Source organism: Somniosus microcephalus, chromosome 28 (assembly GCF_052327205.1).
Source record: "Somniosus microcephalus isolate GS21.2 chromosome 28, FLI_Smic_1.0, whole genome shotgun sequence".
NCBI classification, from domain to species: Eukaryota; Metazoa; Chordata; class Chondrichthyes; order Squaliformes; family Somniosidae; genus Somniosus; species Somniosus microcephalus.
The window spans coordinates 649,796-721,884 of record NC_141014.1 but is presented as its reverse complement, the minus strand read 5'-3'; the positions used below and the strand labels follow the sequence as shown (position 1 = coordinate 721,884).

Genomic DNA, 72,089 nt, shown 5'->3' with positions numbered 1-72,089 from the left:
ATTGTCCACCTTATGCTGTAGTGGAATTTCATCGTCGCACATGGCCTTTATCGCCTTTTTAAAGGTTTGTACGAACCTCTCAGCCAATCCATTTGTGGCTGGATGATACGGGGCAGATGTGTAATGCCTTACCCCAATCCTTCTCATAAATTTTCGAAACTCTTCGGACACAAACTGTGGTCCATTATCAGAGCAAATCTGCTCTGGCAAACCGTTCCTGGCAAATATGGTCCGTAGGACTGCAATCGTTTTCTCTGTAGTGGTTGAGGACATTTTTATCACCTCAGGCCATATCGAGTGAGCATCCACTGCTATTAAGAACATTGAGTCCATGAATGGACCAGCAAAATCAATATGCACCCGTTGCCATAGAGAGGAGGGCCACTCCCATGGGTGTAGAGGGGCATGTGGTGGTGCATTTTGGACCTTCTGGCATCCTGAGCAGCTCTTGGTTAGGTCCTCGATTTGTTGATCGATCCCCGGCCACCACACAAAAGCCCTTGCAAGGCTTTTCATTTTCACCCCTCCCAGATGACCTTCATGAAGCTCATTTAGCACTCTCTCCATTAACTTGGGTGGAATCACCACTCGGGATCCACACATCACTGTCCCCTGACAACTGTTCTCTTCTGGATGAGAATGCTGGCAACAGTGAGTCGCCGTGTGTTGGCCATCCCCTCACCGTCAAATCATATACCCGAGACAGTGTCGGATCATTGCGGGTCTCCTTCTCTATATCCGCGTTCGTTACTGGCAATCGTTCAATTATTGATGAATAAAATATCTCGATAGGGTCCACTGCTGGTGCTTCCTCCACAGTAGGCAATGGCAGGCATGATAGCCCATCAGCATTTCCATGCTGCTTCGTGCCTTTATATTCTATTTCATATTGATTCGCCCCTAGAAACATGGACCATCTTTGTAACCGTTGTGCAGTCATCACTGGAACACCCTTCTTAGGATTAAAGATGGAGACAAGTGGTTGGTGGTAAGTCAGCAAGGTGAACTTCTGCCCATGCAGATAGTGGTTGAATTTTTTTACTCCCCATACTAGGCTGAGGGCCTCCCTGTCAATCTGGGCGTAGTTGCGCTCGGCTGAGGTTAGCGACCGAGACGCAAAGGCTACTGGCCTCTCCAACCCGTCTGGGAATCTGTGCGACAGCACCGCTCCAATATCATAGGGTGATGCATCACATGCCAAACGAATTGGTAGTGCTGGGTTGAAATGGGCCAACACCTCTTTTGATGTGATCAATTCTTTACACTTCTGGAAAGCTTGTCTATGTTCGTCATTCCACTTCCATGGTACCCCTGTTTGCAGTAGGGTGTTCAGTGACTGTAATACCGTGGACAAATTTGGTAAGAACTTATGGTAGTAGTTTACCAGCCCGAGGAACGACCTCAGTTGTGACACATTTTCCGGTGCTGGAGCCTTGACTACTGCCTCAATCTTTTCAGGGGGACTTATGTAACCCCTCTTCATCGATGACATGGGCACAATACGAGATCTGCTTCTGGAAAAACTCGCACTTGTGGCGATTAGCTTGTAGCCCATATTCCTTTAATCTGGTGAGCACCTTTTCCAAGTTGGCGAGGTGATCACTCATTTTCACCCGTGACCAGGATGTCGTCCAAATAACACTGGGTCCCTGGAATCCCTTGCAGGACTTGATCCATCGGCCTTTGCCAAATAGCCGGAGCTGATGCTACCCCGAACACCAGCTGGTTGTATTGATAGAGACTTTTATGAGTGTTGATCGTGAGGTATTGTTTCGAGGCTTCGTCTACCTCCATTTGCAAGTACGCCTGGGCTAGATCAATTTTGGTGACGCGTTTACCTCCAGATAGCGAGGCGAAAATATCGTCAATTCATGGAAGCGGATATTGTACCGTGTGAAGGACTGGGTTCACTGTCACCTTAAAATCCCCACAGATGCGGACCTTCTTTGGTTCCCCAGGCGTATTACTCAACGACCTCTTCATTACAGGAATGATGGGTGTAGCCCACTCGCTCCAGTCTACTTTGGACAGTGCTCCTGAATGTTCCAACCCTTCCAGCTCTGCTTCGACGGCTGGTCTGATCGCATAAGGCACTGGTCTGGCCTTAAGAAACTTTGGGCTTGCATTTTCCTCTATTTTAATCGTTGCTGTTATGCCTTTTAGTGTTCCGAGTTCCTCCTGGAACACTTCTTTTGCATCAGTTAGCATTTTTGACAGTTGTCCAGGTGTGACATCGTCATCCTTTTTGGCCTCAACCTTCAGTGCCTGTATGGAATGCCAATCTAATTGTATCTTCCGGATCCATTCACGTCCTAGCTGCGGTGGTCCTCCATCTGGCAATACATATAAGTCCATTTTAGGTATTTCCTGGCCTTTGTATATCACTTTCACCCATATTTTTCCTTTGGGTTAGACTTTTTGCCCCGTGTACGTCTTCAAGACAATCTATGTAGCTTTCAAGGGTATATGTGAAAATATCCACTTGTAGTCCCTTTGGTTTATGACTGTTAGGGCTGATCCTGTGTCCAATTCCATTTTCACTTGGACTCCGTCTATCTTGAGTGTAACCCAGATAGTCTGGTGATCCTCCATTTTGGTTACCTTATGTAGTTTCAGACAACCCAGCTCCTTGCTTCCGGAGTCTGTGTCACTTTTCTGTTAGTCTGAACTACTGTCCATCACCTTGTGTACCTTTTTGTACTTCTCCTGTGGAGATTTCTTGTTGTTGGTATTCTTCCCAGACCTGTAGACTCTTGCTATGTGTCCTGCTTTTCCACACTGTCTGCACACTTGGTCCTTGAACCAACAATCCTTCTGGTCGTGTGTAGTTCTGCCGCAGCGATAACACTTCCCTGTTCCATAAGACATTTCATTGGTGCCATATTCTTGCAGCCTCCGTTGTATCTCTGCAGCGCCCCTTGCGGCTGCTTCGTGTGATACTGCCATACTGAAAGCCTTGTCCAGCATAAGATCCTTTTCTGATAGAAGCCGTTTCTGGGTTCCTTCACTTTGAAGCCCACACACAAACTTGTCCCTTAACGTATCTGCCATTCCCACTCCAAACTGGCAGTATTTCGATAGCTTGGGGAGTGTGTGTACATTAAATAGAACTGGATAGCGGGGAGTGTGGGTACATTAAATGGAACTGGAGATCGGGGAGAGTGTGTACATTAAATAGAACTGGAGATCGGGGAGTGTGTGTACATTAAATAGAACTGGAGATCGGGGAGTGTGTGTACATTAAATAGAACTGGCGATCGGGGAGTGTGTATACCTTAAATAGAACTGGAGATCGGGGATTGTGTGTACATTAAATAGAACTGAAGATCGGTGTGTGTGTGTACATTAAATAGAACTGGATATCGGGGAGTGTGCACATTAAATAGAACTGGAGATCAGGGAGTGTGTGTACATTTAATAGAACTGGATATCGGGGAGTGTGTGTACATTAAAAACAACTGGAGATCGGGGAGTGTGTGTACATTAAATAGAACTGGAGATCGGGGAGTGTGTGTATATTAAACAGAACTGGAGATCGGGGAGTGTGCACATTAAATAGAACTGGAGACCAGGGAGTGTGTGTACATTAAATAGAACTGGAGATCGGGGAGTTTTTGTACATTTAACAGAACTGGAGATCGGGGAGTGTGTGTTCATTAAATAGAACTGGAGATTGGGGATTGTGTGTACATTAAATAGAATTGGAGATCACAGAGTGTGTGTACATTAAATAGAACTAGAGATGAGGGAGTGTGTGTACGTTAAATAGAACTGGAGATCGGGGAGTGTGTGTACATTAAATAGAACTGGAGATCGGGGAGTGTGTGTACATTAAATAGAACTGGAGATCGGGGAGTGTGTGTACATTTAATAGAACTGGAGATCGGGGAGTGTGTGTACATTAAATAGAAATGGAGATCGAGGAGTGTGTGTACATTAAATAGAACTGGAGATCGGGGAGTGTGTGTACATTAAAGAGAACTGGAGATCGGGGAGTGTGGGTACATTAAATAGAACTGGAGTTCGGGGAGTGTGTGTACATTAAATAAAACTGGAGATCGGGGCGTGTGTGTACATTAAATAGAACTGGAGATCGGGGAGTGTGTACATTAAATAGAACTGGAGATCGGGGAATGTGTGTACATTAAATAGAACTGGAGATCGGGGTGTGTGTGTACATTAAATACAACTGGAGATCGGGGAGTGTGTACATGAAATAGAACTGGAGATCGGGGAGTGTGTGTACATTGGATCTGGAGATCGGGGAGTGGGTGTAGATGAAATAGAAATGGAGATCAGGGGAGTGTGGGTGCGTTAAATTGAACTGGAGATCAGGGGGTGTGTGTACATTAAAGAGAACTGGAGATCTGGGGAGTGTCGCTACATTAAGTAGAAGTGGAGATCAGGGGAGTGTGTGTACATTAAATAGAATTGGTGATCGGGGAGTGTGTACATTAAATAGAACTGGAGATCGGGGAGTGTGTACATTAATTAGAACTGGAGATTGGGGAGTGTGTACATTAAATAGAACTGGAGATCAGGGAGTGTGTACATTAAATAGAACTGGAGATCAGGGATGTGGATATATTAAATAGAACTGGAGATCGGGGAGTGTGTGTACATTAAATAGAACTGGAGATCGGGGTGTTTGTACATTAAATAGAACTGGAGATCGGGGAGTGTGTGTACATTAAATAGAACTGGAGATCGGGGAGTGTGTGTACATTAAATAGAACTGGAGATCGGGGAGTGTGTGTACATTAAATAGAACTGGAGATCGGGTAGTGTGTGTACATTAAATAGAACTGGAGATCTGGGAGAGTGTGTACATTAACTAGAACTGGAGATTGGGGTGTGTGTACATTAAATAGAACTGGAGATCAGGGTGTGTGTGTACATTAAATAGAACTGGAGATCGGGGAGTGTGTGTACATTAAATAGAACAGGAGATCGGGGAGTGTGTGTACATTAACTAGAACTGGAGATCGGGTAGTGTGGGTACATTAAAAAGAACTGGAGATCGCAGAGTGTGTGTACATTAAATAGAACTGGAGATCGGGGTGTTTGTACATTAAATAGAACTGGAGATCGGGGAGTGTGTGTACATTAAATAGAACTGGAGATCGGGGAGTGTGTGTACATTAAATTGAACTGGAGATCGGGTAGTGTGTGTACATTAAATAGAACTGGAGATCTGGGAGAGTGTGTACATTAAATAGAACTGGAGATTGGGGTGTGTGTACATTAAATAGAACTGGAGATCAGGGTGTGTGTGTACATTAAATAGAACTGGAGATCGGGGAGTGTGTGTACATTAAATAGAACAGGAGATCGGGGAGTGTGTGTACATTAACTAGAACTGGAGATCGCAGAGTGTGTGTACATTAAATAGAACTGGAGATCGGGGAGTTTGTGTACATTAAATAGAACTGGAGATCTTGGAGTGTGTGTACATTAAATAGAACTGGGGATCGGCGTGTGTGTGTACATTAAATAAAACTGGAGATCGGGGAGTGTGTGTACATTAAATACAACTGGAGATTGGGGAGTGTGTACATTAAATAGAACTGGAGATCGGGGAGTGTGTGTACATTGGATCTGGACATCGGGGTGTGTGTTTACATTAAATAGAACTGGAGATCGGGGAGTGTGTGTACATTAAATAGAACTGGAGATCGGGGAGTGTGTGTACATTTAATAGAACTGGAGTTCGGGGAGTGTGTGTACATCAAATAGAAGTGGAGATTGGGGAGTGTGTGTACATTAAATAGAACTGGAGATCGGGGAGTGTGTGTGCTTTAAGTCGAACTGGAGATCGGGGCGTGTGTGTACATTAAATTGAACTGGAGATCGGGGAATGTGTGTACATTAAATAGAACTGGAGATCGGGGAGTGTGGGCACATTAAATAGAACTGGAGTTTGGGGAGTGTGTCTACATTAATTAAAACTGGGGATCGGGGCGTGTGTGTACATGAAATAGAACTGGAGATCGGGGAGTGTGTACATTAAATAGAACTGGAGATCAGGGAGTGTGTGTACATTAAATAGAACTGGAGATCGGGGTGTGTGTGTTCATGAAATAGAACTGGAGATCGGGGAGTGTGTACATTAAATAGAACTGGAGATCGGGGAGTGTGTGTACATTGGATCTGGAGATCGGGGAGTGTGTGTACATTAAATAGAAGTGGAGATCAGGGGAGTGTGGGTGCGTTAAATAGAACTGGAGATCAGGGGGTGTGTGTACATTAAATAGAACTGGAGATCAGGGGAGTGTGGCTACATTAAATAGAAGTGGAGATCAGGGGAGTGTGTGTACATTAAATAGAATTGGTGATCGGGGAGTGTGTACATTAAATAGAACTGGAGATCGGGGAGTGTGTACATTAATTAGAACTGGAGATCAGGGAGAGTGTGTACATTAAATAGAACTGGAGATCAGGGAGTGTGTGTACATTTAATAGAACTGGATATCGGGGAGTGTGTGTACATTAAAAACAACTGGAGATCGGGAAGTGTGTGTACATTAAATAGAACTGGAGATCGGGGAGTGTGTGTCCATTAAACAGAACTGGAGATCGGGGAGTGTGTACATTAAATAGAACTGGAGATCAGGGAGTGTGTGTACATTAAATAGAACTGGAGATCGGGGAGTTTGTGTACATTAAATAGAACTGGAGATCGGGGTGTGTGTGTACATTAAATAGAACTGGAAATCGGGGAGTGTGTGTACATTAAATAGAACTGGAGATCGGGGAGTGTGTGTACATTTAATAGAACTGGAGATCGGGGAGTGTGTGTACATCAAATAGAAGTGGAGATCGGGGAGTGTGTGTTCATTAAATAGATCTGGAGATCGGGGAGTGTGTGTACTTTAAGTAGAACTGGAGATCGGGGCGTGTGTGTACATTAAATAGAACTGGAGATCGGGGAATGTGTGTACATTAAATAGAACTGCAGATCGGGGAGTGTGGGTACATTAAATAGAACTGGAGATCGGGGAGTGTGTGTACATTAAATAGAACAGGAGATCGGGGAGTGTGTACATTAAATAGAACTGGAAATCGGGTAGTGTTTGTACATTAAAAAGAACTGGAGATCGCAGAGTGTGTGTACATTAAATAGAACTGGAGATCGGGGAGTTTGTGTACATTAAATAGAACTGGAGATCTTGGAGTGTGTGTACATTAAATAGAACTGGAGATCGGCGTGTGTGTGTACATTAAATAAAACTGGAGATCGGGGAGTGTGTGTACATTAAATAGAACTGGAGATCGGGGTGTGTGTACATTAAATAGAACTGGAGATCGGGGAGTGTGTGTACATTAAATAGAACTGGAGATCGGGGAGTGTGTGTACATTAAATAGAACTGGAGATCGGGTAGTGAGTGTACATTAACTAGAACTGGAGATCGGGTAGTGTGGGTACATTAAAAAGAACTGGAGATCGCAGAGTGTGTGTACATTAAATAGAACTGGAGATCGGGGAGCTTGTGTACATTAAATAGAACTGGAGATCTTGGAGTGTGTCTACATTAAATAGAACTGGAGATCGGGGTGTGTGTGTACATTAAATACAACTGGAGATTGGGGAGTGTGTACATTAAATAGAACTGGAGATCGGGGAGTGTGTGTACATTGGATCTGGACATCGGGGTGTGTGTTTACATTAAATAGAACTGGAGATCGGGGAGTGTGTGTACATTAAATAGAACTGGAGATCGGGGAGTGTGTGTACATTTAATAGAACTGGAGATCGGGGAGTGTGTGTACATCAAATAGAAGTGGAGATCGGGGAGTGTGTGTTCATTAAATAGAACTGGAGATCGGAGATTGTGTGTACATTAAATAGAACTGGAGATCGGGGAGTGTGTGTACTTTAAGTAGAACTGGAGATCGGGGTGTGTGTGTACATTATATAGAACTGGAGATCGGGGAATGTGTGTACATTAAATAGATCTGGAGATCGGGGAGTGTGGGCACATTAAATAGAACTGGAGTTCGGGGAGTGTGTGTACATTAAATAGAACTGGAGATCGGGGAGTGTGTACATTAAATAGAACTGGAGATCGGGGAGTGTGTACATTAAATAGAACTGGAGATCGGGGAGTGTGTGTACATTGGATCTGGAGATCGGGGAGTGTGTGTACATTAAATAGAAGTGGAGATCAGGGGAGTGTGGGTGCGTTAAATAGAATGGAGATCAGGGGGTGTGTGTACATTAAATAGAACTGCAGATCAGAGGAGTGTGGCTACATTAAATAGAAGTGGAGATCAGGGGAGTGTGTGTACATTAAATAGAATTGGTGATCGGGGAGTGTGTACATTAAATAGAACTGGAGATCGGGGAGTGTGTACATTAATTAGAACTGGAGATTGGGGAGTGTGTACATTAAATAGAACTGGAGATCAGGGAGTGTGTACATTAAATAGAACTGGAGATCAGGGATGTGGATATATGAAGTAGAACTGGAGATCGGGGAGAGTGTGTACATTAAATAGAACAGGAGATCGCGGAGTGTGTGTACATTAAATAGTACTGGAGATCGGGGTGTGTGTACATTAAATAGAACTGGAGATCGGGGAGTGTGTGTACATTAAATAGAACTGGAGATCGGGTAGTGTGTGTACATTAAATAGAACTGGAGATCGGGGAGAGTGTGTACATTAAATAGAACTGGAGATTGGGGTGTGTGTACATTAAATAGAACTGGAGATCAGGGTGTGTGTGTACATTTAATAGAACTGGAGATCGGGGAGTGTGTGTACATTAAATATAACTGGAGATCGGGGAGTGTGTGTTCATTAAATAGAACTGGAGATCGGGGAGTGTGGGTACATTAAATAGAACTGGAGATCGGTGTGTGTGTGTACGTTAAATAGAACTGGAGATCGGGGAGTGTGTGTACATTAAATAGGCCTGGAGATCGGGGAGTGTGTGTACATTAAATAGAACTGGAGATCGCGGAGTGTGTGTACATTAAATGGAACTGGAGATCGGGGAGTGTGTGTACATTAAATCGGCCTGGAGATCGGGGAGTGTGTGTACATTAAATAGGACTGGAGTTCGGGGAGTGTGTGTACATTAAATAGAACTGGAGATAGAGGTGTGTGTACATTAAATAGAACTGGAGATCGGGGAGTGTGGGTACATTAAATAGAACTGGAGATCGGGGGGTGTGTGTCAATTAAATAGAACTGGAGATCGCGGAGTGTGTGTACATTAAATAGAACTGGAGATAGGGGTGTGTGTGTACATTAAATAGAACTGGATATCGGGGAGTGTGTGTATATTAAATAGAACTGGAGATCGGGGAGTATGTGTACATTAAATAGAACTGGAGATCGGGGAGTGTGTGTACATTAAATAGAATTGGAGATCGGGGAGTGTGTGTACATTAAATAGAACTGGAGATCGGGGAGTGTGTGTACATTAAATAGAACTGGAGATCGGGGAGTGTGTGTACATTAAAAAGAACTGGAGATCGGGGAGTGTGAGTACATTAAATAGAACTGGAGATCGGTGTGTGTGTGTACGTTAAATAGAACTCAAGATCGGGGAGTGTGTGTACATTAAATAGAACTGCAGATCGGGGAGTGTGTGTACATTAATTAGAACTGGAGATCGCGGAGTGTGTGTACATTAAATAGAACTGGAGATCGGGGAGTGTGTGTACATCAAATAGGCCTCGAAATCGGGGAGTGTGTGTACATTAAATAGGACTGGAGTTCGGGGTGTGTGTGTACATTAAATAGAACTGGAGATCGGGGAGTGTGTGTACATTAAATAGAACAGGAGATCGGGGAGTGTGTGTACATTAAATAGAACTGGAGATCGGGGAGTGTGTGTACATTAAATAGAACTGGAGATCGCAGAGTGTGGGTACATTAAATAGAACTGGAGATCGGGGAGTGTGTGTACATTACATAGAACTGGAGATCGGGGAGTGTGTGTACGTTTAATAGAACTGGAGATCGGGGAGTGTGTGTACATTAAATAGGCCTGGAGATTGGGGAGTGTGTGTACATTAAATAGGACTGGAGTTCGGGGAGTGTGTGTACATTAAATAGAACTGGAGATAGGGGTGTGTGTGTGCATTAAATAGAACTGGAGATCGGGGAGTGTGGGTACATTAAATAGAACTGGAGATCGGGGAGTGTGTGTCAATTAAATAGAACTGGAGATCGCGGAGTGTGTGTACATTAAATAGAACTGGAGATAGGGGTGTGTGTGTACATTAAATAGAACTGGATATCGGGGAGTGTGTGTACATTAAATAGAACTGGAGATCTGGGAGTGTGTGTACATTAAATAGAACTGGAGATCGGGGGGTGTGTGTACATTAAATAGAACTGGAGATCGGGGAGAGTGTGTATATTAAATAGAACTGGAGATCGGGGAGTGTGTGTATATTAAATAGAATTGGAGATCGGGGAGTGTGTGTACATTAAATAGAACTGGAGATCGTGGAGTGTGTGTACATTAAATAGAACTGGAGATCGGGGAGAGTGTGTACATTAAATAGAACTGAAGATCGGGGAGTGTGTGTACATTAAATAGAACTGCAGATCGGGGTGTGTGTGTACATTAAATAGAACTGGTGATCAGGGAGTGTGTGTACATTAAATAGAACTGGAGATCGGGGAGTGTGTGTACATTATATCAACTGGAGATCGGGGCGTGTGGGTACATGAAATAGAACTGGAAATTGGGGAGTGTGTGTACATTAAATAGAACTGGAGATCGGCGAGAGTGTGCACATTAAATAGAACTGCAGATCGGGGAGTGCGTGTACATTATATCAACTGGAGATCGGGGCGTGTGGGTACATGAAATAGAACTGGAGATCGGGGAGTGTGTGTACATTAAATAGGACTGGAGATCGGCGAGAGTGTGCACATTAAATAGAACTGCAGATCGGGGAGTGTGTGTACATTAAATAGAACTGGAGATCGGGGAGTGTGTGTACATTAAATAGAACTGGAGATCGGGGAGTGCGTGCACATTAAATCAACTGGAGATCGGGGCGTGTGGGTACATGAAATTGAACTGGAGATCGGGGAGTGTGTGTAAATTAAATAGAACTGGAGATCAAGGAGTGTGTGTACATTAAATAGAACTGGAGATCGGGGAGTGTGTGTTCATTAAGTGGAACTGGAGATCGGGGAGTGTGTGTACATTAAATAGAACTGGAGATCGGGGAGTGTGTGTACATTAAGTAGAACTGGAGATCGGGGAGTGTGTGTACATTAAATAGAACTGGAGATCGGGGAGTGTGTGTGTTAGATCTGTGATTCTGAGAGTATGATGTTTTTCAATAACCACACGGATGCTGCAACTTACCAATCAACAGGTATTTACTGGAGTAGGGTAGTCTCAAGACTGGGGGTACAGAGGCATGCTCAAGGCTTATAAAATAGGTGTGGTCACTGCCGGTACTACAGTATACAGGAGCTGTAAAAGTAGTTCTCTCTTAAAGTTACATACACTACAATTCCTCCCCTTTTAGATTAGCAGTACCCATAACATTCAAATAACAATTAACACTTTAACATGTACATTAAACAACAATAGTCCATTTATAGATTCAGTCTTTGGGGCGGCTTCCTGATCCTTTTGGGATAGCGCCTTTCCTGAGTGTCTTGCTCTTGGTGCGGAGGCGATTCTGGCCCCCTGTCGTCGGTTGGTTCATCAGCTTCCGCTGCTGCTGTTTCTGGGGTAGATCCTACCGGTATGTCGGGTTCATCACCAGGTACGTATGGGCGAGACATGGGGTTGACTCGTTCCTGTGACTCTAGGATCTGGTCATCATGGCGTCTCACAATGTTCTCCCCAACATCCACTGTGTACATTAGTGGCCCCTACCATGTGCATATTGTTCCTGGTTGCCATTTCTCTGTTCGGTCGTCGCGGCCCAAGACTGGTTGCCCTACATTGAAGCTCCTTGTCCGCTTCTCATTGATGTGCTGGAATTGCTTATTCTCAACATCTCTTCGTACATTTGGTCTGAGCAAATCCATACGAGATCTCAACCTTCGGTTAAAGAACATCATGGCCGGGGTCTGGTTGGTGACTGCATGTGTCGCATTTCTGTAGGCTAATAGGAAATTGTCCACCTTATGCTGTAGTGGAATTTCATCGTCGCACATAGCCTTTATCGCCTTTTTAAAGGTTTGTACGAACCTCTCAGCCAATCCATTTGTGGCTGGATGATATGGGGCAGATGTGTAATGCCTTACCCCCATTCTTCTCATAAATTTTCGAAACTCTTCGGACACAAACTGTGGTCCATTATCAGAGCAAATCTGCTCTGGCAAACCGTTCCTGGCAAATATGGTCCGTAGGACTGCAATCGTTTTCTCTGTAGTGGTTGAGGACATTTTTATCACCTCAGGCCATATCGAGTGAGCATCCACTGCTATTAAGAACATTGAGTCCATGAATGGACCAGCAAAATCAATATGCACCCATTGCCATGGAGATGAGGGCCACTCCCATGGGTGTAGAGGGGCATGTGGTGGTGCATTTTGGACCTTCTGGCATCCTGAGCAGCTCTTGGTTAGGTCCTCGATTTGTTGATCGATCCCCGGCCACCACACATAAGCCCTAGCAAGGCTTTTCATTTTCACCCCTCCCAGATGACCTTCATGAAGCTCATTTAGCACTCTCTCCATTAACTTGGGTGGAATCACCACTCGGGATCCACACATCACTGTCCCCTGGCATACTGACAACTGTTCTCTTCTGGATGAGAATGCTGGCAACAGTGAGTCGCCATGTGTTGGCCATCCCCTCACCGTCAAATCATATACCCGAGACAGTGTCGGATCATTGCGGGTCTCCTTCTCTATATCCGCGTTCGTTACTGGCAATCGTTCAATTATTGATGAATAAAATATCTCGATAGGGTCCACTGCTGGTGCTTCCTCCACAGTAGGCAATGGCAGGCATGATAGCCCATCAGCATTTCCATGCTGCTTCGTGCCTTTATATTCTATTTCATATTGATTCGCCCCTAGAAACATGGACCATCTTTGTAACCGTTGTGCAGTCATCACTGGAACACCCTTCTTAGGATTAAAGATGGAGACAAGTGGTTGGTGGTAAGTCAGCAAGGTGAACTTCTGCCCATGCAGATAGTGGTTGAATTTTTTTACTCCCCATACTAGGCTGAGGGCCTCCCTGTCAATCTGGGCGTAGTTGCGCTCGGCTGAGGTTAGTGACCGAGAAGCAAAGGCAACTGGCCTCTCCAACCCGTCTGGGAATCTGTGCGACAGCACCGCTCCAATATCATAGGGTGATGCATCACATGCCAAACGAATTGGTAGTGCTGGGTTGAAATGGGCCAACACCTCTTTTGATGTGATCAATTCTTTACACTTCTGGAAAGCTCGTCTATGTTCGTCATTCCACTTCCATGGTACCCCTGTTTGCAGTAGGGTGTTCAGTGACTGTAATACCGTGGACAAATTTGGTAAGAACTTATGGTAGTAGTTTACCAGCCCGAGGAACGACCTCAGTTGTGACACATTTTCCGGTGCTGGAGCCTTGACTACTGCCTCAATCTTTTCAGGGGGCTTATGTAACCCAGGAGGGATGATATATTAGCGGGTTCCTCTAATGAGGCCATATGGGTAGAACTTAAAAACAAAAAGGGGGCAAGCACTTTGCTGGGAGTGTACTATAGGCCCCCAAACAGTCAGGGGGAGATAGAGGAACAGATATGTAGGCAAATCTCAGAAAAGTGCGAAAATAATAGTGGGGGATTTCAACTTCCCCAATATAAATTGGGATAGTCAGAGTGTGAAAGGCTTAGAGGGTGCAGAATTCTTAAAGTGCACCCAGGAGAGCTTTTTGAGCCAACATGTAGAAAGTCCTACAAGAGAGGGGGCGGTACTGGACCTAATTCTGGGGAATGTAGCCGGGCAAGTGGTGGAAGTGTCAGTAGGAGAGCATTTTGGCGACAGTGACCACAATTCGGTGAGATTTAAGGTGGTCATGGAAAAAGACAAAGACGGCCCGGAAATAAGGGTTCTAAATTGGGGGAAGGCCGATTTTAATATGATAAGGCAGGATCTTGCCAAATTGGACTGGGAGCGGCTACTTCTAGGAAAATCTGCATCAAAACAGTGGGAGACTTTCAGAAGGGAAATAGAGAGAGTACAACGCCAACATGTTCCTGTAAAGGTCAAGGGTGGGACCAACAAGCAAAGGGAACCTTGGATGACAAGGGATATACAAAAATGCATTAGAAATAAAAGGGGGGCTTTTGGCAGTTACAAAAGACTAAAGACGGAAGAAGCCCTAGAGGAGTATAAAAAATGCAGGGGCATACTTAAAAAAGAAATTAGGAGGGCGAGGAGGGGCCATGAAATAACACTGGCGAGCAAAATAAAGGAAAATCCTAAGATGTTTTATAAGTATATTAAGGGCAAGAGGATAACCAGGGAAAGGGTAGGGCCCATTAGGGACCAAAGTGGCAATCTGTGTGTAGAGCCAGATGATGTAGGCGGGGTTTTAAATGAATTTTTTGCATCTGTGTTCACTATGGAGAAAGACGATGCAGACATAGAAATCGGGCAAGGGGGCTGTGACATACTTGAACATATTAGCATCGAGAGGGAGGAGGTGCTAGCGGTTTTAGCAGGCCAAAAAGTGGATAAATCCCCAGGCCCGGACGAGATGTATCCCAGGCTGCTGTGAGAGGCAAAGGAGGAGATTGCAGGGGCCCTGACACAAATTTTCAGAACCTCTCTGGCCACAGGGGATGTACCAGAGGACTGGAGAACAGCTAACGTAGTACCATTATTCAAGAAGGGTAGCAGGGATAAACCAGGGAATTACAGGCCAGTGAGCCTAACATCTGTGGTAGGGAAATTATTGGAAAAAATTCTGAGGGACAAAATTAGTCTCCACTTGGAGAGGCAAGGATTAATCGGGGATAGTCAGCATGGCTTTGTCAAGGGTAAATCATGTCTGACAAATCTGATTGAATTTTTCGAGGGGGTGACTAGGGGGGTGGATGAGGGAAATGCTGTGGATGTGGTTTACATGGACTTCAGTAAAGCTTTTGACAAAGTCCCGCATAGGAGACTGGTCAAGAAGGTAAGAGCCCATGGGATCCAGGGTGCCTTGGCGCGTTGGATCCTAAACTGGCTGAGTGGCAGGAGGCAGAGGGTGATGGTCGAAGGTTGCTTTTGTGACTGGAAGCCTGTGTCCAGTGGGATACCTCAGGGATCGGTGCTGGGTCCCTTGTTGTTTGTGATCTACATAAATGATTTGGATGAGAATGTAAAAGGTATGATCAGTAAGTTCGCAGATGACACGAAAATTGGTGGGGTGGTAAATTGTGAGGAGGAAAGCCTCAGGCTACAGGACGATATAAACGGGTTGGTCAGATGGGCGGAAAAGTGGCAAATGGAATTTAACCCTGAAAAGTGCGAGGTGATGCATTTTGGACGGACAAATAAGGCAAGGGGATACACAATGAGTGGTAGGACCCTAGGAAGTACAGAGGGTCAGAGGGACCTTGGTGTACATGTACATAGATCCCTGAAGGCAGCGGAACAGGTAGATAAGGTGGTTAAAAAGGCATATGGGATACTTGCCTTCATTAGCTGAGGCATAGAATATAAGAGCAGGGAGGTTATGATGGAGCTGTACAAAACGCTGGTGAGGCCACAGCTGGAGTACTGTGTGCAGTTCTGGTCGCCTCACTATAGGAAGGATGTGATTGCTTTGGAGAGGGTGCAGAGAAGATTCACCAGGATGTTACCTGGGATGGAGCGCCTCAGCTATGAAGAGAGGCTGGACAGGCTGGGGTTGTTTTCCTTGGAGCAAAGAAGGCTGAGGGGGGACCTGATTGAGGTGTACAAAATGATGAGGGGCATAGATAGGGTAGATAAAGAGGAATTTTTCCCCTTAGTAGGGGGGTCAATAACAAGGGGGCATAGATTCAGGGTAAGGGGCAGGAGATTTAGTGGGGATTTGAGGAGGAACTTTTTCACCCAGAGGGTGGTTGGAATGTGGAACGCAATGCCTGAAAGGGTGGTAGAGGCAGGAACCCTCACAACATTCAAGAAGCATTTGGATGAGCACTTGAAATGCCATTGCATACAAGGCTATGGACCAAATGCTGGAAAATGGGATTAGACTGGACAGGGATGGATGGGCGGCGCAGACACGATGGGCCGAAGGGCCTCTTTCTGTGCTGTAAAACTCTATGGCCTAGAAATTGGGTTTTGGCGCAGCCAGGGCTTTAGCGCCGGAAGTTAGTGCCGGCGCTAAGTCCCCCTGCGCGCGCCAAAAATTCAGTAGCGCCGCGCCCAAACGGCTGCCGGCGCTACTGGAGGGTTTCAGCGCCTCCCAATGGGCGCTACCTGCCCCATTGCGGCGCTGTTCCGGCGCTGCGGCGCCCGATGCGGTGCGGCAGGCTGGGGAAGTGCAGGCCTCCTCCTTCCGTTAAGGAGGAGCTGCCTGCACCCGACCGCTGGCCGTTGACGGCTGAATAAAAATGAGCCCGGCACCTCGGAGAAGTGCCGGGCTCGCGGCCCACATGCATCTGTGCCGCGGGGGGGTCTTGGAGGAGTCCGGGGAGGGAGGTGCGGGCAGGCGACCGCCGGGGAAGCGGCCGGCCGCCGCGCGACCGCAATGCGCCGGCGCTAACTTCAGCAAGGCACCTTTTACAGAACGTTGCTTGCGGCTGCCACGGGCGAGGCGGCCGCAACTCAATTTTGGAGTTCGGGCGGGTTACCACGGCAACCGGGACGCTGCGCACACCGATGACGTCATCGGTGCCGGCGCAGCGCTACCGGTGCAACGCCGCTTTAGGGCCCCACTCAATTTTTCAAATGGCCATAACTCTGGCGCTAGTCCCTCTAGCGCCTCAAAAGCGGCGCTAAGGCTAGTGAATTTCTAGGCCACAGACTCTATGACTATGACTCTTCATTGATGACATGGGCACAATACGAGATCTGCTTCTGGAAAAACTCGCACTTGTGGCGATTAGCTTGTAGCCCATATTCCTTTAATCTGGTGAGCACCTTCTCCAAGTTGGCGAGGTGATCATTCATTTTCACCCGTGACCAGGATGTCGTCCAAATAACACTGGGTCCCTGGAATCCCTTGCAGGACTTGATCCATCGGCCTTTGCCAAATAGCCGGAGCTGATGCTACCCCGAACACCAGCCGGTTGTATTGATAGAGACTTTTATGAGTGTTGATCGTGAGGTATTGTTTCGAGGCTTCGTCTACCTCCATTTGCAAGTACGCCTGGGCTAGATCAATTTTGGTGACGCGTTTACCTCCAGATAGCGAGGCGAAAATATCGTCAATTCATGGAAGCGGATATTGTACCGTGTGAAGGACTGGGTTCACTGTCACCTTAAAATCCCCACAGATGCGGACCTTCTTTGGTTCCCCAGGCGTATTACTCAACGACCTCTTCATTACAGGAATGATGGGTGTAGCCCACTCGCTCCAGTCTACTTTGGACAGTGCTCCTGAATGTTCCAACCCTTCCAGCTCTGCTTCGACGGCTGGTCTGATCGCATAAGGCACTGGTCTGGCCTTAAGAAACTTTGGGCTTGCATTTTCCTCTATTTTAATCATTGCTGTTATGCCTTTTAGTGTTCCGAGTTCCTCCTGGAACACTTCTTTTGCATCAGTTAGCATTTTTGACAGTTGTCCAGGTGTGACATCGTCATCCTTTTTGGCCTCAACCTTCAGTGCCTGTATGGAATGCCAATCTAATTGTATCTTCCGGATCCATTCACGTCCTAGCTGCGGTGGTCCTCCATCTGGCAATACATATAAGTCCATTTTAGGTATTTCCTGGCCTTTGTATATCACTTTCACCCTTATTTTTCCTTTGGGTTAGACTTTTTGCCCCGTGTACGTCTTCAAGACAATCTATGTTGCTTTCAAGGGTATATGTGAAAATATCCACTTGTAGTCCCTTTGGTTTATGACTGTTAGGGCTGATCCTGTGTCCAATTCCATTTTCACTTGGACTCCGTCTATCTTGAGTGTAACCCAGATAGTCTGGTGATCCTCCATTTTGGTTACCTTATGTAGTTTCAGACAACCCAGCTCCTTGCTTCCGGAGTCTGTGTCACTTTTCTGTTAGTCTGAACTACTGTCCATCACCTTGTGTACCTTTTTGTACTTCTCCTGTGGAGATTTCTTGCTGTTGGTATTCTTCCCAGACCTGTAGACTCTTGCTATGTGTCCTGCTTTTCCACACTGTCTGCACACTTGGTCCTTGAACCAACAATCCTTCTGGTCGTGTGTAGTTCTGCCGCAGCGATAACACTTCCCTGTTCCATAGGACATTTCATTGGTGCCATATTTTTGCGGCCTCCGTTGTATCTCTGCAGCGCCCCTTGCAGCTGCTTTGTGTGATACTGCCATACAGAAAGCCTTGTCCAGCGTAAGATCCTTTTCTGATAGAAGCCGCTTCTGGGTTCCTTCACTTTGAAGCCCACACACAAACTTGTCCCTTAACGTATCTGCCATTCCCACTCCAAACTGGCAGTATTTTGATAGCTTGGGGAGTGTGTGTACATTAAATAGAACTGGAGATTGGGGAGTGTGTGTACATTAAATAGAACTGGAGATCGGGGATTGTGTGTACATTAAATAGAACTGGAGATCGGTGTGTGTGTGTACATTAAATAGAACTGGCGATCGGGGTGTGTGTATACATTAAATAGAACTGGAGATCGGGGAGTGTGTGTACATTAAATAGAACTGGAGATCGGGGAGTGTGTGTGCATTAAATAGAACTGGAGATCGGGAAGTGTGTGTACATTAAATAGAACTGGAGATCGGGGAGTGTGTGTACATTAAATAGAACTGGAGATCAGGGAGTGTGTGTACATTTAATAGAACTGGATATTGGGGAGTGTGCACATTAAATAGAACTGGAGATCAGGGAGTGTGTGTACATTAAATAGAACTGGAGATCGGGGAGTTTGTGTACATTTAATAGAACTGGAGATCGGGGAGTGTGTGTTCATTAAATAGAACTGGAGATCGGGGATTGTGTGTACATTAAATAGAATTGGAGATCACGGAGTGTGTGTACATTAAATAGAACTAGAGATGGGGGAGTGTGTGTACGTTAACTAGAACTGGAGATCGCGAAGTGTGTGTACATTAAATAGAACTGGAGATCGGGGAGTGTGTGTACATTAAATAGAACTGGAGATCGGGGAGTGTGTGTACATTAAATAGAACTGGAGATCGGGGAGTGTGGGTACATTAAATAGAACTGGAGATCGGGGTGTGTGTGTACATTAAATAGAACTGGAGATCGGGGAGTGTGTGTACATTTAATAGAACTGGAGATCGGGGAGTGTGTGTGCATCAAATAGAAGTGGAGATCGGGGAGTGTGTGTTCATTAAATGGAACTGGAGATCGGGGAGTGTGTGTACTTTAAGTAGAACTGGAGATCGGGGCGTGTGTGTACATTAAATAGAACTGGAGATCGGGGAATGTGTGTACATTAAATAGAACTGGAGATCGGGGAGTGTGGGTACATTAAATAGAACTGGATATCGGGGAGTGTGTGTACATTAAATAGAACTGGAGTTCGGGGAGTGTGTGTACATTAAATAAAACTGGAGATCGGGGCGTGTGTGTACATTAAATAGAACTGGAGATCGGGGAGTGTGTACATTAAATAGAACTGGAGATCAGGGAGTGTGTGTACATTAAATAGAACTGGAGATCGGGGAGTGTGTGTACATTAAATAGAACTGGATATCGGAGAGTGTGTGTACATTAAGTAGGACTGGAGATCGGCAAAACTACTTGAACAATCTACAGCACGTGTCCTCGCCCTATATGACTCCAAGGTTAAATTCCTCCTCTATGCAGATGACCTGGTTTTGCTCTCATCAACTGAGGAGGGTCTGCAGCAGAACCTGGATCTGCTAGAGTCATTCTGTTGGACCTGGGCCCTGACAATAAACCCCCAAAAAACCAAAGTTCTTGTGTTCCAGCAAAGATCCAGACATCTGGGACCCAGAATAAACTTCACACTAGGAGCAACTAAAATTGAACAAACCACAAATTACACACACTTAAGCTTAAAAATCAGTTCTACGGGAAACTTTCATTTGGCTGTGACTGAAAGAGAAAGCAAGAAGGGCTTTCTGTGCCATTAAAAAGTCAATCCAAATAGGAATTATAATTGGCATTTGGCTCAAATTTTTTAAATCAGTAATTGAACCAATTGCACTCTATGGCAGTAAGGTGTGGGGTCCGCTAACACAACAAGAATTCGCAAATTGGGACAAACACCCAATTGAGATCCTGCATGCAGAATTCTGTAAAAGTATCCTCCGGACTCAGAGGAAATCCACAAACAATGCATGCAGGGCAGAACTAGGCCAATATCCATTACTAAGTAATATCCAAAAACGAGCCATCAAATTTTGGAAACACCTAAAAATGAGCAACCCCCACTGCTATCATTACGAAGCTTTGAAATGCCAAGAGATGATCATAGAGAAAGGCAGACACAGGCAGACCTGGCTGCCCAGAGAGGACAGGATATGCTCTCACTGCAGTCGGGGAGTGGTGGAGACAGAGATGCACTTCCTCGCAACTTGTGGAAACTATCAGGACATAAGGGAGAATTTCTACCCAAAATTCACAAAAATATGCCCTGAATTCAAAAACTTGAATGACCACCAAAAACTCCCAGAGAACAGAGAAAATGTGTAACTATAGCGGCAAACTATGTTCCAGCTTGCCACAAGCAGAGGGACAACCAGCGACCATTAAATCTAAGAAAAGATTATATGCATATTATATGTGTATATATCTATGTATACATGGGTATACTTGTCTATACACTGTGGCCTAGAAATTCATTATAGCCACTTTTGGGGCGGTAAAGTCGGGCGGCCGCTAAAGTTTGCGCCCGGCGCAAATTCGAGGCCACTTCGCCGATATTCATTAGCTTCGCCCTAAGAGTTTGCTCGAGCGCTAAAACTGGCGATGCACGGCTCTCTTTAGACGCTAAGCCGTCGGCCCGGGCGCTAACACCGGAAGGTGGGCGCAGGGCAGGTGCGGCGAGCTGCTGATTGACGGCAGACACTCTGGCTCCGGTGAGCTCTTAAAGGGGGAGGGTGGATTTGTTTTTTTGAAAGGCCGAGACTGCTGTATTTGTGTTGTTGGGGAGGGCTTCTCTCCATCAGTTTGTTATGTGGTACCGGCACAACAACAACAACAACACCACCACCACCACCACCAGCACCACCTCCTCCTCCTCCTCCTCCTCCTCCTGCTCCACCATCATCATCATCATCATCACCATCTTTGTCTCTCACAAAGTGTTGCAAAACGGCTGCCTTTTCTACTGCAGGAGTGCCCTTTAATTTGCGCTCCCCGCGGCCCGCCTCGGCTGTGTACCGTTCCACTTCAGTCGTTCGGGCTGCCAGGCGCACAATGGGGCGGCGCGAGTGACGTTCCGGTTCCGGGCGCACAAAGGGCATTGCACGACGAAATGACGTCATGATCTGCGCCGGTGCTAAATGTCTACTGAAGTTGGGGCGAGGCGCAGATCGCGCTGCGCCCGGGCGCTAAGCGCCTAGCGCTCGAGATCTGCTCCTCCTAAGGCATTAACGGCTGGCGCAGCCAACTGAATTTCTGGGCCTGTATGTCCAGATCGGTGTTTATGTGGTCAATCATACATGTATTTCTGTGCTTTGGCAACATAAGATGTATCTTGTCATGCAATTTGAATTGAATTGAGTCATAGAGTTATACAGCACAGAAAGAGGCCCTTCAGCCCATCGCGTCCACGCCGGCCATCAAGCCCTGTCTATTCTAATCCCATTTTCCAGCATTTGGTCCGTAGCCTTGTATGCTATGGCATTTCAAGTGCTCATCCAAATGCTTCTTGAATGTTGTGAGGGTTCCTGCCTCTACCACCCTTTCAGGCAGTGAGTTCCAGATTCCAACCACCCTCTGGGTGAAAAAGTTCTTCCTCAAATCCCCTCTAAACCTCCTGCCCCTTACCTTGAATCTATGCCCCCTTGTTATTGACCCCTCTACTAAGGGAAAAAGTTCCTTTCTATCTACCCTATCTATGCCCCTCATAATTTTGTACACCTCAATCAGGTCCCCCCTCAGCCTTCTCTGCTCCAAGGAAAACAACCCCAGCCTGTCCAGTCTTTCTTCATAGCTGAAGCACTCCAGCCCAGGTAACATCCTGGTGAATCTCCTCTGCACCCTCTCCAACGCGATCATATCCTTCCTATAGTGTGGCGACCAGAACTGCACACAGTATTCCAGCTGTGGCCTAACCAGCGTTTTGTACAGCTCCATCATAACCTCCCTGCTCTTATATTCTATGCCTCGGCTAATGAAGGCAAGTATCCCATATGCCTTTTTAACCACCTTATCCACCTGTTCTGCTGCCTTCAGGGATCTATGTACATGCACACCAAGGTCCCTCTGATCCTCTGTCTTTCCTAGGGTCCTACCATTCATTGTGTATTCCCTTGCCTTGTTAGTCCCTCCAAAATGCATCACCTCACACTTTTCAGGGTTAAATTCCATTTGCCACTGTTCCGCCCATCTGACCAACCCATCTATATTCTCCTGCAGACTGAGGCTACCCTCCTCGCTATTTACCACCCCACCAATTTTCATGTCATCTGCGAACTTACTGATCATACCTTTTACATTCACATCCAAATCATTAATGTAGACCACAAACAGCAAGTGTGGGTACATTAAATAGAACTGGAGATCGCGGAGTGTGTGGCCTAGAAATATGCCTCGGGCGATGGTGCAAACCGGGCAGTATTGGCTTGACCTGATCTTCAGTCCTGTTGCACTCCACAACAATTTGTATTTGTACAGTGCTTTAACATAGGAAAACATCCCAAGGTGCTCCACAGGAGTGTTATAAAACAGCATTTGTCACCGAGCCGCATAAGGAGATATCCGGGCAGCTGACCAAAAGCTTGATCAAAGAGGTCGGTTTTAAGCAGCATCTTAAAGGAGGAGAAAGAGGTAGTGAGTCGGACAGGTTTAGGGATTGAATTCCACAGCTTCGGGCCTCGGCAGCTGAAGGCACGGCCACCAATGGTAGAGGGATTAATACCAGGAATGCTCAAATGGCCAGCATTGGAGGAGTGCAGAGATCTCAGAGGGTTCATTGAGGATGTAACTGGTAGAATAGATAAAGGAGAACCAGTGGATGTGCTGTTTTTGGACTTTCAGAAGGCTTTCGACAAAGTCCCGCATAAGAGATTAGCATGCACATGGGATTGGGGGCAAAGCACATGGGATTGGGGGTAAGGTATTGACTTGGATAGAGAACTGGTTGGCAGACAGAAAGCAAAGAGTTGGAATAAATGGCTCTTTTTCCGAGTGGCAGGTAGTGACTAGTGGGGTACCGCAGGATCGGTCCTTGGACCCTAGCTATTCACAATATATATTAATGATCTAGACAAGGGAACTAGATGTAATATCTCCAAGTTTGCAGACGACACCAAGCTGGGTGGGCATGTGTGCTGTGAGGAGGATGCAGAGAAACTCCAGTCTGATTTGGACCGGTTGGGTGATTGGGCAGATGCATGGCAGATGCAGTGTAATGTGGATAAATGCGAGGTTATCCACTTTGGTGGCAAAAACAGGAAGACAGATTATTATCTGAACGGCAATAAATTGGGAAAAGGGGAAGTGCAACGAGACCTGGGTGTCCTTGTGCACCAGTCGCTGAAGGTAAGCATGCAGGTGCAGCAGACGGTTAAGAAAGCAAATGGTATGATGGCCTTCGTAGCGAGAGGGTTCGAGTACAGGAGCAAGGATGTCTTGCTGCAGTTGTACAGGGCCTTGGTGAGACCGCATCTTGAGTATTGTGTGCAGTTTTGGTCGCCTTATCAGAGGAAGGATGTTCTTGCCATGGAGGGAGTGCAGCGAAGATTCACCAGACTGATACCTGGGATGGCAGGAATGACGTATGAGGAGAGATTGGGTTGATTGGGCTTATACTCACTGGAGTTTAGAAGAATGAGAGGGGATCTCATTGAAACTTATAAAATTCTAACAGGACTAGACAGACTAGATGCAGGAAGGATGTTCCCGATGGCGGGGGAGTCCAGAACCAGGGGTCACAGTCTAAGGATAAGGGGTAAGCCATTTAGGACAGAGATGAGGAGGAATTTCTTCACCCAGAGAGTGGTGAACCTGTGGAATTCCCTACCACAGAAGGCAGTTGAGGCCAATTCATTAAATATATTCAAGAAGGAGTTAGATATATTTCTTAAGGCTAAAGGGATCAAGGGATATGGGGAGAAAGTAGGGACAGGGTCCTGAGTTTGGATGATCAGCCATGATCTTATTGAATGGCGAAGCAAGCTCGAGGGGCCGAATGGCCTACTCCTGCTCCTGTCTTCTATGTTTCTATGCTTTGGAACTGGAGGAGATTACAGAGATAGGGAGGGGCAAGGCCATGGAGCGATTTGAAAACAAGGATGAGAATTTAAAAATTGAGGCTTTGCCGGAAGGAAGAATGAGACGATGCGATATGAACTAAATGGTACAATTTTAAAAGGGGTGCAGGAACAGAGAGACCTGGGATACTCTTGCACAAATCTTTGAAGGTGGCTGGACAGGTTGAGAAGTCTGTTAAAATACCATACAGTCAGCTGATCCGATATGGCCCGTTTTGTTTCACTGCCTGAGATGAATTTCTGGGCCCGTGAATGTTAAGTAGAAATGGATATCGGGTCTGTGTACTGAATGCTGAATGTCCCTTGACTGGGTCTGTGTGCTCTGTTGACTGTGTTCTGTGACACTAACCTCTCGCTCTCCCCTCCTCCCCTCCCCGCCCCACACCACAGGCGCACTGGGAGAGACAGCACTTCATATCGCCACTCTCTACGACAACTATGAGGCTGCCTTGGTCCTGCTGGATGCAGCCCCGGAGCTCATGAATGAACCGGCCATCTCCGAGCTGTACGAAGGTGGGCTGGTGTCTCTCAATCAAATCCATCGGCATGTGTTCATCGGGGATGCTGCTCATGAAAGGACCCTGATCTTACAAGACCTGTTCGCTCCCCACAACCGCTTGCTGTGCCTCCCCATCTTGTGGGGCTGTGGATGGAATGAAAGACAGAAAAAGAAAGAAAAAAGAAAAGACTTGCATTTCTATAGCGCCTTTCATGACCACCGGACGTCCCAAAGCGCTTTACAGCCAATGAAGTACTTTTTGAAGTGTAGTCACTGTTGTAATGTAGGAAATGCAGCAGCCAATTTGTGTACAGCAAGCTCCCACAAACAGCAATGTGATAATGACCAGATCATCTGCTTTAGTGATGTTGAGAGAGGGATAAATATTGACCCCAGAACATGGGGGAAAAGTCCCCTGCTCTTCTTCTGAATTGTGCCATGGGATCTCTTATGTCCACCTGAGAGAGCAGAGGGGGCCTCGGTTTAACATCTCATCTGAAAGACGGCACCTCCAACAGTGCAGCGCTGCCTCAGCACTGCCTCTCCGACAGTGCAGCACTCCCTCAGTACTGCCCCTCCGACAGTGCAGCACTCTCTCAGTACTGCCTCTCCGACAGTGCAGCACTGCCTCAGTACTGCCTCTCCGACAGTGCAGCACTCCCTCAGTACTGCCTCTCCGACAGTGCAGCACTCCCTCAGTACTGCCTCTCCGACAGTGCAGCACTCCTTCAGTACAGCCCCTCCGACAGTGCAGTGCTCCATCAGTACAGCCCCTCTGACAGTGCAGCGCTCCCTTAGTACTGACCCTCCGACAGTGCAGCACTCCCTCAGTACTGCCCCTCCAACAATGCAGCGCTCCCTCAGTATTGCCCGTCCGACAGTGCAGTGCTCCCTCAGTACTGCCCTTCAGACAGTGCAGGGCTCCCTCAGTACTGCCCTTTTGACAGTGCAGGGCTCCCACAGTACTGACCCTCCGACAGTGCAGCGCTCCCTCAGTATTGCCCCTCCGACAGTGCAGTGCTCCCTCAGTACTGCCCTTCAGACAGTGCAGGGCTCCCTCAGTACTGCCCTTTTGACAGTGCAGGGCTCCCTCAGTACTGGCCCTCCGACAATGCAGCGCTCCCTCAGTACTGCTGCTCCAAAAGTCAGCGCTCCCTCAGTACTGCCCCTCTGACAGTGCAGCGCTCCCTCAGTACTGTCCCTCTGACAGTGCAGCACTCCCTCAGTACTGCCCCTCCGACAGTGCAGCGCTCCCTCAGTACTGCCCCTGCGAAAATGCAGCGTTCCCTCAGTACTGAGGCTCCGAAAGTGCAGCGCTCCCTCAGTACTGACCCTCCGACAGTGCGGCGCTCCCTCAGTACTGCCCCTCCGACAGTGCAGCGCTCCCACAGTACTGACCCTTCGACAGTGCAGCGCTCCATCAGTACTGACCCTTCGACAGTGCAGCGCTCCCTCAGTACTGACCCTCCGACAGTGCAGCGCTCCCTCAGTACTGACCCTCCGACAGTGAAGCGCTCCCTCAGTACTGCCCCTCTGACATTGCAGCGCTCCCTCAGTACTGCCCCTCCGACAGTGCAGCGCTCCCTCAGTACTGCCCTCCGACTGTGCAGCACGCCCTCCGTACTACTCCTCCGACAGTGCATCGTTCCCTAAGTACTGCCCCTCCGACAGTGCAGCACTCCCTCAGTACTGCCTCTCCGACAGTGCAGCACTCCCTCAGTACTACCTCTCCGACAGTGCAGCACTCCCTCAGTACTGCCCCTCCGACAGTGCAGCACGCCCTCAGTACTACTCCTCTGACAGTGCGGCGCTCCCTCAGTACTGCCACTCCAACAGTTCAGCGCGCCCTCAGTACTGCCCCTCTGATGGTGCAGTGTTCCATCAGTACAGCCCCTCTGACAGTGCAGGGCTCCCTCGGTACTGACCCTCCAACAGTGCAGCGCTCCCTCAGTACTGACCCTCCGACAGTGCGGTGCTCCCTCAGTACTGCCCCTCCAAAAGTGCGGCGCTCCCTCAGTACTGCCCCTCTGACAGTGCGGCACTCCCTCAGTACTGCCCCTCCGACAGTGCAGCGATCCCTCAGTACTGCCCCTCTGACAGTGCAGCGATCCCTCAGTACTGCCCCTCCAACAGTGCGGCGCTCCCTCAGTACTGCCCCTCCGACAGTAGGCTGGGAGGTTCTGGGCTGGGGTTGAGATGGGGTTGGGGGGTGATGGGGTCGGGGGTGATGGTGTCGGGGGTGATGGGTTCTGGGGTGATACATAGAAACATAGAAGAAAGTAGCAGGAGTAGGCCATTCGGCCCCTCGAGCCTGCTCCGCCATTCAATGAGATCACGGCTGATCATCCAAATTCAGTACCCGGTCCCTGCCTTCTCCCCATATCCCTTGACCCCTTTAGACTTAAGAAATATATCCAAATCCTTCTTGAATATATTTAATGAACTTGCCTCCACCGCCTCTGTGGCAGAGAATTCCACAGATTCAGCACTCTCTGGGTGATGAAATTCCTCCTCATTTCAGTCCTAAATGGCTTACCCCTCATCCTTAGAATATGACCCCTGGTTCTGGACTCCCCGGTCATCGGAAACATCCTTCCTGCATCTAGTCTGTCCAGGCCTGACAGAATTTTACAGGTTTCGATGAGATCCCCTCTCAATCTTCTAAACTCCAGTGAGTATAAGCCCAATCGACACAATCTCTTCTCATACGTCATTCCTGCCATCCCAGGTATCAGCCTGGTGAATCTTCGCTGCACTCCTTCCATGGCAAGAACGTCCTTCCTCAGATAAGGCCAACAAAACTGCACACAATACTCACGGTGCGGTCTCACCAAGGCCCTGTACAACTGTAGCAAGACATCCTTGTTCCTGTGCTCGAACCCTCTCGCTACGAAGGCCAACATACCATTTGCCTTCTTAACCGCCTGCTGCACCTGCATGCTTACCTTCAGCGACTGGTGCACCAGAACACCCAGGTCTCTTTGCACTTCCCCTTCTCCCAATCTATTGCCGTTCAAATAATAGTCTGCCTTCCTGTTTTTGCCACCAAAGTGGATAACCTCACATTTATCCACATTATAGTGCATTTGCCATGTTTCTGCCCAATCACCCAACCTGTCCAAATCGTACTGGAGTTTCACGACATCCTCCTCACAGCATACCCTCCCACCCAGCTTTGTGTCGTCTGCAAATTTGGAGATATTACATCCAATTCCCTCGTCCAGATCATTAATATATATTGTGAACAGCTGGGGTCCTAGGACCGATCCTTGCGGTACCCCACTAGTCACTGCCTGCCACTCAGAAAACGATCCGTTTATTCCAATTCTTTGCTTTCTATCCGCCAACCAGTTCTCTATCCAAGTCAATACCTTGCCCCCAATCCCATGTGCCTTAATTTTGCACGCTAATCTCTTATGTGGGACCTTATTGAAAGCCTTCTGAAAGTCCAAATACAGCACATCCACTGGTTCTCCCTTATCTATTTTACCAGTTACATCCTCAAAAAATTCCAGTAGATTAGTCAAGCACGATTTACCTTTTGTAAATCATTGTTGAATTTGTCTGATCCTGTCACTGCTTTCCAAGTGCTCTGCTATTACATCTTTTATAATGAACCCTAGCATTTTCCCCACTACCAATGTCGGGCTTACCGGTCCATAATTCACCGCTTTTTCTCTACCACCTTTTTTGAATAGTGGGGTAACATTAGCTACCCTCCAATCCATGGGTACTGTTCCAGAGTCTATTGAGTTCTGGAAGATGACCAGCAATGCATCTACTATTTTTAGGGCCACTTCCTTAAGTACCCTAGGATGTAGATTATCAGGCCCTGGGGATTTATCAGCCTTCAGTCCCATCAATTTTCCTAACACCATTTCCCTACAAATACTGATTTCTTTCAGTTCCACCCTTTCATCAGACCCTATGTTCCCCGGCATCTCTGGGACGTTATTTGTGTCCTCCTTTGTGAAGACAGAACCAAAATATGTATTTAGTTGGTCAGCCATTTCTTTGTTCCCCATTATAAATTCCCCTGATTCTGACTGCAAGGGACCTACGCTTGACTTCACCAATCTTTTTCTCTTCACATATCTATAAAAGCTTTTACAGTCAGTTTTTATGTTCCCTGCAAGCTTACTCTCATATTCTATTTTCGCCTTCATAATTAATCCCTTTGTCCTCCTTTGTTGAATCCTAAACTGCTCCCAATCCTCAGGATTATTGCTTTTTCTGGCCAATTTATATGTCCTCTCCTTGGATCTTATGCTATCCCTAATTTCCCTTGTTAGCCACAGTTGAGTCACCTTTTTTGTTTTATTTTTATGCCAAACTGGGATGAACAAATTCGGTCGTTCATCCATGCGGTCTTTGAATGTTTGCCATTGCCTATCCACCGTCAACCCTTTGACTGACATTCCCCAATCAATCCTACCCAACTCGCTCCTCAGACCATCGTAGTTTCCTTTATTTAAATTTAGGACCCTAGTCTCTGAGTCAACTACTTCATTCTCCATCTTAATGAAGAATTCGATCATATTATGATCGCTCCGACCCAAGGAGCCTCGTACAACAAGATTGCTAATTAATCATAAGAACATAAGAACATAAGAAATAGAAGCAGGAGTAGGCCAATCGGCCCCTCGAGCCTGCTCCACCATTCAATAAGATCATGGCTGATCTGATCCTAACTGCCAATCCACTATCACAGAACCATCTCCTGAATCTAACAGAATTAGACACACGAAATAGGAGCAGGATCAGGCTACACGGCCCCTGGGCCCGCTCCGCTACCCACAGGGCCATGACCGATCCGTACCTAGACTCATGTCCAAATTCCTGCCCGCTCCCTGTAACCCTTAATTCCCTTTACTGCTAGGAAACTGTCTATTTCTGTTTTAAATTTATGTAATGATGTAGCTTCTACAGCTTTTTGGGGCAGCATATTCCATGGACCTACCACCCTCTGAGTGAAGTAGTTCCTCCTCATCCCAGTTTTGAAAGAGCAGCCCCTTATTCTAAGACTATGCCCCCTAGTTCTAGTTTCACCCATCATCGGGAACATCTTCCCCGCATCCACCCGATCCAACCCCTTCACAATCTTATATGTTTCAATAAGATCGCCTCTCATTCTTCTGAACTCCAATGAGTAGAGTCCCAATCTACTCAACCTCTCCTCATATGTCCATCCCCTCATCCCCGGGATTAACCGAGTGAACCTTCTTTGTACTGACTCGAGAGCAAGTATGTCCTTTCTTAAGTATGGACACCAAAACTGTACGCAGTATTCCAGGTGCGGTCTCACCAAGACCTTGTACAACTGAAGCAATACCTCCCTATTTTTATATTCTATCCCCCTAGCAATGAAAGCCAACATTCCATTGGCCTTCTTAATCACTTGCTGCACCTGCATACTAACCTTTTGAGTTTCGTGCACCAGGACCCCCAGATCCCTTTGTGCTTCAGTACTTTCCAGTTTCTTGCCATTAAGATAATAACTTGCTCTACGATTTTTCCTGCCAAAGTGCATAACCTCATACTTTCCAGTATTGTATTCCATCTGCCAAATCTCTGCCCACTTACTTAGCCTGTCTATGTCCCCTTGCAGGTTTTTTATGTCCTCCCCACTCACTACTTTCCCTCCCATCTTAGTATCATCTGCAAACTTTGATATGTTACACTCGGTCCCCTCCTCCAAATCATTAATATAAATTGTAAAGAGCTGGGGACCCAGCACTGACCCCTGCGGAACACCACTAGTTACTGATTGCCAGTCTGAGAATGAACCATTTATCCCAACTCTCTGCCTTCTGTTAGATAGCCAATCCTCTATCCATGCCAGAATATTACCCCCAATCCCGTGATTTTTTATCTTAAGCAATAATCTTTTGTGTGGCACCTTGTCAAATGCCTTTTGGAAGTCTAAATACACTACGTCCACTGGTTCCCCTTTATCCACCCTATATGTTACTTCCTCAAAGAACTCCAGCAAATTTGACAAACATGACTTCCCCTTCATAAAACCATGCTGACTTTATCCTATTAAATTATGATTATCCAAATGTCCTGTTACTGTCTCCTTAATAATGGACTCCAAAATTTTACCTACCACAGATGTTAGGCTAACCGGTCTATAGTTTCCAGCCTTCTGTCTACTGCCCTTTTTAAATAAGGGTGTTACATTAGCAGTTTTCCAGTCTGCCGGGACCTTTGCCGAGTCCAGGGAGTTTTGGAAAATTATTACCAATGCATCCACAATCCCTATCACCACTTCCCTCAAGACCCTAGGATGTAAGCCATCAGGTCCAGGTGATTTATCCGCCTTGAGTCCCAGTATTTTACCGAGTACCACTTCCTTAGTGATTTTGATCGTGTTTAGCTCCTCCCTCCCCTTTAGCCCCCTGTTTGTCCAGTGTTGGGATATTCTTAGTGTCTTCTACTGTAAAGACTGATATAAAATATTCATTCAGTGTTTTTGCCATCTCCATATTTCCCACCATTAATTTCCCGGTCTCATCCTCTAAGGGACCAACATTTACTTTAGCCACCCTTTTTCTTTTTATATAACTATAATAACTCTTACTATCTGTTTTTATATTTTTTGCTAATTTACTTTCATAATCTATCTTCCCTTTCTTAATCAATCTTTTTGTTATTTTTTGCTGTCTTTTAAAGTTTTCCCAATCCTCTCTCCTTTCTCATTACATAATACTCAGTCTAAGATGGCCTGATCTCTGGTTCGTTCCTCGACATATTGGTCCAGGAAACCATTCCGTAAACACTTCAGGAATTCCTCCTCCACAGTATTGTTACTAATTTGGTTAGCCCAATCTATATGTAGATTAAAGTCACCCATGATGACTCCTGTGCCCTTATTGCACGCTTCTTTAATTTCCCTTTTAATGCCATCCCCAACCTCCGCCTTCCTGTTTGGAGGTCTATATACCACTCCCACGAATGTTTTCTGCCCCTTAGTAGTTCTCAATTCTACCCATACAGATTCCACATCATCAGAGCTAATATCCTTCCTTACAATTGTGTTAATCCCTTCTTTAACCAGCAATGCTACCCCACCTCCCTTTCCTGAATATTGAATACCCCTGGATGTTGAGGTCCCAGCCTTGGCCATCCTTGAGCCACGTTTCCATAATCCCAACCAAATCATATTCGTTTACCTCTATTTGCGCAGCCAATTCATCCACCTTATTACGAATGCTCCTCGCATTAAGACACAAAGCCTTCAGGCTTGTTTTTTTAACGCTCTTAGACCTATTAGAATTATTATTTACTGTGGCCACGTTTGATTTAAACTGTTGATTTCTCTGACTGCCACTTTTGTTTATCTCCTTCCTATCTTTTGCTTTTATCCTTGTTTCCCTTTTCTCTGTCTCCCTGCTCAGGTTCCCAACCCCCTGCCATTTTAGTTTAAACCCTCCCCCAGAGCACTTGCAAACACTCCCCCTAGGACATCGGTTCCAGCCCTGCCCAGGTGCAAACTGTCCGGTTTGAACTGGTCCCACCTCCCCCAGAACCGGTTCCAATGTCCCAGGAACTTGAATCCCTCCCCGTTGCACCATTCCTCGAGCCACGTATTCATCTGAAATATCCTTCTATTTCTACTCTGACTAGCACATGGCACTGGTAGCAATCCTGAGATTACTACCTTTGAGGTCCTATTTTTTTATTTACCTCCTAACTCCCTATATTCCACTTTTAGGACCTCATCCTGCTTTTTACCTATATTGTTGGTGCCTATATGCACCACAACAACTAGCTGTTCACCCTCCCCTTCCAAGATGTTCTGCAGCCGCTCTGAGACATCCTTGACCCTTGCACCAGGGAGGCAACACACCATCCTGGAGTCTCGTTTGCAGCTGCAGAAACGCCTATCTATTCCCCTTACAATAGAATCCCCTATTACTATAGCTCTACCCCTCTTTTTCGTCCCGTGCTGTGCAGCAAAGCCACCTCTGGTGCCAGGAAGTTGGCTGCTGCTGCTTTCCTCTGATAAGCCATCTCCCCCAACAGCACTCAAAGTGGTGTATTTGTTTGAGAGGGGGATGTCCACAGGGGACCCCTGCACTACCTGCCTGCGCCTAGTACTCTGCCTGTTGGTCACCCATTCCCTTTCTTCCTGTCCAACCTCTACCTGCGGTGTGTCCAACTCTCTAAACGTGCTATTCACGATGTCCCGAGCATCACGAATGCTCCAATATGCATCCAATCGCAGCTCCAGCGCCACAATGCGGTCTGTCAGTAGCTGCAGCTGGATGCACTTCCTGCACATGTAGTTGTCAGGGACACAGGAAGTGTCCCTGAGTTCCCACATATCGCAGGAGGAGCATACCATGTGGCTGGGCTGTCCTGCCATGACTTACCCTTTAATTAATTGAATTTAAATTAAATCAATCAATCCCACTAATTAGGGGGTGATGGGGTTGGGTTGAGATGGAGTTGGGTTGGGAGGTGTTGGGGTGGGGTGGTTTGGATGTGATTGGATTGTGGTAGGCTTCAGTTGGATGAGGTGGAGTGGTGAGTTGGCCACGAATCGTGCCTTGTATTCCACAGGTGAGACTCCCCTCCATATTGCAGTGGTGAATCAGGATGTGAAGCTGGTGAGGGAGATGATCTCGCGGGGGGCAGAGGTGATTGCACCTCGAGCAACGGGAACCTACTTCAGGAGGAGGCGGGACAAGCTGCTGTACTTTGGTGAGTGCGGAGGGGGAGGGAGAGGGGAAGGAGAGGGGGAGGACAGGGAGAGGGGGAGGAGTGGGAGAGGGGAGGAGTGGGAGAGGGGGAGGACAGGGAGTGGGGGAGGAGTGGGAGAGGGGAGGAGTGGGAGAGGGGAGGAGTGGGAGAGGGGCGGAGTGGGAGACGGGAGGAGTGGGAAAGGGGGAGAGGGGGAGGACAGGGAGTGGGGGAGGAGTGGGAGAGGGGAGGAGTGGAAGAGGGGAGGAGTGGGAGACGGGAGGAGTGGGAGGCGGGAGGAGTGGGAGACGGGAGGAGTGGGAGACGGGAGGACAGGGAGAGGGGGAGGAGTGTGAGGGGGAGGAGTGGGAGATGGGAGGAGTGGGAGGAGGGGGAGAGGAGGAGGAGTGGGAGGAGGGGGAGAGGGGGAGGACAGGGAGAGGGGGAGGAGTGGGAGAGGGGGAATAGTGGGAGTGGGTGAAGGAGAGAGGGAGGAGGTAGAAGATGCCATGCAACAGGTACTGACCCAATCTCCTCTTCCTATTAGGGGAGTACATCTTGTCTTTTGCTGCCTGTATTGGGAATGAAGAGATTATCCAGTTACTTATTGAGAGTGGGGCTGATATCAAGGCACTGGACACCCTGGGTAAGTGTCAGAAAGTGGGCTGGTGATTACAGGTCTGCAGACTGAGAATGAATGGGAAGGGGTTCGGTCCATTGGGATTGTGTACAATGGGAATAAATGGGATGCGGTTTGGCCCATTGGGGTTGTGTACAGTGGGAATGAATGGGATGCGGCTGGGTCCATTGGGATTGTGTACTGTGGGAGTGAATGGAAGGGGTTGGATCCATTGGGATTGTGTACAGTGGGAGTGAATGGAAGGGGTTGGGTCTATTGGGATTGTGTACAGTGGGAATGAATGGGATGTGGTTGGATCCATTGGGATTGTGTACAGTGGGAATGAATGGGATGTGGTTGGATCCATTGGGATTGTGTACAGTGGGAGTGAATGTGATGTGGTTGGGCCTATTGCAATTGTGTACAGTGGGAGTGAATGGGAAGGGTTAGGGGTCATTGGGATTGTGTACGGTGGGAGTGAATGGGAAGGGTTTGGGCCCATTGGGATTGTGTATAGTGGGAGTGAATGTGATGTGGTTGGGTCTATTGCAATTGTGTACAGTGGGAGTGAATGGGAAGGGTTAGGGGTCATTGGGATTGTGTACGGTGGGAGTGAATGGGAAGGGTTTGGGCCCATTGGGATTGTGTATAGTGGGAGTGAATGGGAAGGGGTTTGGGTCCATTGGGATTGTGTACAGTGGGAGTATTACGGGATAAGGGAGTGTTGTTGTACAGAAAATGCTGGAAATACTCAGCATGCCAGGCAGCGTCTGTGGAGAGAGAAACAGAGTTAGCATTTCAGGTCAATGACCTTTCATCAGAATTGGTGTATGTTGACTTGCTGACCCTCTCTCTCTCTCTGTCTGTCCAGGTAACACTGTCCTTCATATCCTCACGCTACAACCCAATAAAACCATTGCTTGTCAGGTTTACGATTTCATCCAGTTCTTTGACGAGGCAGAGAATGGGATCACAGCTGAAATGATCCCAAACAAGGAAGGACTGACTCCGATTAAACTGGCTGCTGTCGAAGGCAACATTGTGGTGAGGGGGCACTGAGAGATCAGTGTGAGAGTGAGAATCTATGCGAACATGTGTTAGTGTGAGTGTGAATATGGGTTTGTGTGTATGTATGTTTCAGTGTTTGTATGTGTGAGCGTACATAAGTGTATGTGTGTCTGAGTGTATGGGTGTGAAGGGTCGGGGTGATGTGTGAAGGGTCAGGGTGATGTGAGGGTTCTGCTAACCGAGTTAATTGAGGGTGATTGGGTCCTAGATGTTCCAGCACCTGATGAACAAGTGACGACTGGTACAATGGGCCTTCGGACCCATCTCCACCTCCTTGTACAATCTGTCGGAGATCGATTCCTGGGGAGAAGATTATTCTGTCCTCGAACTGGTGGTCTCCAGCAAAATAAATGAGGTAAGTCTGAACAGCTGACCCACGTCTTGATCTGCTCTCGTTCTGTCCTCCTCTCATATCTCCAAATCCATGAAAATTACTGAGTCCATTGGGTTTGTGTTCCATGGGAGAGACTGGGAAGGGGTTTGTCTCCAATGGGTTTGTGTACAGTGGGGGTTTGTGTACAGTGGGTGTGAATGGGAAGGGCTTTGGGTCCATCAGAATTGTGTACAGTGGGAGTGAATGCAGTCAGAATCAGGGGAATTTATAATGGGGAACAAAGAAATGGCAGACCAATTAAATACATATTTTGGTTCTGTCTTCACAAAGGAGCACACAAATAACCTCCCAGGGATGTCAGGGAACATAGGGTCTGATGAAAGGGAGGAACTGAAAGAAATCAGTATTTGTAGGGAAATGGTGTTAGGGAAATTGATGGGACTGAAGGCCGATAAATCCCCAGGGCCTGATAATCTACATCCTAGGGTACTTAAGGAAGTGGCCATAGAAATAGTAGATGCATTGCTGATCATCTTCCAACATTCGATGGAATCTGGAACAGTACCCATGGATTGGAGGGTAGCTAATGTTACCCCACTATTCAGAAAAGGTGGTAGAGAGAAAACGGGGAATTACAGACCGGTAAGCCTGACATCGGTAGTGGGGAAAATGCTACAGTCCATTATAAAAGATGTAGTAATAGCAGAGCACTTGAAAAACAGTGAAAGGATCGGACAAAGTCAACATGGATTTACAAAAGGTAAATCGTGCTTGACTAATCTACTGAAATTTTTTGAGGATGTAACTGGTAAAATAGATAAGGGAGAACCAGTAGATGTGGTGTATTTGGACTTTCAGAAGGCTTTCGATAAGGTCCCGCATAAGAGATTAGCGTGTAAAGTTAAGGCACATGGGATTGGGGGCAAGGTATTGACTTGGATAGAGAACTGGTTGGCAGACAGAAAGCAAAGAGCTGGAATAAACGGGTCTTTTTCTGAGTGGCAGGCAGTGACTAGTGGGGTATTGCAGGGATCCGTCCTTGGACCCCAGCTATTCACAATATATATTAATGATCTAGACAAGGGAACTAGATGTAATATCTCCAAATTTGCAGATGACACAAAGCTGGGTGGGCGTGTGTGCTGTGAGGAGGATGCTGAGAAACTCCAGGATGATTTGGACAGGTTGGGTGATTGTGCAGAAGCATGGCAGATGCAATATAATGTGGATAAATGTGAGATTTGGTGGCAAAAACAGGAAGGCAGATTATTATCTGAATGGCAATAGATTGGGAGAAGGGGAAGTGCAACGAGACCTGGGTGTCCTTGTGCACCAGTCGCTGAAGGTAAGCATGCAAATGCAGCAGGCGGATAAGAAGGCAAATGGTTTGTTGGCCTTCATAGCGAAAGGGTTTGAGTACAGGAACAAGGATGACTTGCTGCAGTTGTACAGGGCCTTGGTGAGACCACATCTTGAGTATTGTGTGCAGTTCTGGTTGCCTTATCTGAGGAAGGATGTTCTTGCCATGGAAGGAGTTCAGCGAAGATTCACCAGGCTGATACCTGGGATGGCAGGAATGACATATGAGGAGAGATTGGGTCGATTGGGCTTGTACTTGCTGGAGTTTAGAAGAATGAGAGGGGATCTCATTGAAACTTATAAAATTCTGACAGGACTGGACAGACTAGATGCAGGAAGGGTGTTCCCGATTGTCGGGGAGTCCAGAACCTGGGGTCACAGTCTAAGGATAAGGGGTTGGCCATTTAGGACAGAAATTAGGAGGAATTTCTTCACCCAGAGTGTGGTGAACCTGTGGAATTCTCTACCACAGAAGGCGGTAGAGGCCAATTCATTAAAATATATTCAAGAAGGGGTTGGATATATTTTTTAAGGCTAAAGGGATCAAGGGGTATGGGGAGAAAGCAGGGACTGGGTACTGAATTTGGATGATCAGCCATGATCGCATTGAATGGCGGAGCAGGCTCAAGGGGCCGAATGGCCTACTCCTGCTCCTAGCTACTATGTCTATATTTCTAAGGGATTTGGTTCCATTGGGATAGTGTACAGTGGGAGTGAATGGGAAGGGCTTGGGTCCATTGAACTTGTGTACAGTGGGAGTGAATGGGAAGGGGTTTGGGTTCATTGGGATTGTCTACAGTGGGAGTGAATAGGATTGAGTTGGTCCATTGGGATTGTGTACAGTGGGAGTGAATGGGAAAGGGTTTGGGTTCATTGGGATTGTGTATAATGGGATTGAATGTGAAGGGGTTGGGTCCATTGGGATTGTGTACAGTGGGAGTGAATGGGAAGGGGCCTGATCCATTGGGATTGTGTGCAGTGGGAGTGAATGGGAAGGGTTTGAGTCCATTTGGATTGTGTACAGTGGAAGTGAATGGGAAGGGGTTTGGGTCAATTGGGATTGTGTACAGTGGGAGTGAATGGGAAGAGGTTTGGGTCCATTGGGAGTTTGTACATTGGAAGTGAATGGGAAGGTTATGGGTCCATTAGGATTGTGCACAGTGGGAGTGAATGTCAAGGGTTTGGGTCCATTGGGATTGTGTACAGTAGGAGTGAATGGGAAGAGGTTTGGGTCCATTGGGATTCTGTACAGTGGGATTGAATGTGAAGGGGTTGAGTCGATTGGGATTGTGTACAGTGGGAGTGAATGGAAAGGGATCTGGTCCATTGGGATTGTGTACAGTGGGTGTGAATGGGAAGGGGTCTGATCCATTGGGTCTCCTTAACTGCGACTCTGTCTTCGACGCGAGTGTCCTCAACTCCATCCCACAGCATGCTACCCGCCACCATCTCCGCACAACCCAGCCTGACATGAGTTTGTAAAGGCCATCCGATTACTGAAGAACAACATGCCTCAGGAGCAGATGGAATTCCCGCCGAGGCACTAAAGCATGGTGGAGAAGCACTACTGGCACGAATTCATGAACTCATTTCTCTTATCCGGAAGGAGGAGAGCATGCCAGGGGATCTCAGAGATGCCGTAATTGTGACCATCTTCAAGAAAGGTGACAAGTCCGATTGTGGTAATTACAGAGGAGTTTCCCTGCTGTCTGCCACAGGGAAAGTCATCGCAAGAATCCTCCTCAATCGCCTTCTCCCAGTGGCCGAAGAGCTCCTCCCAGAGTCACAATGTGGATTCCGCCCACTAAGGGGCACAATGGACATGATCTTCGCCGCAAGTCAATTACAAGAGAAATGCAGGGAACAGCACCAACCGCTGTACATGGCCTTCTTTGATCTCACAAAGGCTTTCGACACTGTCAACCGTGAGGGATTATGGAGTGTCCTCCTCAAATTCGGCTGCCCTCAAAAGTTTGTCACCATCCTCCGCCTGCTTCACGATGACATGCAAGCTCTGATCCTGACCAACGGTTCCACCACAGACCCAATTCACGTACGAACCGGGGTCAAACAAGGCTGTGTCATTGCACCAACGCTCTTCTCGACCTTCCTTGCTGCAATGCTCCATCTCACCCTCAGTAAGCTCCCCACTGGAGTGGAGCTAATTTACAGAACAAATGGGAAACTGTTCAACCTCCGTCGCCTCCAATCCAGATCCAAGGTCACCCCGTCCTCTGCCGTCGAATTACAATATGCAGATGACGCTTGCGTCTGCGCTCACTCAGAGATCGAACTCCAAACCATCGTCAACACCTTCACCGAAGCATACGAGAGCATGGGCCTTACACTAAACATCCGTAAGACAAAGGTCCTCTACCAACCTGCCCCTGCCACACAGTACTGCCCCCCGATTATCAAAATCCACGACAAGGCCTTGGACAACGTGGACCACTTTCCATACCTCGGGAGCCTACTGTCAACAAGGGCAGACGTCCACGACGAAGTCCAACACCGCCTTCAGTGTGTCAGTGCAGCCTTCGGTCACCTGAGGAACAGAGTGTTTGAAGACCAGACCTCAAACCCAGCACTAAGCTCATGGTCTACAGAGCAGCAGTGATACCCGCCCTGTTTAATGCCTCAGAGACATGGACCATGTACAGCAGGCACCTCAAAGCACTGGAGAGATTCCACCAATGCTGCCTCCGCAAGATCCTGCAGATCCATTGGCAGGATAGGCGAACCAACATCAGTGTTCTTGCTCAGGCCAATATCCCCAGCATCGAAGCTTTGACCACGCTCCAATAGACGGGTCACATTGTCCGCATGCTCGATACGAGACTCCCAAAACAAGGGAGCTCCGACACGGCAAGAGAGCCCCAGGTGGGCAGAGGAAATGCTTCAAGGAAATCCTCAAAGCCTCCTTGAAAAAGTGTAACATCCCCATCGACACCTGGGAATCCCTGGCCCAAGACCGCACAAAGTGGAGGAGAAGCATCCAGGAAGGTGCTGAACACCTCAAGTCTCTTCGCTGGGAGCAAGCAGAAGCCAAGTGCAGGCAGCGCAAGGAGCGCATGTCAACCCAAGCACCCCACCCACCCGCCCCTCCAACCACTGTCTGCCCCGCCTGTGAGAGACTGTAGGTCCCGCATTGGACGCATCAGTCACCTGAGAACTCATTTTTAATGTGGAAGCAAGTCATCCTCAGTTCCGAGGGACTGCCTAAGAAGATTGTGTACAGTGGGAGTGAATGGGAAGGGTTTGGTTCCATTGGGATTGTGTACAGTGGGGGTGAATGGGAAGGGTTTGGTTCAATTGGAATTGTGTACAGTGGGAGTGAATGGGAAGGGGTTGGGTCCATTGGGATTGTGTACAGTGGGAGTGAATGGGGAGGGGTTGGGTCCATTGGGATTGTGTACAGTGGGGGTGAATGGGAAGGGGTGGATTGTGTTCCTTTATACAGTTTGTATTGTTCCTTGTGGGACTGCTCACAGGGGACTGTGTCTCCCTTGGGATTGTGCTGTGCTCTGACTGGACTTCCCATATCGCAGGCGCTCCGCATCCTGGACCTCTCACCCCTTAAGCAGCTGATTAGTTTGAAGTGGAATAAGTACGGGAAATATTACTTCCGGATTCTTACCTTCCTCTACCTGGCCTATATTATCACCTTCACACTCTGCTGTGCCTATCGACCACTGAAAGAGCGGCGAGGAAACGTCAGCGATCCTAGAGATACCACCATCTTCATCCAGAGAAATCTGCAGGTGAGAGACACCCTATCTGGGAATGTGTCTTTCTGTGTGTGTGTGTCTGCCTGTGTGTTTCTGTGTGTCTGTGTCTGCCTGTGTGTTTCTGTGTCTGTGTGTGTGTTTCTGTGTGTGTGTGTTTCTGTGTGTGTGTGTGTTTCTGTGTCTGTGTCTCTGTGTGTGTGTGTGTGTGTGTGTGTGTGTGTTTCTGTGTGTGTGTGTTTCTGTGTGTGTGTGTTTCTGTGTGTGTGTGTTTCTGTGTGTGTGTTTCTGTGTGTGTGTGTGTGTTTCTGTGTCTGTGTGTGTTTCTGTGTGTGTGTTTCTGTGTGTGTGTGTGTGTGTGTGTGTGTGTTTCTGTGTCTGTGTTTCTGTGTGTGTTTGTGTTTCTGTGTGTGTTTGTGTTTGTCTGTGTGTGTTTCTGTGTGTGTGTGTGTGGTTCTGTGTGTGTGTGTTTCTGTGTGTGTTTCTGTGTGTGTGTTTCTGTGTCTGTGTTTCTGTGTGTGTTTGTGTTTCTGTGTGTGTTTGTGTTTGTCTGTGTGTGTTTCTGTGTGTGTGTTTCTGTGTGTGTGTTTCTGTGTGTGTGTGTGTGTTTCTGTGTGTGTGTGTGTTTCTGTGTGTGTGTGTTTCTGTGTGTGTGTGTTTCTGTGTGTGTTTCTGTTTCTGTGTGCGTTTCTGTTTCTGTGTGTTTCATGTGTGTGTGTTTCTGCGTGTGTGTGTTTCTGCGTGTGTTTCTGCATGTGTGTGTTTCATGTGTGTGTGTTTCTGCGTGTGTGTGTTTCTGCGTGTGTGTTTCTGCATGTGTGTGTTTCTGCGTGTGTGTGTGTTTCTGCATGTGTGTGTGTTTTTGTGTGTGTGTATCTGTGTGTGTCTGTGTTTCTGTGTGTGTGTTTCTGTGTGTGTGTGTGTTTCTGTGTGTGTGAGTGTTTCTGTGTGTGTGTGAGTGTTTCTGTGTTTGTGTGTTTTTCTGTGTGTGTTTCTTTATGTGGGTGTCTGTGTGTGTGTGCTTCTGTGTGTGTGTTTCTGTGTGTGTGTGTTTCTTTGTGTGTGTGTTTCTGTGTGTGTGTGTTTGTTTGTGTGTGTGTTTTTGTGTGTGTGTGTGTTTCTGTGTGTGTGTGTTTCTGTGTGTGTGTTTTTGTGTGTGTGTGTTTTTCTGTGTGTGTGTTTCTGTGTGTGTGTTTTTCTGTGTGTGTGTGTGTTTTTCTGTGTGTCTGTGTCTGTGTGTTTCTGTTTGTGTGTGTGCGTGTTGTATTGATTTCCTTGTGGGTTCAATGATGAGACATTTATATAAAAGAGAATAACTTTTAATCAAAGGTTTGTTCAAGAAATCATACAGCTTTTCAGGACACACCATGCTTGAGCTGCAGCTAAAGTGAAACTAAAAAGCTCAGCCTGCTTGTCTGTGTCACATGACCTCTGCTGCTCAGGCACAAGCAATCAAACACAGACAAACATGCTGTAAGGCATAAGTAATCAAACACAGACAAATATCATCACTATTTGTTGATATCATTACATCTCCCTTTCTTAAATTTTTTTTATTTTACTTTTAACTAACAACATGTTTTCTTTATATTAATCTGCATTTTAACTGTAACATTTAATGAACTTACATTATCATTATCATGATCAAAGTTTTTTACCCTTGCTTTGTGTGTTCACATGAAATATGTCAATACATTAGAACTTGAAGAAAGAATAAGATAACATTACTTCCTTCTATAACAATAGTCCTTAAATTTGCTCAATGAGTCTCTCAGGAGGCTTCACGTGTCTTGAGGATTTTCTGATTGATTGTCCTTGAATCTGAGTTGTTGCCTCAGATGATTGGTTCTCAGCTGTGTGATCAGGTTGTTCAACAGTATCAGTCTCTTGACCTGCTGTGGCTGGTTCCATGAGAAAATCTCGACGATTTCTTCTCAGGACAGCACCCTCATCTGTCTGAATGGTGTATGATCTTGGTTGAACTTCACTCAGGACAGTTCCCTTCTCCGTCCATGTGTTTGTTTTGTCTTTGAACCTTACTTGGTCACCAGTGTGGAGTTCAGGTAGGTTTTGTGTTCCTCTGTCATAATAGTACTTTTGCTTTTCTTTCTGTTGTTCTTTGAACTTCCTCACTTTCTCCCCCTCTTTTGTTTTCAGGAGGTTCTCTGGGATGGGTAGGTTTGACCTTAGCCGACGTCCCATCAGGAGATGGGCTGGTGACATACCGCACTCGAGCGGCGTTGTGCGGTATACAAGCATGCTTTGGTAGAATTCAGTTCCACTGTCTTTTGCCTTGTACATCAGTCTTTTCACTGTCTGGACTGATTTTTCCACTAGTCCATTGGACTGTGGATAGTGAGGACTTGACGTTGTGTGGACAAAGTCCCACTCTTTGGCAAAGTGTCGGATATTTGCATTGTTAAACTGGGGTCCATTGTCTGTGAAGACCTCGCTTGCCACGCCATGTCTGGAGAATATGGCTTTCATACTTCTTATCACAGCTTCTGCGGTGGTGGTGTACAGTCTACAAACCTCTGGATACAGGGAGTAATAGTCTGTGACGACAAGATAGTCCTTCCCTTGACATACGAATAGGTCAGCGCCTACCTTCTGGTAAGGTCTGTCTGGTGCTGGGTGTGGCTTTAGTGGTTCTACCGGATTGCTTGCTCGATATTTCAGGCATACTGTGCAGTTTGACACCTCATTTGTCACATCTTGGTTCATTCGTGGCCAGTACATCACCTCTCGTGCTCTTTTCTTACACTTTTCGATTCCCAGATGTCCTCCATGGATCCTTTTTAGCATCTCTTTTCTCAGGCTCTTTGGGATAACTATTTTTCTTCCTTTATAGATGATGTCTTCGACCACTGATAGTTCCGCCCTGCAGTTCCAGTACTCTGCTATGTCAGGTGAGCAGTCTTGCTTCATGTTGGGCCATCCATCCAAGGTGCTTTTCTTCAGTCGTCTCATTGTTTCATCTTTGTTTGTCTCAGTCTTTATGAGCTCCATTTTTGCATCTGCTATGGGCAGTGCACTTGTGATCATGTCCACGTAGGCATTCACTTTTTCATCCATTGTGGTGTTTGCGGGCTCACTTGGGTCAACAGCTCTGGACAACGTGTCTGCTGTATACATCAGCTTACCCGGTGTGTACGCAACATTCAGTGTATAGCGTTGCAGCCTGATCATCATTCTTTGTATTCTAAGCGGACAGCTATTTAGTGGCTTTTGGAACAATGCAATCAAGGGCTTATGGTCAGTCTCTACACTGATTGCTTGTCCTGCCACAAACTGGTGAAATCTTTCACAGGCGTATGTGATGCTGAGCAGCTCCTTTTCTATTTGAGCATATCGCGTCTCTGCGTCTGTCATTGAGCGCGATGCATATGCAATAGGTTTCCAGTAGTCATATTGTTGCAGAAGAACGGCACCGAGCCCACTCTGTGATGCATCTGATGATATCTTGATGGGTCCCGCTGGGTCATAAAACCTCAGAACTGGTTCCTCTGTGAGCAGTTTCTTTAGATCGCTCCATGACTTCTCATGCTCATGATTCCATTCCCATTCTATGTTCTTTTCAGTTAGTCTTCTCAGTGGTGCTATTTTTTCTGAGAGGTTGGGTATGAATTTCCCCATGTAGTTGATCATTCCATTAAACCTCTGCACGTCCTTTTTGCATTGTGGCCTTGGCATATTCTCAATGGCGGACACCTTTCTGGGATCTGGTCTGATGCCTTCACTGCTGAGGATATCTCCCACGAATGTCAGTTCTGTCACCCCGAGCTGGCATTTCTCTCTATTCAGCTTCAGGTTTGTTTTCCTTGTTGCTTCCAGCGCTTTTTTCAGTCTCTCGTCATGCTCAGTTCTCGTGGTTCCCCATACTATGATGTCATCCATTGATGTATCAACTCCCTCCAGGTGCTCATAGATCATATGGATAGTCTTGTGATACACTTCAGGAGCTGAGGCAATGCCAAATGGTAACCTTAGGAATCTGTATCTGCCATATAGAGTGTTGAACGTGCAGAGTCTTGAACTTGCTTCGTCCAGCTTCATCTGCCAAAATCCTGAGGATGCATCTAACTTGCTGAAATATTTTGCATTTGCAAACTGTGCCATGATTTCCTCACGTGTAGGAAGCTTGAAGTGCTCTCTCTTTATTGCTCTGTTTAGATCTCTTGGATCCAGGCAAATTCTGAGCTTTCCATTCTTTTTGTCCACTACGATGAGGGAACTCACCCACTCAGTTGGCTCATCTATCTTCTGAATCACGTTCAGGCTTTCCATTCTGTCCAACTCTGCCTTCAGTTGCTTTTGGAGAGCAAACGGAACTTTTCTGCATGGATGTATGACCGGTAATTAGTTATTATTTAGTTGTTAAATGAATGTTATGTACTGTTTATCTAAAAGGGGAGGAATTGTTGTATATGTACCTTTAAGGGAATAACTGGTCTCAGACTACAGTACCGGCAGTGACCACCCCTGTATTAAAGGCCCTAGCAGGCTTCTGTAGTTTCAGTTTCCAGGTTGTCTCCATTCAGTAAAGACTTGTTATAATCAACTCCTGCAGTCCGTGTCTCAATTATACACGGACATAATACCTACAACCCTCCCTATCTCAGTAACCTCCTCCAGCCCCTAAAACCCTTCCTATCTCTGAAGCCTCCTCGAGCCCTACAAACCTCCCTATCTCTCTAGCCTCCTCCAGCCCCACAACCCTCCTTATCTCAGTAAACTCCTCCAGCCCTACAACCCTCCCTATCTCTGTAACATCCTCCAGCCCTACAACCCTCACTATCTCTGTAACCTCCTCCAGCCCCTACAACCCTCCCTATCTCAGTAAACTCCTCCAGCCCTACAACCCTCCCTATCTCTGTGACATCCTCCAGCCCTACAATCCTCACTATCTCTGTAACCTCCTCCAGCCCCTACAACCCTCCCTAGCTCAGTAACCACCTCCAGCCCCTAAAACCCTCCCTATCTCTGTAGCCTACTCGAGCCCTACAAACTTCCCTATCTCTCTAGCCTCCTCCAGCCCCACAACCCTCCTTATCGCTGTAAACCCCTCAAGCTCTACAACCCTCCCTATCTCTGTAGACTCCTCCAGCCCGTACAACACTCCCTATATCTGCAACCTGCTCCAGCCACTATAATCTCCCTAGCTCTGTAACCACCTCTAGCCCTACAGCCCTCCCTCTCTCTGTAACCTCCTCCTGCCCTTACAATCCTCCCTATCTCTGTAACCTCCTCCAGCCCCTACAACTCACCCTATCTCTGTAACTACCTCAAGCCCTACAGCCCTCCCTATCTCTGTAACCTCCTCCAGCCCTACAACTCTCCCAATCTCTCTAACCTGCTCCAGCCCCACAACACTCCCTATCTATGTAATCTCCTCCAGACCTACAACCCTCCCTATCTCTGCAACCTCCTCCAGACCTACAATCCTCCCTACCTCTGTAACCTGCTCCAGCCCCTACAACACTACCTATCTCGGTAACTTCCTCCAGCCCCTACCACTCTCCCTATCTCTGTTACATCCTCCAGCCCTACAACTCTCCCTATCTCTGTAACCTCCTCCAACCCATACAACCCTCCCTATCTCTGTAACCTCCTCCAGCACCTACAACACTCCCTATCTCTGTAACCTCCTCCAGCCCCTACAACCCTCCCTATCTCTGTAACATCCTCCAGCCCTACAATCCTCCCTACCTCTGTAACCTCCTCCAGCCCGACAATTATCCCTATCTCTGTAACCTCCTCCAACCCATACAACCCTCCCTATCTCTGTAACCTCCTCCAGCACCTACAACCCTCCCTATCTCTGCAATCTCCTCCATCCCCGACAACCCTCCCTATCTCAGGAAACTCCTCCAGCCCTACAACCCCCTCTATCTCTGTAACCTCCCAAGCCCCTATAATCCCCCTATCTCTGTAACCACCTCCAGCCCTACAGCCCTCCCTATCTCTGTAACCACCCCCAGCCCCAACAATTCTCCCTATCTCTGTAACCTCCTCCAGCCCCTACAACCCAACCTATCTCTGTAACCTCCTCCAGCCCAACAACCCTCCCCATCACTGCAACATCTTGCAGCCTCTTCAGCCCTCCCTATCTCTGTAACCTCCTCCAGCCCCTGCAACCCTCCCTATCTCTGTATCCTCCTCTAGCCCTACAAACCTCCCGATCTCTGTAATCTCCTCCAAAACTACAGCCCTCCCTGCCTCTGTAACCTCCTCCAGCCCTATACTCCTCCCTATCTCTGTAACCTCCTCCAGCACTACAACCCTGCCTATCTCTGTAACCTCCTCCAGCCCTACGACCCTCGCTATCTATGTAACCTCCTCCACCCCCTACAACCCTCCCTCGCTCTGTAACTCCTCCAGCCCCTACAACCCAACCTATCTCTGTAAACTCCTCCAGCATACAACCCTCACTCACTCTGTAACCTCCTACAGCCCTTATATCCCTCCCTATCTCTGTAACCTCCTCCAGCACTACAACCCTCCCTATCTCTGTAAATGTCTCCAGCCCTACAACCCTCCCTATCTCTGTAACCTGCTCCAGCCCCTACAACCGTCCCTATCGCTGTAACCTCCTCCAGCCGCTACAACCCTCCCTATCTCTGTAACCCCCTCCAGCACTACAACCCTGCCTATCTCTGTAACCTCCTCCAGCCCTATACCCCTCCCTATCTCTGTAACCTCCAGCACTACTACCCTCCCTATCTCTGTAACCTCCTCCAGCCCTACAACCCTCCCTATCTCTGTAACCTCCTCCAAAGCTACAACCCTCCCTATCTCTGTAACCTCCTCCAATGCTACAAACCTCCCTATCTCTGTAACCTCCTCCAGCCCCTACTACCCTCCCTATCTCTGTAACCACCTCCAGCCCCTAGAACCCTCCATATCTCTGTAACCATCTCCAGCCCCACAACCCCCACTATCTCTGTAACCACCTTCAGCCGCTACAACCCTCCCTATCTCTGTAACCTCCTCCAGCCCTACAACCCCCCCTATCTCTGTAACCTCCCCAGCCCTACAACCCTCCCTATCTCTGTAACCTACTCCAGCCCTACAATCCTCCCTATCTCTGTCAACTCCTCCAGCCCCTACAACCCTCCCCATCACTGTAACCTCTTCCAGCTCTACAACCCTCCCTATTTCTATAACCTCCTCCAGCCCCACAATGCTCCCTTTCTCTGTCATCTCCTCCAGCGCTAAAACCCTCCCTATCTCTGTAACCTCCTCCAGCCCTACAACCCTCCCTATCTCTGTAGCCTCCTCCAGCCCCTACAGCACTCCCTATCTCTGTAGCCTCCTCCAGCACCTACATCGCTCCCTATCGCTGTTAGCTACTGCAGCCCTGCAACCCTCCCTATCTCTGTAACCTCCTCAATCCCAACAACCATCCCTATCTCTGTAACCTCCTCCAGCACCAGCAACCCTCCCTATCTCTGCAACCTCCTGCAGCCCCTACAACTCTCCCTATCTCTGTAACCTCCTCCAGCACCTACAACCCTCCCTATCTCTGCAATCTCCTCCAGCCCCTACAACCCTCCCTATTTCTGTAAACTCCTCCAGCCCTACAACCCTCTCTATCTCTGTAACCTCCACCGCCTTACAACCCTCCCAATCTCTGTAGCCTCCTCCAGTCCTCCAGCTCTCCCTATCCCTGTAAACTCCTCCAGCCCTACAACCCTCACTATCTCTGTAAACTCTACCAGCCCTACAACCCTCCCTATCTCTTCAGCCTCCACCAGCCCTACAAGCTTCCCTATCTCTGTAACCTCCTCCAGCGCCTACAACCCTCCCTATCTCTGCAATCTCCTCCAGCCCCTACAACCCTCTCTATATCTGTAATCTCCTCCAACCTATACAACCCTCCCTATCTCGGTAACCTCCTCCAGCACCTACAACACTCCCTATCTCTGTAACCTCCTCCAGCCCCTACAACCCTCCCTACCTCTGTAAACTCCTCCAGCCCGAACAACCCTCCCTATCTCTGTCACCTCCTCCAGCCCTACAATTCTCCCCATTCTCTGTAACTTCCTCCAGCCCTACAACCCTCCCTATCTCTGTAACCTCCTCCAGCCCTACAATCCTCCCAACCTCTGTAACCTCCTGCAGCCCCTACAACACTCCCTATCTCAGTAAACTCCACCAGCCCTACAACCCTCTCTATCTCTGTAACCTCCCCAGCACTACAACCCTCCCTATCTCTGTAACCACCTCCAGCTCTACAATCCTCCCTATATCTGTAAACTCCTCCAGCCCCTACAACCCTCCCCATCACTGTAACCACCTCCAGCCCTGCAGCCCTCCCTATCTCTGTAACCTCCTCCTGCCCCTACAATCCTCCCTATCGCTGTAACCTCCTCCAGCCCCTACAACCCAACCTATCTCTGTAACCTCCTCCAGCCGTACAAACCTCCCCATCTCTGCAACCTCTTGCAGCCTCTTCAACCCTCCCTATCTCTGTAACCTCCTCCAGCCCCTACAAGGCTTCCTATCCCTGTATCCTCCTCCAGCCCTACAACCCTCCCGATCTCTGTAATCTCCTCCAAAACTACAACCCTCCCTGCCTCTGTAACCTCCTCCAGCCCTATACTCCTCCCTATCTCTGTAACCTCCTCCAGCACTACAACCCTACCTATCTCTGTAACCTCCTCCAGCCCTACAACACACCCTATCTCTGTAAATGTCTCCAGCCCTACAACCCTCCCTATCTCTGTAAGCTTCTACAGCCCGTACAAACCACCCTATCTCTGTAACCTCCTCCAGCCCTACAACGCTCCCTATCTCTGTAACCTGCTCCAGCCCCTACAACCGTCCCTATCTCTGTATCCTCCTCCAGCCGTACAACCCTCCCTATCTCTGTAACCTCCTCCAGCCTTACAACCCTCCCTATCTCTGTAATCTCCTCCAAAACTACAACCTTCCCTGCCTCTGTAACCTCCTCCAGCCCTATACCCCTCCATATCTCTGTAACCTCCTCCAGCACTACAACCCTCCCTATCTCAGGAAACTCCTCCAGCCCTACAACCCCCTCTATCTCTGTAACCTCCCAAGCCCCTATAATCCCCCTATCTCTGTAACCACCTCCAGCCCTACAGCCCTCCCTATCTCTGTAACCACCCCCAGCCCCAACAATTCTCCCTATCTCTGTAACCTCCTCCAGCCCCTACAACCCAACCTATCTCTGTAACCTCCTCCAGCCCAACAACCCTCCCCATCACTGCAACCTCTTGCAGCCTCTTCAGCCCTCCCTATCTCTGTAACCTCCTCCAGCCCCTGCAACCCTCCCTATCTCTGTATCCTCCTCTAGCCCTACAAACCTCCCGATCTCTGTAATCTCCTCCAAAACTACAGCCCTCCCTGCCTCTGTAACCTCCTCCAGCCCTGTACTCCTCCCTATCTCTGTAACCTCCTCCAGCACTACAACCCTGCCTATCTCTGTAACCTCCTCCAGCCCTACGACCCTCGCTATCTATGTAACCTCCTCCACCCCCTACAACCCTCCCTCGCTCTGTAACTCCTCCAGCCCCTACAACCCAACCTATCTCTGTAAACTCCTCCAGCATACAACCCTCACTCACTCTGTAACCTCCTACAGCCCTTATATCCCTCCCTATCTCTGTAACCTCCTCCAGCACTACAACCCTCCCTATCTCTGTAAATGTCTCCAGCCCTACAACCCTCCCTATCTCTGTAACCTGCTCCAGCCCCTACAACCGTCCCTATCGCTGTAACCTCCTCCAGCCGCTACAACCCTCCCTATCTCTGTAACCCCCTCCAGCACTACAACCCTGCCTATCTCTGTAACCTCCTCCAGCCCTATACCCCTCCCTATCTCTGTAACCTCCAGCACTACTACCCTCCCTATCTCTGTAACCTCCTCCAGCCCTACAACCCTCCCTATCTCTGTAACCTCCTCCAAAGCTACAACCCTCCCTATCTCTGTAACCTCCTCCAATGCTACAACCCTCCCTATCTCTGTAACCTCCTCCAGCCCCTACTACCCTCCCTATCTCTGTAACCACCTCCAGCCCCTAGAACCCTCCATATCTCTGTAACCATCTCCAGCCCCACAACCCCCACTATCTCTGTAACCACCTTCAGCCGCTACAACCCTCCCTATCTCTGTAACCTCCTCCAGCCCTACAACCCTCCCTATCTCTGTAACCTCCCCAGCCCTACAACCCTCCCTATCTCTGTAACCTACTCCAGCCCTACAATCCTCCCTATCTCTGTCAACTCCTCCAGCCCCTACAACCCTCCCCATCACTGTAACCTCTTCCAGCTCTACAACCCTCCCTATTTCTATAACCTCCTCCAGCCCCACAATGCTCCCTTTCTCTGTCATCTCCTCCAGCGCTAAAACCCTCCCTATTTCTGTAACCTCCTCCAGCCCTACAACCCTCCCTATCTCTGTAGTCTCCTCCAGCCCCTACAGCACTCCCTATCTCTGTAGCCTCCTCCAGCACCTACATCGCTCCCTATCGCTGTTAGCTACTGCAGCCCTGCAACCCTCCCTATCTCTGTAACCTCCTCAATCCCAACAACCATCCCTATCTCTGTAACCTCCTCCAGCACCTACAACCCTCCCTATCTCTGCAACCTCCTGCAGCCCCTACAACTCTCCCTATCTCTGTAACCTCCTCCAGCACCTACAACCCTCCCTATCTCTGCAATCTCCTCCAGCCCCTACAACCCTCCCTATTTCTGTAAACTCCTCCAGCCCTACAACCCTCTCTATCTCTGTAACCTCCACAGCCTTACAACCCTCCCAATCTCTGTAGCCTCCTCCAGTCCTCCAGCTCTCCCTATCCCTGTAAACTCCTCCAGCCCTACAACCCTCACTATCTCTGTAAACTCTACCAACCCTACAACCCTCCCTATCTCTTCAGCCTCCACCAGCCCTACAAGCTTCCCTATCTCTGCAACCTCCTCCAGCGCCTACAACCCTCCCTATCTCTGCAATCTCCTCCAGCCCCTACAACCCTCTCTATATCTGTAATCTCCTCCAACCTATACAACCCTCCCTATCTCTGTAACCTCCTCCAGCACCTACAACACTCTCTATCTCTGTAACCTCCTCCAGCCCCTACAACCCTCCCTACCTCTGTAAACTCCTCCAGCCCGAACAACCCTCCCTATCTCTGTCACCTCCTCCAGCCCTACAATTCTCCCCATTCTCTGTAACTTCCTCCAGCCCTACAACCCTCCCTATCTCTGTAACCTCCTCCAGCCCTACAATCCTCCCAACCTCTGTAACCTCCTGCAGCCCCTACAACACTCCCTATCTCAGTAAACTCCACCAGCCCTACAACCCTCTCTATCTCTGTAACCTCCCCAGCACTACAACCCTCCCTATCTCTGTAACCTCCTCCAGCTCTACAATCCTCCCTATATCTGTAAACTCCTCCAGCCCCTACAACCCTCCCCATCACTGTAACCACCTCCAGCCCTGCAGCCCTCCCTATCCCTGTAACCTCCTCCTGCCCCTACAATCCTCCCTATCGCTGTAACCTCCTCCAGCCCCTACAACCCAACCTATCTCTGTAACCTCCTCCAGCCGTACAAACCTCCCCATCTCTGCAACCTCTTGCAGCCTCTTCAACCCTCCCTATCTCTGTAACCTCCTCCAGCCCCTACAAGGCTTCCTATCTCTGTATCCTCCTCCAGCCCTACAACCCTCCCGATCTCTGTAATCTCCTCCAAAACTACAACCCTCCCTGCCTCTGTAACCTCCTCCAGCCCTATACTCCTCCCTATCTCTGTAACCTCCTCCAGCACTACAACCCTACCTATCTCTGTAACCTCCTCCAGCCCTACAACACTCCCTATCTCTGTAAATGTCTCCAGCCCTACAACCCTCCCTATCTCTGTAAGCTTCTGCAGCCCGTACAAACCACCCTATCTCTGTAACCTCCTCCAGCCCTACAACGCTCCCTATCTCTGTAACCTGCTCCAGCCCCTACAACCGTCCCTATCTCTGTATCCTCCTCCAGCCGTACAACCCTCCCTATCTCTGTAACCTCCTCCAGCCTTACAACCCTCCCTATCTCTGTAATCTCCTCCAAAACTACAACCCTCCCTGCCTCTGTAACCTCCTCCAGCCCTATACCCCTCCCTATCTCTGTAACCTCCTCCAGCACTACAATCCTGCCTATCTCTGTGACCTCCTCCAGCCCTACGACCCTTGCTATCTATGTAAACTCCTCCAGCCCTACAACCTTCCCTATCTCTGTAACCTCCTCCAAAGCTACAACTCTCCCTATCTCTGTAACCGCCTCCAAAGCTACAACCCTCCCTATCTCTGTAACCTCCTCCAGCCCCTACTACCCTCCCTATCTCTGTAACCACCTCCAGCCCCTAGAACCCTCCCTATCTCTGTAACCTCCTCCAGCCCTACAACCCTCCCTATCTCTGTAACCTCCTCCAGCCCCAACAACCCTCCCTATCTCTGTAACCACCCCCAGCCCCTACAACCCTCCCTATCTCTGTAACCTCCTCCAGCCCTACAACCCTCCCTATCTCTGTAACCTCCTACAACCCTCCCTATCTCTGTAACCTCCTCCAGCCCTACAACCCTCCCTATCTCTGTAACCTCCTCCAACCCCTACAACCCTCCCTATCTCTGTAACCTCCTCCAGCCCCGACAACCCTCACTATCTCTGTAAACTGCTCCAGCCCCTACAACCCTCCCTATCTCTGTAACCTCCTCCAGCCCCACAACCCTCCCTATCTCTGTAACCTCCTCCTGCCCCCACATCCCTCCCTATCTCTGTAACCTCCTCTAGCCCGAACAACCCTCCCTATCTCTGTAACCTCCTCCGGCCCCTACAACCCTCCCTATCTCTGTAAACTCCTCCAGGCACTACAACACTTCCTATCTCTGTAACCTCCTCCAGCCCTACAACCCTCCCTATCTCTGTAAACTCCTCCAGGCACTACAACACTTCCTATCTCTGTAACCACCTCCAGCCCCTACAACCCTCCCTATCTCTGTAACCTCCTCCAGCCCCACAACCCTCCCTATCTCTGTAATCTCCTCCAGGCCCTACAACCCTCCCTATCTCTGTAACCTCCTCCAGCCCTACAACCCCCATCCCCCCACCCACCCACCATGATATCTGCGCTCCTCTAATTCTGGCCTCTTGAGCACCCCTGATTTTAATCGTTGAACCATTGGTGGCCGTGCCTTCTGTTGCCTGGGCCCTAAGCTCTGGAATTCCCTCCCTAAACCTTTCCGCCTCGATACATCTCTTTCCACTTTTAAGACGCTCCCTCTGTGACCAAGCATTTGGTCAGCTGCCCTAATTTCATCCTTATGAAGCTTAGTATCAAATTTTGTTTTATTACCCTCCTGTGAAGCTTGGGATATTTTACTATGTTAAAGGTGCTATATGTGTGTCTCAGTGTGTGAGTGTGTGTGTGTGTCTCAGTGTGTGAATGTGTGTGTGTGTCAGTGTGTGTGTCAGTGTGTGTGTCTCTGTACGTGTGTCTGTGTATGTGTGTGTGTCAGTGTGTGTGTCTCTGTACGTGTGTCTGTGTGTACGTGTTAGTGTGTGTCAGTGTGTGTGTCTCTGTGTACGTGTGTGTCTGTGTCTCTGTGTGTGTGTCTCACTTTCACACTGAACCCAGTTTCTCTGTCTTTTCTCACAGGAAGCCTATATCAGGCATGACGATCAGGTTCGGCTGGTGGGAGATGTGATCAGTGTGTTCGGAGCACTTGTAATCTTACTATTAGAGGTAACGGATGGGTCATCAAAGGGTCTATAGCCGCTCAGCACCCTGTGTCACTGACTGTATCTCTACTGATGTTAATCCAGCTCTCTCACACAGTCACTCAGTAACCCCTCTCCGCCAGCACCTTGTGTTACTGACTGTATCTCTACTGATGTTAATCCAGCTCCCTCACACTGTCACTCAGTAACCCCTCTCCCCCAGTGCCCTGTGTTACTGACGGTATCTCTACTGATGTTAATCCAGCTCCCTCACACTGTCACTCAGTAACCCCTCTCCCCCAGCGACCTGTGTAACTGACTGTATCTCTACTGATGTTAATCCAACTCCCTCACACTGTCACTCAGTAACCCCTCTCCCCCAACGCCCTGTGTCACTGACTGTACCTCTACTGATGTTAATCCAGCTCCCTCACACAATCACTCAGTAACCCCTCTCCCCCAGTGCCCTGTGTTACTGACTATATCTCTACTGATGTTATTCCTGTATTGATTTCTTTGTGGGTTCAATGATGAGACATTTATGAAAGAGAATGAGTTTTAATCTAAAGTCTGTTCAACTCTTTTATACAGCTTTTAGAGGAGACACGATGCTGTGATGCATCTAGAATGAAACTGAAACTAAACTAACTGCCTTGCTTCTCTCGGTCACATGCCCTCTGCTGGTCAGGCACAAGCAATCAATACATGCAATCATGCCATTAAGGCATCATAATCGAACAGGCAAATACCATCTCTATTTGCTGATATCATTACATCTCCTTTTAAAACAAAAGTATTTTACTTTTAACTAACAACATGTTTTCTTTGTATTAATCTGCATTTTAACTGTAACACTTATTTAACTTACATTATCATTATCATGGTCAAGGTTTTTTAACCTTGCTTTGTGTGTTCACATGAAATATGTCAATACACTAGAACTTGAAGAAAGAATAAGATAACATTACTTCCTTCTATAACAATAGTCCTTAAATTTGCTCAATGAGTCTCTCAGGAAGCTTCACGTGTCTTGAGGATTTTCTGATTGATTGTCCTTGAATCTGAGTTGTTGCCTCAGATGATGTTTTCTCAGCTGTGTGATCAGGTTGTTCAACAATATCAGTCTCTTGACTTGCTGTGGCTGGTCCCATGAGAAGATCTCGACGATTTCTTCTCAGAACAGCACCCTCATCTGTCTGAATGGTGTATGATCTTGGTTGAACTTCACTCAGGACAGTTCCCTTCTGAGTCCATGTGTTTGTTTTGTCTTTGAACCTTACTTGGTCACCAGTGTGGAGTTCAGGTAGGTTTTGTGTTCCCCTGTCATAGTAGTACTTTTGCTTTTCTTTCTGTTGCTCTTTGAACTTCCTCACTTTCTCCCCCTCTTTTGTTTTGAGGAGGTTCTCCGGGATGGGTAGGTTTGACCTTAGCCGACGTCCCATCAGGAGTTGGGCTGGTGACATACCACACTCGAGCGGCGTTGTGTGGTATACAAGCATGGTTTGGTAGAATTCAGTTCCACTGTCTTTTGCCTTGTACATCAGCCTTTTCATTGTCTGGACCGATTTTTCCACTAATCCATTGGACTGTGGAAAGTGAGGACTTGACGTTGTGTGGACAAAGTCCCACTCTTTGGCAAAGTGTCGGAAACTTGCATTGTAAAACTGAGGTCCGTTGTCTGTGAAGACCTCGCTTGCCAAGCCATGTCTGGAGAATATGGCTTTCATACATGTTATCACAGCATCTGCAGTGGTGGTGTGCAGTCTACAAACCTCTGGATACAGGGAGTAATAGTCTGTGACTACAAGATAGTCCTTCCCTTGACATACGAATAGGTCAGCGCCTACCTTCTGGTAAGGTCTGTCTGGTGCTGGGTGTGGCTTTAGTGGTTCTACCGGATTGCTTGCTCGATATTTCAGGCATATTGTGCAGTTTGATACCTCATTTGTCACATCTTGGTTGATTCGTGGCCAGTACATCACCTCTCGTGCTCTTTTCTTACACTTTTCGATTCCCAGATGTCCTCCATGGATCTTTTTTAGCATCTCTCTTCTCAGACTCTTTGGGATAACTATTTTACTTCCTTTGTAGATGATGTCTTCGACCACTGATAGTTCCGCCCTGCAGTTCCAGTACTCTGCTATATCAGGTGAGCAGTCTTGCTTCATGTTGGGCCATCCATCCAAGATGCTTTTTCTCAGTCGTCTCATTGTTTCATCTTTGTTTGTCTCAGTCTTTATGAGCTCCATTTTTGCATCTGCTATGGGCAGTGCACTTGTGATCATGTCCACGTAGGCGTTCACTTTGTCATCCATTGTGGTGTTTGCGGGCTCACTTGGGTCTACAGCTCTGGACAACGTGTCTGCTGTATACATCAGCTTACCCGGTGTGTACGCAACATTCAGTGTATAGCGTTGCAGCCTGATCATCATTCTTTGTATTCTAAGTGGACAGCTATTTAGTGGCTTTTGGAACAATGCAATCAAGGGCTTATGGTCAGTCTCTACACTGATTGCTTGTCCTGCCACAAACTGGTGAAATCTTTCACAGGCGTATGTGATGCTGAGCAGCTCCTTTTCTATTTGAGCATATCACGTCTCCACGTCTGTCATTGAGCGCGATGCATATGCAATAGGTTTCCAGTAGTCATATTGTTGCAGAAGAACGGCACCGAGCCCACTCTGTGATGCATCTGATGATATCTTGATGGGTCTCGCTGGGTCATAAAACCTCAGAACTGGTTCCTCTGTGAGCAGTTTCTTTAGATCGCTGCATGACATCTCATGCTCATGATTCCATTCCCATTCTATGTTCTTTTCAGTTAGTCTTCTCAGTGGCGCCATCTTTTCTGAGAGGTTGGATATGAATTTCCCCATGTAGTTGATCATTCCATTAAAACTCTGCATGTTCTTTTTGCATTGTGGCTTTGGCATATTCTCAATGGCGGACACCTTTCTGGGATCTGGTCTGATGCCCTCACTGCTAAGGATATCTCCCACGAGTGTCGGTTCTGTCACCCCGAGCTGGCATTTCTCTCTATTCAGCTTCAGGTTTGTTTTCCTTGTTGCTTCCAGCACTTTTTTCAGTCTCTCGTCATGCTCAGTTCTTGTGGTTCCCCATACTATGATGTCATCCATTGATGTATCAACTCCCTCCAGGTGCTCATAGATCATATGATACACTTCAGGAGCTGAGGCAATGCCAAATGGTAACCTTAGGAATCTGTATCTGCCAAATGGACTGTTGAACGTGCACAGTCTTGAACTTGCTTCGTCCAGCTTCATCTGCCAAAATCCTGATGATGCATCTAACTTGCTGAAATATTTTGCATTTGCAAACTGTGCCATGATTTCCTCACGTGTAGGAAGCTTGAAGTGCTCTCTCTTTATTGCTCTGTTTAGATCTCTTGCATCCAAGGAAATTCTGAGCTTTCCATTCTTTTTGTCCACTACGACGAGGGAACTCACCCACTCAGTTGGCTCATCTATCTTCTGAATCACGTTCAGGCTTTCCATCCTGTCCAACTCTGCCTTCAGTTGCTTTTGAAGAGCAAACGGAACTTTTCTGCATGGATGTATGACCGGTGTCCCTTTCACTCTGTCTCTCACTCACTGTCTCTTTCTCTATCTCTCTCTCCCTCTGTCTCTCCATCTGTATCTCTTATTTTCCATCTCTCTCCCTCTGTCTCTCTCATTCTCCCTCTGTCTTCCTCCCTCACCCTCTCTCTCTCTCTCTGCCCCTCACTCTGTCTCTCCCTCTATCTCTCTCTCTCCCCCTCTCCCCATCACTCTCTGTCTCCCTCTATCGCACTCTCTCTCTGTCAAAATAACTCTCTCCCGCTTTCCCTCATTCTGTCTCTCCCACTCTCTCTCACTCCCTCTCTCTCCCTCCCACACTCTTTCTGTCTCTCACTCTCTCTTTCCCTCACCCTCTCTCTCTCCCTCTCCCCCTCACTCTATCTCTCCCTCTGCCTCTCTCTATTTCTCTCTCTCTCTATCTCTCTCCCTGTCTCTCTCTCTCTCTCTGTCCCTCTCTCTCTCTGTCACTCTCTCTGTCTCTCTCGCTCTGTCTCTCTCTCTGTCTCTCTGTCTCTTTCTCTCTGTCTCTCTCTCTCTATACCTCTCTGTCTGTACCTCTCTCTCTGTCATTCGCTCTCTGTCTCTCTCTGTGTCTCTCTCTCTCTGTCACTCTCTCTGTCTCTCTCCCTCTGTTTCTCTGTCTCTCTCTCTGTCTCTCTCTCTCTGTCTCTGTCTCTCTGTCTCTCTCTCTCTGTCTCTCTCTCTCTGTACCTCTCTGTCTGTACCTCTCTCTCTGTCATTCGCTCTCTGTCTCTCTCTGTGTCTCTCTCTCTATGTCTCTCTCTCTGTCTCTCTCTCTGTCTCTCTCTCTGTCTCTCTCTCTCTGTCTCTCTCTCTCTCTCTCTCTGTCTCTCTCACTCTCTGTCTCTCTCACTCTCTGTCTCTCTCTCTCTCTCTCTGTCTCTCTCTCTGTCTCTCGCTCTCTACCCCTCACTCTGTCTCTCTCTCTCTCTGTCTATCTTTCTCTGTCTATCGCTCTCTCTCTCTCTCTCTGTCTCTCTCTCTCTCTGTCTCTCTCTCTGTCTCTCTCTGTCTATCACTCTCTGTCTCTCTCTGTCTATCGCTCTCTGTCTCTGTCTCTCTCTCTCTGTCTCTCTCTCTCTCTGTCTCTGTCTCTGTCTCTCTCTGTCTCTCTCTCTCTTTCCCTCTCCCCCTCATTCGGTCTCCCCCTCTATCCCTCTCTCTCGCTCCCTCTCCCCTCCCTCTCTCTCACACTCCCGTTCTCTCTCTCGCAGTATTAGCTATGCATGCCTGGTGCTGGTGATCTTGGTGCTGAGGTTGACGAGTACGGAGGGAGAGGTGATTGCCATGTCGCTGGCCCTGGTCCTGGGCTGGTGTAACGTCATGTACTTCGCCCGAGGGTTCCACATGCTCGGTCCCTTCACCATCATGATCCAGAAGGTGAGCCGTAGCCATGGGTTATCATCGAGGTGACTGGGATGGGAGTGCGTAGAGCACCATGGTTCAGGCTGTGAGCGACTGGAGTCAGGTGTAGGCCCAGACCGGGTAGTGAGGGACTGGAGTCAGGTGCGGGCCCAGACCGGGTAGTGAGGGACTGGAGTCAGGTGTGGGCCCAGACCGGGTAGTGAGGGACTAGAGTCAGGTGTGGGCCCAGACTGGGTAGTGAGTGACTAGAGTCAGGTGTAGGCCCAGACTGGGTAGTGAGGGACTAGAGTCAGGTGTGGGCCCAGACTGGGTAGTGAGTGACTGGAGTCAGGTGTGGGCCCAGACCGGATAGTGAGGGACTGGAGTCAGGTGTGGGCCCAGACAGGGTAGTGAGGGACTTGAGTCAGGTGTAGGCCCAGACTGGTTAGTGAGGGACTGGAGTCAGGTGTGGGCCCAGACTGGGTAAAGAGGGACTTGAGTCAGGTGTAGGCCCAGACTGGTTAGTGAGGGACTGGAGTCAGGGGTAGGCCCAGACTGGGTAGTGAGGGACTGGAGTCAGGTGGAGGCCCAGACTGGGCAGTGAGGGACTGGAGTCAGGTGTAGGCCCAGACTGGTTAGTGAGGGACTGGAGTCAGGTGTGGGCCCAGACTGGGCAGTGAGGGACTGGAGTCAGGTGTAGGCCCAGACCGGGTAGTGAGGGACTGGAGTCAGGTTTAGGCCCAGACCGGGTAGTGAGGGACTGGAGTCAGGTGTAGACCCAGACTGGTAGTGAGAGACTGGAGTCAGGTGTGGGCCCAGACTGGGCAGTGAGGGACTGGAGTCAGGTGTAGGCCCAGACTGGGTAGTGAGAGACTGGAGTCAGGTGTGGGACCAGACCGGGTAGTGAGGGACTGGAGTCAGTTGTAGGCCCAGACTGGGTAGTGAGAGACTGGAGTCAGGTGTGGGCCCAGACCGGGTAGTGAGGGACTGGAGTCAGGTGTGGGTCCAGACCGGGTAGTGAGGGACTGGAGTCAGGTGTGGGCCCAGACTAGGTAGTGAGGGACTGGAGTCAGGTGTGGGCCCAGACCGGGTAGTGAGGGACAGGAGTCAGGTGTAGGCCCAGACTGGGTAGTGAGGGACTAGCGTCAGGTGTGGGCCCAGACCGGGTAGTGAGGGACTGGAGTCAGGTGTGGGCCCAGACTGGGTAGTGAGGGACTGGAGTCAGGTGTGGGCCCAGACTGGGTAGTGAGGGACTGGAGTCAGGTGTAGGCCCAGACTGGGTAGTGAGGGACTAGCGTCAGGTGTGGGCCCAGACCGGGTAGTGAGGGACTGGAGTCAGGTGTGGGCCCAGACTGGGTAGTGAGGGACTAGCGTCAGGTGTGGGCCCAGACCGGGTAGTGAGGGTCTGGAGTCAGGTGTGGGCCCAGACTGGGTAGTGAGGAACTAGAGTCAGGTTTGGGCCCAGACTTGGTAGTGAGGGACTGGAGTCAGGTGTGGGCCCAGACTGGGTAGTGAGGGACTAGAGTCAGGTTTGGGCCCAGACCGGGTAGTGAGGGACTGGAGTCAGGTGTGGGCCCAGACTGGGTAGTGAGGGACTGGAGTCAGGTGTGGGCCCAGACTGGGTAGTGAGGGACTGGAGTCAGGTGTGGGCCCAGACTGGGTAGTGAGGAACTGGAGTCAGGTGTGGGCCCAGACCGGTTAGTGAGGGACTGGAGTCAGGTGTGGGCCCAGACTGGGCAGTGAGGGACTGGAGTCAGGTGTGGGCCCAGACCGGTTAGTGAGGGACTGGGGTCAGGTGTGGGCCCAGACTGGGTAGTGAAGGACTGGAGTCAGGTTTGGGCCCAGACTGGGCAGTGAGGGACTGCAGTCAGGTGTGGGCCCAGACTGGGCAGTGAGGGACTGCAGTCAGGTGTGGGCCCAGACCGGTTAGTGAGGGACTGGAGTCAGGTTTGGGCCCAGACTGGGCAGTGAGGGACCGGAGTCTGGTGTGGGCCCAGACTGGTTAGTGAGGGACTGGAGTCAGGTGTAGGCCCAGACTGGGCAGTGAGGGACTGCAGTCAGGTGTGGGCCCAGACTCGGCAGTGAGGGACTGGAGTCAGGTGTGGGCCCAGACTGGGCAGTGAGGGACTGCAGTCAGGTGTGGGCCCAGACCGGGTAGTGAGGGACTGGAATCAGGTGTGGGCCCAGACTAGGTAGTGAGGGAATGGAGTCAGGTGTAGGCCCAGACTGGGTAGTGAGGGACTGGAGTCAGGTGTGGGCCCGGACCGGGTAGTGAGAGGCTGGAGTCAGGTGTAGGCCCAGACTGGGTAGTGAGGGACTGGAGTCAGGTGTGGGCCCAGACTGGGTAGTGAGGGACTAGAGTCAGGTGTAGGCCCAGACTGGGTAGTGAGGGACTTGAGTCAGGTGTGGGCCCAGACTGGGTAGTGAGGGACTGTAGTCAAGTGTAGGCCAGACTGGGTAGTGAGGGACCGGAGTCAGGTGTGGGCCCAGACTGGTTAGTGAGGGACTGGAGTCAGGTGTAGGCCCAGACTGGGCAGTGAGGGACTGCAGTCAGGTGTGGGCCCAGACTGGGCAGTGAGGGACTGGAGTCAGGTGTGGGCCCAGACTGGGCAGTGAGGGACTGCAGTCAGGTGTGGGCCCAGACAGGGTAGTGAGGGACTGGAGTCTGGTGTGGGCCCAGACTAGGTAGTGAGGGACTGGAGTCAGGTGTAGGCCCAGACTGGGTAGTGAGGGACTGGAGTCAGGTGTGGGCCCGGACCGGGTAGTGAGGGGCTGGAGTCAGGTGTAGGCCAAGACTGGGTAGTGAGGGACTGGAGTCAGGTGTGGGCCCAGACTGGGTAGTGAGGGACTAGAGTCAGGTGTAGGCCCAGACTGGGTAGTGAGGGACTGGAGTCAGGTGTGGGCCCAGACTGGGTAGTGAGGGACTGGAGTCAAGTGTAGGCCAGACTGGGTAGTGAGGGACTGCAGTCAGGTGTGGGCCCAGACTGGGTAGTGAGGGACTGGAGTCAAGTGTAAGCCAGACTGGGTAGTGAGGGACTGGAGTCAGGTGTGGGCCCAGACTGGGTAGTGAGGGACTGGAGTCAAGTGTGGGCCCAGACTGGGTAGTGAGGGACTGCAGTCAGGTGTGGGCCCAGACTGGGTAGTGAGGGACTGGAGTCAGGTGTGGGCCCAGACTGGGTAGTGTCGAAGTCTCGACTCCCGAGTAAGACTCTTAAACACAAAGTATCGTCAAAGACAGGCTTTATTTGCTTGCAAGGGAAGGGTTGTGTAGTCAAAGGCTACATCAGAACTCTTCAAAGTAATACAGAATTTGTAACATATTTATACAGTACAGAAACAAAACAGGCTTTCTATGCCACATGACATAGTTTTGAATCATACCTGATTACAAAGGCACAGACCTTGCGAATTATTGGAACAATGTATTCCAGGCTTCGTTAGAATAACGAACAGAAATACCTTGAGATAATATTAATTAATCCTTTATTATGGGATCCTTCTGTTCTCCCACTGTACCAACTGAGCCTGTGGGCCGATGTTTACCTTATCCTGTCCTTGGCTATTTGTTTGGTAAACGAGGCTCCTTGTTAAGCTTGTCACAGATAAGGAGTACGTATGTAGCATTCCTAAATTGTCTCATCCCCTTGAAACTGATTAGTGAATCATGCTGTCGACCATTTGAGTTTTTATTCTATGCCTAGGAAGCCATTTTGTGTCTAAGTGAGAAACTGTACTTCCACATTCTTCCCTTTTGTCCTTACTAGGACAACATAACTGAAATTAACCTCTTCCTATCGGTCCTCGTACTAAATTTAGATTTTAGCCGAGGATACCGACTTCTTTGCCGTTTTGAACCATCCCCGGGATTTACCTGTATTGATGGTTGACCTTGTCTAAGATCGTCTTTCTTCTCTGTCTATTCTTAGTGTTTGGGCGTGTGTTCTTGTAGGGTTTAATTATGTTTGATTTGATTTCAGGTTTATGTCTTTGTATAGTTCTGCAGCTTATATTAGCCTGCAGTTCTCATTTGAGTCCAAAGATGTGCGGGTTAGGTTGATTGGCTATGATAAATTGACCCTTCGTGTTAGGGGGATTAAATACGTGGGGTTACGGGGATAGGGTGGGATATGTGTTGGTGTAGGGGTTACGGGGATCGGGTGGGATATGTGTCGGTGCAGGCTCGATGGGCCAAAATGGCCTCTATCTGCACTGTGGGGTTTCTGTGTTCTGTTCTGAGTGGAAAAATATGTTTTACAGAAAGAGGAGAGCATGTGGAATATATATGTAAATATATTTTGTCTAAGTCTTCTAATCCTTATAATTGTATTTTATTCAATCATCTCAGTTCCTCATCTAGGGGACCATTCTTTTCCTCTACTGACTTTACTTCTCTCTCTATCATCATATTAATTGCAGGCAAGACTGCCTTGCCTAACCTATTGCAACAACACTTAATCGTTGTGACAAACAGAGCAATGCATACAATCAGGGCTATTACTACTACCAGTCCATGCAATAATATTTGTCCTACTAATCCCAGCCATCCTCCCAATATCCAGTCAGCCCAGCCTTGGTTCTTTGGGTTTTCATACTGACTTACTGCATCTAGCATATTCATAAGACATGTACAAAAAAGTATTCACGTGTAATTCTCGTTTCTTTCGGGATCTTTCCCCATCTCCTTGGCATATTAGACTCAGTAGTCCGATTAGTATACAAAATATAGAGTCTTTCAAAATTCAATTGTCTCTATTCGGTGCCTTCTTGCAGTGGGATGCGTGAATCCAGGAAGATCTTTCCTTGACTTTTACGGCTGTGTTTGAAGCCAGGAGCACTTGATATGGTCCTTCGAAGCGTGGTTGCAGACCTTTCTTCCTTTTAAAAACCTTCACGTAGACGTCATCTCCAGGCTCCAAGTCATGGCACTTTCCCTCTGCTGGACTCGTTTGAGCTTCCTTTACCTGTTGGTGAAAGCTGGAAATACATTTAGTTAATGTGATGCAATAGTTTAGCATAGCCTCGTCCATTTTATGAATGTCCATTTGTTTCACCGTAAATGGTGCCGAAAATGGCAGTCTTAGGGGTCGTCCCATAACAATCTCATGTGGAGACAGTCCATTTGTCCTGTTAGTTGCTGCTCGCATTATCATCAATGCTAAGGGTAATAGTTCGACCCATTTAAGTCCAGTTTCATTGCAAAGTTCAGAAAGTTTATTCTTCAGCACTCCATTATGTCTTTCCACCAGTCCTGCGGATTGTGGATGATAACTGCAGTGAAAATGCTGGTTAATCTGCAAAGCTTTACATAGTTCTTTTATAATTGCTCCAGTGAAGTGCGATCCTCTGTCGCTTGAAAGCTGCATTGGTATTCCAAACCTTGGTATGATTTCTTTTAACAAGTGTTGAGTCTGTGTGTCCCAGTTATGCTTAGGATCAATCACTGGACACAGACAACAAGAATAACTTTTAACAGGTCGTTACTATTCGGAGGTCAGGGCTGAACTGCCCAGCAAATCCCTACACAACACTTATATACCGGTGTGGTCACCACCGGTATTACAGTATACAGCAGCCAAGAGAAAGTAGTACATCTCTTAAGGTAGTTCTCTTAAGGTGGAACAGGTTACATACACCACAATCCTCCCTTTTTAGCTTAACAGTTATATCCCCATTTAACATAACATAATAACATATATATATATACAACTTCATGCAAAACAGTTCAAAGATTCAGTCTCTGAGGAGGCCTCCTGATTCGAGTTGGATAACGCCTTTCAGGGGTCTCTGATTCTCGTTGCTGGGGTGACTCATCTAGTTGGTCTCTTATGGATTGGACATCATCATCAGGTACTTTCACTTCTGAGGTAGATGCTTCAGGTTCACTAACTTCTTCCACGGTTGTCTCTGCCGTAACCATGGGTTCGACCCTTGTTCTCGATTCTACCAGTTGGTCAGCATGACGCCGTATTACATTTTCACCAATATCTACCGTGTACATCAGGGGTCCTTGTCTGGCCCGAATTGTTCCAGATTGCCATTTCTCATTTTTATAGTCCCGGGCTAACACTGGTTGTCCTATTTCGAAACTCCGAGTGGAACTGTTTGTTTTCAACTTCCCTCCGCACATTTGGTTTTAACAAGTCCAACCTGGACCGCAACCTCCTGTTATAGAACATCATGGCAGGACTTTGGTTTGTCACTGCATAAGTGGCATTTCGATATGCCAGTAGGAATTTGTCCACCTTGTGTTGTAGTGGAATCTGATCTTCGCTCATGGCCTTTATTGCTTTTTTGAACGTTTGTACAAATCTCTCGGCCAACCCGTTTGTAGCCGAATGATATGGGGCAGAGGTATAATGTTTCACCCCATTCTTCTTCATGAATTTCTGGAATTCTTCTGACATGAACTGCGGTCCATTGTCTGAACATATTTGTTCTGGCAATCCATTTCTTGCAAATACAATTCTTAGCACCGCGATCGTCTTTTCTGAGGTAGTGGTAGTCATCTTAATCACTTCTGGCCATTTAGAATGTGCGTCCACCGCAATTAAAAACATGGAGTCCATGAATGGACCAGCAAAGTCAATATGTACATGTTGCCATGGGGTTGAAGGCCATTCCCATGGATGCAGCGGTGCAATCGAAGGTGCATTTTGGACTTTTTGGCACCCTGAGCAGCTTTTCGTCAGATCCTCTATCTGTTGGTCGATACCCGGCCACCACACATAAGCCCTAGCAAGGCTTTTCATCTTGACTCCCCCCAGATGGCCTTCATGCAGTTCCTTTAGAACTCTCTCTCTTAACTTAGGAGGAATAATCACCCTTGTTCCATACATCAATGATCCTTGACAGACGGACAGCTGTTCTCGTCTTGCTGAGAATGCCGGTAACAGTGGATCACCATGTGCTGGCCATCCCTTCACTGTCACTTTGTAGACCCGGGACAGTGTCGGGTCGTTCCTGGTTTCTCTTTCAATACTTGCATTGGTGACTGGTAAACATTCGATGATGGTCGAGTGAAATAACTCAACAGGGTCAACCGTCGGTGCCCCCTCCTCTGTAGGTAGTGGCAGGCGCGACAGCCCATCAGCATTACCATGCTGCTTTGTACCTTTGAATTCAATCTGATACTGATGTGCCCCTAGGAAAAGGGACCATCTCTGGAGTCTCTGTGCTGTCATCACCGAAACACCCTTCTTAGGGTTAAAAATGGATACCAACGGCTGGTGGTCTGTCAGAAGCGTAAACTTTTGGCCCTGCAGGTAATGATTAAACTTCTTTACTCCCCACACAAGGCTGAGAGCCTCCCTATCTATCTGAGCATAGTTGCGCTCCGCAGAGGTCAATGATCTGGATGCGAATGCGACTGGCCTCTCCAGGCCATTTGGCAACTTGTGTGAGAGTACTGCCCCAAGCCAAACGAATAGGCAGCGTTGGGTTGAAGTGAGCCAACACTTCCTCTGAGGTGATTGTATTGATTTCCTTGTGGATTCAATAACGACTCATTTATGAAAGAGAATGTTGTTTAATCTAAAGTCTGTTCAACTCTTTTTAACAGCCTTTACAGGACACACCATGCTGTGATGCATCTAGAATGAAACAGAAAGTAAAACTCTCAGCCTGCTTGTCTGTGTCACATGACCTCTGCTGCTCAGGCACAAGCAATCAAAAACACAGACAAATATGCTGTAAGGCATAAGTAATCAAACACAGACAAATATCATCACATTACATCTCCCTTTCTTAAAACAAAAGTAATTTACTTTTAACTAACAACATTTAATGAACTTACATTATCATTATCATGATCAAGGTTTTTTACCTTTGCTTTGTGTGTTCACATGAAATATGTCAATACACTAGAACTTGAAGAAAGAATAAGATAACATTACTTCCTTCTATAACAATAGTCCTTAAATTTGCTCAATGAGTCTCTCAGGAGGCTTCACGTGTCTTGAGGATTTTCTGATTGAGTGTCCTTGAATCTGAGTTGTTGCCTCAGATGATTGGTTCTCAGCTGTGTGATCAAGTTGTTCAACAGTATCAGTCTCGTGAACTGCTGTGTGATCAGGTTGTTCAACAGTATCAGTCTTTTGACCTGCTGTGGCTGGTTCCATGAGAAGATCTCGACGATTTCTTCTCAGAACAGCACCCTCATCTGTCTGAATGGTGTATGATCTTGGTTGAACTTCACTCAGGACAGTTCCCTTCTCCGTCCATGTGTTTGTTTTGTCTTTGAACCTTACTTGGTCACCAGTGTGGAGTTCAGGTAGGTTTTGTGTTCCTCTGTCATAATAGTACTTTTGCTTTTCTTTCTGTTGCTCTTTGAACTTCCTCACTTTCTCCCCCTCTTTTGTTTTCAGGAGGTTCTCCGGGATGGGTAGGTTTGACCTTAGCCGACGTCCCATCAGGAGTTGGGCTGGTGACATACCACACTCGAGCGGCGTTGTGCGGTATACAAGCATGCTTTGGTAGAAGTCAGTTCCACTGTCTTTTGCCTTGTACATCAGTCTTTTCACTGTCTGGACCGATTTTTCCACTAGTCCATTGGACTGTGGATAGTGAGGACTTGACGTTGTGTGGAAAAATCCCACTCTTTGGCAAAGTGTCGGAAATTTGCATTGTTAAACTGGGGTCCGTTGTCTGTGAAGACCTCGCTTGCCACGCCATGTCTGGAGAATATGGCTTTCATACTTCTTATCACAGCTTCTGCAGTGGTGGTGTACAGTCTACAAACCTGTGGATACAGGGAGTAATAGTCTGTGACGACAAGATAGTCCTTCCCTTGACATACGAATAGGTCAGCGCCTACCTTCTGGTAAGGTCTGTCTGGTGCTGGGTGTGGCTTTAGTGGTTCTACCGGATTGCTTGCTCAATATTTCAGGCATATTGTGCAGTTTGACACCTCATTTGTCACATCTTGGTTCATTCGTGGCCAGTACATCACCTCTCGTGCTCTTTTCTTACACTTTTCGATTCCCAGATGTCCTCCATGGATCTTTTTTAGCATCGTTCTTCTCAGACTCTTTGGGATAACTATTTTACTTCCTTTGTAGATGATGTCTTCGACCACTGATAGTTCCGCCCTGCAGTTCCAGTACTCTGCTATATCAGGTGAGCAGTCTTCACAGAATCACAGAAACCCCACAGTGCAGATAGAGGCCATTTCGGCCCATCGAGCCTGCACCGACACATATCCCACTCGATCCCTGTAACCCCCCGTATTTAATCCCCCTAACACTAAGGGTCAATTTATCATAGCCAATCAACCTAACCTGCACATCTTTGGACTGTGGGAGGAAACCGGAGCACCCGGAGAAAACCCACGCAAACACGGGGAGAATGTGCAAACTCCACACAGACAGTCACCCGAGGCCGGATTTGAACCCGGGTCCCTGGCGCTGTGAGGCAACAGTGCTAACCACTATGCCACCGTGCCATCTTGCTTCATGTTGGGCCATCCATCCAAGATGCTTTTTCTCAGTCGTCTCATTGTTTCATCTTTGTTTGTCTCAGTCTTTATGAGCTCCATTTTTGCATCTGCTATGGGCAGTGCACTTGTGATCATGTCCACGTAAGCGTTCACTTTTTCATCCATTGTGGTGTTTGCGGGCTCACTTGGGTCTACAGCTCTGGACAACGTGTCTGCTGTATACATCAGCTTACCCGGTGTGTACGCAACATTCAGTGTATAGCATTGCAGCCTGATCATCATTCTTTGTATTCTAAGTGGACAGCTATTTAGTGGCTTTTGGAACAATGCAATCAAGGGCTTATGGTCAGTCTCTACACTGATTGCTTGTCCTGCCACAAACTGGTGAAATCTTTCACAGGCGTATGTGATGCTGAGCAGCTCCTTTTCTATTTGAGCATATCGCGTCTCCGCGTCTGTCATTGAGCGCGATGCATATGCAATAGGTTGCCAGTAGTCATATTGTTGCAGAAGAACGGCACTGAGCCCACTCTGTGATGCATCTGATGATATCTTGATGGGTCTCGCTGGGTCATAAAACCTCAGAACTGGTTCCTCTGTGAGCAGTTTCTTTAGATCGCTCCATGACTTCTCATGCTCATGATTCCATTCCCATTCTATGTTCTTTTCAGTTAGTCTTCTCAGTGGCGCCATCTTTTCTGAGAGGTTGGATATGAATTTCCCCATGTAGTTGATCATTCCATTAAACCTCTGCACGTCCTTTTTGCATTGTGGCTTTGGCATATTCTCAATGGCGGACACCTTTCTGGGATCTGGTCTGATGCCCTCACTGCTAAGGATATCTCCCACAAATGTCAGTTCTGTCACCCCGAGCTGGCATTTCTCTCTATTCAGCTTCAGGTTTGTTTTCCTTGTTGCTTCCAGCACTTTTTTCAGTCTCTCGTCATGCTCAGTTCTCGTGGTTCCCCATACTATGATGTCATCTATTGATGTATCAACTCCCTCCAGGTGCTCATAGATCATATGGATAGTCTTGTGATACACTTCAGGAGCTGAGGCAATGCCAAATGGTAACCTTAGGAATCTGTATCTGCCAAATGGAGTGTTGAACGTGCACAGTCTTGAACTTGCTTCGTCCAGCTTCATCTGCCAAAATCCTGAGGATGCATCTAACTTGCTGAAATATTTTGCATTTGCAAACTGTGCCATGATTTCTTCACGTGTAGGAAGCTTGAAGTGCTCTCTCTTTATTGCTCTGTTTTAAACCTAGTATGGCTTGCACATCATTTGGCACCACGAATAATGCTAGCGTGTGCTCTCTGTCCTTGTGTGTTACTTTGACAATGCATTTTCCTTTCACTGGTATATCAGTACCTGAGTATCCGGTCACTTTCACTTGTATTCCATGTAACTTTGGTCTGGGTCTAATTCTCTTAAAATCGGTCTCTGATATCACATTAACTTGTGCTCCAGTATCCAATTTAAATGGAATGTGTATGTCGTTCACTTTTAGTGTCAACATCCAGTCTCTTTCTTCTTTTTTGTTTTCAGACACAACATCTACATAGAATTCCTCTATCTCGCTTTCATCTACTGTATGGACCTTGCTTTGTTGCGCTTGGTTCTTACAGCAACGGGCATAATGGTTGTTTTTGTTGCATCTATTGCATGTTTTACCATATGCTGGACACTTTCTTGGTGGATGCTGTGTACCGCATCGACTACATGACTTCCGATTGTCCCTTTCATTTTTGTTTGCTGGCCACGCCTCTTTTTTCACATTGGCGCTCTCTTTGTTAAGCGGTTTATGTCCATTCTTACTCATTGCATCCACGTTGCAGCTACTGTCACTGAACAGCTCCTTTGCCTGCAACTTCACAGTCTCTGTAGCCCTACACAGTGCTATGGCTTTTCCCAGGTCTAGATCTTGCTCTCTTAGCAGTCTTTCCCTTAGACCATTATCTGGAATACCACACACCAGTCTGTCTTTTATCAGCGAGCCTGTCAGTCCCCCAAATTCACACGATTCGCTTCGGTTTCTCAGTTCAGTCACAAACTGATCAATAGTCTCACCCGTTTTCTGTACACATGTGAAAAATTTGTGCCTCTCAAATGTAACGTTGCGTTTAGGTATGCAGTAGGCCTCAAACTGTTCCATTATTTTATCTAGCTTCATTTTGTCTCCATCAACAGCAAATATGAAATTATTATACAGCTCCAGCGCTGCATCACCCACTACATGTAAGAGCACGGACGATTTCTGTTTATCACTTTTCTCATCAGCTCCAATTGCCGCTAAATACAACTCTAAACGTTGTTTGAACCTTCTCCAATTTTCAGCCACATTACCTGACAACTGAAGCGTCGCCGGTGGGAGTAAACCTTCCATTTTTCACTTCGTTAGCTATTCTCTAATGGTAAGCAACGATGTTCTCTTCTGGCTTGCTAATATGTGGAGAGCTGATGTCGCTTACTTGCCACAATTCCTTTCACTGTCCCATCGAGTTGCTAACTTCAGATTTTTTCTCTTTCAGCCACTTCTGACACCATGTATTGATTTCCTTGTGGGTTCAATAACGACTCATTTATGAAAGAGAATGTTGTTTAATCTAAAGTCTGTTCAACTCTTTTTAACAGCCTTTACAGGACACACCATGCTGTGATGCATCTAGAATGAAACAGAAAGTAAAACTCTCAGCCTGCTTGTCTGTGTCACATGACCTCTGCTGCTCAGGCACAAGCAATCAAAAACACAGACAAATATACTGTAAGGCATAAGTAATCAAACACAGACAAATATCATCACTATTTGCTGATATCATTACAGTGATCAATGCCTTGCTTTTGCGAAAGGCCCTCTTACAGTCCTCGCTCCACTTCCATGGTACTCCCTTCTGCAAAAGAGCGTTCAGCGGGTGCAGCACCGTGGATAAATTTGGCAGAAACTTATGGTAATAGTTAATCAACCCTAGGAACGACCTCAACTGGGATACATTATCCGGAGCGGGAGCCTTCACAACAGCTTCGATCTTGTCAGGAGACTTATGAAGCCCCTCCTGGTCAATGACATGACCACAGTACGAGATCCGCTTCTGAAAGAACTCACATTTCTGGCGATTAACTCGAAGTCCATATTCTTTCAATCTGGTGAGCACCAGTTCCAAATTTGCAAGGTGTTCCTCGTCATCATCTCCTGTAATCAGAATATCATCCAG

At 47.9% G+C, this 72,089-nt stretch overlaps 1 pseudogene; it reads left to right on the top strand.

The window, feature by feature from the left end:
• Positions 1 to 22,102: 22,102 nt before the first annotated feature.
• Positions 22,103 to 54,553, top strand: LOC147098715 (transient receptor potential cation channel subfamily V member 6-like; annotated as a pseudogene).
• Positions 54,554 to 72,089: the final 17,536 nt, after the last annotated feature.